Source organism: Neomonachus schauinslandi, chromosome 5 (genome assembly GCF_002201575.2).
Source record: "Neomonachus schauinslandi chromosome 5, ASM220157v2, whole genome shotgun sequence".
In the NCBI taxonomy this organism is placed as follows: Eukaryota; Metazoa; Chordata; class Mammalia; order Carnivora; family Phocidae; genus Neomonachus; species Neomonachus schauinslandi.
The window spans coordinates 48159195-48231283 of NC_058407.1; the positions used below are offsets into that span (position 1 = coordinate 48159195).

Consider the following 72089-nt stretch of genomic DNA (forward strand, 5'->3'; position numbering starts at 1 on the left):
GGATAGGGATTTCTTTTCTCCACACAGAACCCAGTTTTTTCCCACTAGCATTTCCTTGGAGGAGTTTTCAGTTCCTCACTCTTTTATTTTAGAGAGTTGTTTTTCCTCTTTCTAAAGGTTTGACTGGAATGGAATCCATTCCCTGGCGCTTAGCTTCCAGTCTAAGGTTTATCAATCATTTCCAACAAAATCAGTCTTCCCCATAAAAAAGTCATTGTACCAACTAATAAAAAGAATATGGTTTTCCTTTTCAGTTTTACTATCTTTTATTTTTAATGATAATTTTATATGCTAGACGTCTTCAATAATTACTCTGAATGGATAGGTGATTGAAAGAATTGAAGAGAATTGAGGTAATCTTGGCTTATCTGGAATGTAATTGGCATCTGAGAGCTTGTAAGGATGGAAAAATATCTTTTTTCTTTACCCTTCTAAATTGTTGACTCCTTGTTCCTCTTGTAACAGAAGGTAGATTAACAAGAGAAAAGCATATTGTTCTGGTTCTAGATGGTGAGGTAGGAAGAACTTGAACTCATGCGGTCCACAGAATACACCAAATTACACCTATTAACAGGACAATTCTTCCCGAAGAAGAACTAAGTGCTGACTGAACAGCCCACTGAACAACCAAAGATAGAACAGCAAGAGAGCCGGAAACATGGTACTGAAGGGAATGGCCAGCAGTGGGGGGTGTGTGGGGGGATAGTACTGAGGGACTGGGAGCAGATCTCTCAGTCCTTGGGCACAGAAAAAAAAGCTAAGGTTTAAAAGAGCAACTAACTTAGAAAAGAGACAACCTTTGAACTCTGTTAAGTGTTGGAGGAGCTATGGGAAAGCTCTCCTGGTCAGAGGGACTAGAGAATGATACGGTTTCTGTTCTCACTCCACCTTAAAAGCCTAGACCAGAACAGAGTCTGGATAATGTAACAGGTGGGTCCAGTAGTCTCAGTGAGCTTGTGACTTCGGCCATCTGGGGGTCCTCAAGCCCACACCAGCTCTAGTTATGCTGAAGTTCACCAATACAAAACTGACAAATCCTTAACCAGACTCATCAAGAAAAAAAGAGAAAGGACCCAAATAATTAAAATCAGAAATAAGAGAAGAGCAGTAACAACTGACACCACAGAAGTACAAAGGTTTGTAAGAGAATACTATGAAAAATTATGTGCCAACAAACCAGACAACCTAGAAGAAATGAATAAAATCCTAGAAACATAATCTTCCAAAACTGAATCAGGAAGAAATAGAAAATCTGAACAAATTTGTTACAAGTAATGAAATTGAATTGGTAATAAAAAATAAAAAATACCCCACAATAAATGTCCAGGAAAAGATGGATTCTCAGGTGAATTCTACCAGACATAGAAGAGTTAAAGCCATCAACAAAAAAACAACCCACTGAATGGGAGAAGATATTTGCAAATGACATATCTGATAAAGGGTTAGTATCCAAATATATAAAGATCTTATACAACTCAATACCCCAAAACCAAATAATCCAATTAAAAAATGGGCAGAAGACATGAACAGACATTTCTCCAAAGAAGACACAAAGATGGCCAACACATGAAAAGATGCTCAATATCACTTTTCATCAAGAAAATGCAAGTCATTAACTACAATGAGGTATCATCGCACGCTTGAGATAATGGCTAAGATCAAAAACACAAGAAACAACAAGTGTTGGCACAGATATGGGGAAAAAAGAATCCTTGTGCACTCTTGGTGGGAATGTAAGTTGGTACAGCCACTATGGAAAACAGTATGGAGGTCCTCAAAAAATTAAAAATAGAAATATTGTATGATCCAGTAATTCCACTATTAGGTATTTACTCAGGGAAAATTAAAACACTAATTCAAAAAGATAGATGCACCCCTATGTTTACTTTAGCATTATTTACAATAGCCAAGACATGGGAGCAACCTAAGTTATGAGGAATGGATGAATGGATAAGGAAAATGTGGTATATATACACAATGTCAGTTGGTCCAGCCTTTTATGGACAGACCTTTAAAAATCACACTCGCCGGGCACCTGGGTGGCTCAGTCGGTTAAGCGTCTGCCTTCAGCTCAGGTCATGATCCCAGAGTCCCACATCGGGCTCTCTCCTCAGCAGGGAGTCTGCTTCTCCCTCTCACTCTCCCTCTCTAATAAATAAATAAATAAAATCTTTAAAAAAAAAAACTCACTCGCCACACCTGTCCCAGGTTTGAATTACAGTCTAGATGCCCCCCAAACCCCCTCCTCAAACTGCCATGTCACAGCCTCTCACTAACTTCCAGAATGCTCTGCACCCAAATCTCTGAAACCAGGTCAGTTTTATAAGCCTTATACACCCCAGTCCCACTTCCCCCTGATAACCCCGAGAGATGAGGCCTCCCAAAACTTACATATTAGCCTGAGTAATAATACATGATGCCAATGAAAACACAATTAAAACAAAATCAATGGTTTCTGACTGCTTTCCTTGACTAGTTGCTTTCTCTCTCTTTTTTTCTTCTAGAAGTAAAAATTTCTTCAGATCAAGAAAACCAAAGAGAACTTGTCACAGTGGGAGAGCTGATAACAATGATTCACTGAGAGTCAACAAAAGTAGCAAAAATATTTACTATTGACACAGCGTCGTCTTTCTTCTAGGCGGGTTACATGCAGTTTTTAAAATGTAATCCTCACCATGGCTTTATGATCTCCATTTTATAGAAGAAAAAAATGAGTCTTGAATACAGTAAATACATTCTTAAAGTTTTGCACCTGACGAAACCTAGGTCTACTGAATCCTGCACAAGGGCTCTTAACTACAACACATATTCACTAGTTGCTCATTAGTATTATTTTACGCCAGCCTAGTACACATCCCAGGGGGTGGCCATACCCAGGATGCCTATGGTTCTCTGATATGGCTTTACATCTGCCACTCAGATGTCACTTTCACCTTTGAACCCTGATCACTATATGCCCAAAAGAAGCCTTGTCATGGGGCTGCCAGATTCTTACTCTAGGTAAAGAGAGCAGGATAAGAACTCTTGCCATTGTATTTTCTCTTATGAGCAAGACAGGGTTCAGGACACACCACCCCAAAATATGGCACCTTAATGTACTGAATATTTCAAGCTGAAGGAATTTGAGAAATTTGTATAGAATTTGAGAAATCTCTATGCTTTCTGTTTCTTAAATTTTTTAGTTTTTTTATTTGAGTACGGTTGACACACAATGTTACATTAGTCTCAGGTCTACAACTTAGTGATCTGACAAGTTTCTACACTATGCTATGTTCCACCACAAGTATAGCTGCCGTCTGTCCTGTTACATCACTATTACAATATCATTGACTATATTCCTTATGTACTTCTTTTTTTTAAAATATATTTTTTTTAAGATTTTATTTATTTATATGATAGAGAGAGACAGCGAGAACAGGAACACAAGCAGGGGGAGTGGGAGAGCGAGAAGCAGGCCTCCCGCCGAGCAGGGAGCCCGATGTGGGACTCGATCCCAGGACCCCGGGATCATGACCTGAGCCGAAGGCAGCTGCCTAACGACTGAGCCACCCAGGCGCCCTGTACTTCTTTTTATTCACCTTTCTCATTCTATAACTGGAGGCCTGTATCTTCCTCTCCCCTTCAACCATTTTGCCTACCACCCCCACTTCTAGCAACTAACAGTTTGTTCTCTGTATTTGTAGTTCTGATTCTGTTTTTTGTTTCTTTATTCATTTTTTTAGATTTCATTTATGAGTAGAGTCATATGGTATTTGTCTTTCTCAGTCTGACTTATTTCAGCTTAGCATAACACCCTCTAGGTTCATCCATGTTGTCTCAGATGGCAAAAATCTCATCCTTTTTGTGGCTGTGTAATATTCCATTGTGTATATATACCACATTTTCCTTATCCATTCATCCATTCCTCATAACTTAGGTTGCTTTCATGTCTTAGCTATTGTAAATAGCATTTTTCTAAAGGACATTTTCCTTGATTTTCACAAGGGATTCTGGGAAACCCACTCTATTTCAGGCTAGAGAAATCTGTTGATGTCTCACCAAACCCTAGTATATGATTTTGTTTCATATTTAAACAAATATGGTTGACCTTCTTCTTATTCCTTGTCATTGCAGCAGTTAAGGAATAGTACAATGGATGCAAGCATGCAAGAATAGGAATAATATACTTGCCCTTTGACCCTGAGAAAAACAGTGATTAATGGAAACAAATTTCTCTATGTTCATATAATTTACACATACTGCTATGGATGCATCAGGACATTTATTAGTATAGATAGAAAAACAAAGGATAGTAAACAACAGCAAAATTATGGATAGAAATATGATCATTCTTATGCTTGGAGAGGCTTTTGTGGGCTGGGAATATGTTTTTGGTAGAATCCAACAGAAATGTTTATAAGTCTGTCTCTTATCATCCATCCTGCTTGGGGACACCCACTAGCAGATACTTAGACTTACCATTAAGATTTGCACATCATTAGCATTAAGAAGGTGAGCTTGTTGACTCCAGCAAGTGCCAGTTATTAGCATAGTCACTGAAGCCTGGACTGCCTCCCCATGCAACTTATTACTTCTGAGTCTTTACAAATGGGCAAATCCACTGCTGCTCAGGTGTTCTGAGGACTTGGCCTAGATTGCTAGAAATCTTTCTAAAACTTAAGGCATCCATTGGTGAGCTAACAGAGACCTAGGACATAATGATCTATAATTTAGGCCTTCAGGTGCAGTGAAAATGAGCCAATATTTATGTTATGGAAACATTTTTTTTTTTTAAAGATTTTATTTACTTATTTGACAGACAGAGACACAGCGAGATAGGGAACACAAGCAGGGGGAGTGGGAGATGGAGAAGCAGGCTCCCCGCTGAGCAGGGAGCCCGATGCGGGGCTCGATCCCAGGACTCTGGGATCATGACCTGAGCCGAAGGCAGACGCTTACCGACTGAGCCACCCAGGCGCCCCTATGGAAACATTTTTTTAATGCTAAATAAATACAAAGGAGCAGGTAGGGTTACATGATTGTGTGGGTGGTCCTACTTCACCTCAGATTGGTGAGGTAAGAGTTGTCTTTTGCTTTGAAGAGCAGATGACATAAAATAAACAAAGAAGCCTCAGCAGAATAGACTTCAAACATGGGAAAGTGAAGTAAGCTGACTCAAGGGAAAAGCAAACTCGTTTGTCGCTAAGGTGAGAGTGTCCAATAGAGCTCACACCTCATGAGAGGGGTAAGTAGAGGACCAATCAATTCAATGGGAGTCTTTCACTAATTGCTAATATAGCAATTGTCCAGTGCAGTTTAGTTACAATGTTTAGTCATTAAGATTATGTGGGAATGCAGATTCCATTTTTTATTTCTCTTTCTCAAGCTGATGTAGTTTTACATCACTTATACTTGACCATAGGGTTTAATTAAACACCTTGACACTGTGCTGCTTCCAAAAACTCAGGAAAGGAGAAAATTCTTCCATTGGAATCCACTCAAAGACTGTAATGTTTCCTGCTTGAACTAAATAGAACTCCATATTTGTCCTATATATATTATACCCTCTTAGGAAAACAATTTACCTTCAGCTCCATTACTTATTTGAATCTTATTTGCCAAGAACAGAAAGCCTACTAAGACATAGCCTTCTGTTCACATACACCTGCAGTAAAGAAAATAGAAATGCTTAAATTTGGTGGAGGAAATATAAATGAGTCTTTTGTATCTCACGAGATTTTACCTTGTGATTTAAAAAGGCATAGGAAGTGGAAAAAATGTTCCTAGAGCATCATAAGGGTGTACTCAGTGTATCCCAATAGGATAATGGCTCAAAACTATCTTAATACAATTGTGAACTTTACATGAACTTTCAAGGGATTTTCTTATATTTTATGAATGGTTTTCTTTCCATTTGAAAATAGTATGAATAATTAATCTTTGAGCCTTTCTAGGAGCCTTTTGGTGTCCAAAATGATTGCCCACTACCTTACATGGTGAGTTATCTTTGATGTGGTAGTGAAGGTCTCTAGAGAGGGTCTTCATGTGCCCCATGGGGGTGTGAAAAAGCCAAAGAAATTGAAAGAGTACTGTCTGGATATGTTGAAACAGAATAATTAATTCTAGAGATAGAGTTAGAAGCAATTAGGAAGGATGATGCCTCCTCATTAACCTCCAGAATAGTTTGTCAGATGGGGATTAAAGTAGTATCTATAGGGGCACCTGGGTGGCTCAGTCATTAAGCGTCTGCCTTCGGCTCAGGTCATGATCCCAGGGTCCTGGGATCGAGCCCTGCATCGGGCTCCCTGCTCGGCGGGAAGCCTGCTTCTCCCTCTCCCACTCCCCCTGCTTGTGTTCCTCTCTCGTTGTGTCTCTTTCTGTCAAATAAACAAATAAAATCTTTAAAAAAAAGTGGTATCTATAGGATCATTGTGTAAATTAGGGGAGATAATATATATAAGTTGCATGGGAAATGGGGCAATTCTTCATTGCACAGAACTGTTTCATGCATTGCAAGCCTTCTAACATCCTTGGCTTCCTCACCCGTGAAATGCCAGTAGAACCTCTGGAATCATTGCGACAATCAAAATTGTCCATGTACATTTCCAAAATTACTTTGGCAGGGGTAGGTTGGTACCAGTCATTTAGCCCTAACAAACTGAATTTTAAAGAACTTTCTAGGTCTGTACATGTGTGAAACCATAACTTTGCAGCTTTGCCTTTCTCTTGTTTCTAATCAATGGTATATGATTAATCTCCCAATGGGTTTGACAAGATCATTTCAAATATTTTCCATTCAGTTTTTTCATTCACTGACAGTACTCTGCACTGAGCAATACACACTGAAGGCACAAGACACTGAAAACATCAAGGAAATAGAAATCATAATTGCAAGTAATTGTTCTTAGGTGAGTTGAGGGACACCAGAAATCTTGAGTAACAGAGTCTTAGCTATTTTTGTTTTTGTCATTAAGTTGAGGAACTATGACCCAAGTAGAAAATGCTGCATAATTGGAAAATGACATACTGGAAACTCTGGTTCAGGAGTTAGGAAATCCCCACTGTCAGTTTCTTTAGGCTACCATACTGGGGTTGAAGTGGGCATAGCTGAAGGGGCCAGATCCCAGAGCCTTATCAGTCTGCAAGTGTGCCCATGTACGTATGACAACGGGACCATATGACACTCATCAGTTTATGGAATAACATCAGTGAGGACGGCTTGTCACAATGTAGTTAAAAGCAATGATTGTTTCCCTGAGTTTGTTTTCTACTTAATTTTCATTCCTGACTCAAAACTATTGCGGATAAATCAGAAAAGCAGAAAAGACATAGAGAAGGCAGCAACAAAAAGGAATCACACCATGAACAACCGGATCCTCCAAAACATCCGTACAACTTTCAAACAGTGGTCTCAATACCTGGGACTTGGCATTTTTCCAAGGACATCAATTTATTAGATTTTTAACCTATGCACATATCCAAGAGAAATGACCTCTCTCATGTGGTTCTGGTTTGACTTCTGTTTCAATGTCATATTTCAGCTTTTACAGCTGAGTCTGTGGCCACTGCTGTTCCAGCATTGCTGTTTCCTGCCCATTTCCCGAGAGCTCATGATGCAGGGCACAGAGAAAGGCAGACAATTTGTTATTGACCCATCACTACCATTTCCATGATGGGCCAGTGACCCAGAGTCCCTCTGGAAGTGGGAAGAGGAGACAAGAGGCATGAGGAACAGCTTCCAAGGAGGGGGGCTTCATGGGTCTCCATTTCTGAAGTGAGAAGACCCTGAGTTGGGAAACAAGGCTCTACTCTTATGAGATTTTTTTTCCTGCCAAATATCTTAAAGGTCACATAGCTATTAGTATAAGAATGTTTTTAACCACACAAGTTTCAGTAAAATCAAAATCAAGCGCTATGAAGGAAACCAGGGTTTTTTGTTTTTTGTTGTTTTTTTTTTTTTGAAGACCGGGTTAGCAAATAAGGAAAATTGCAGCCTAGAGGGCTGAATGACTTGAGGTTCTGAATGGCATGACAGCACCTGGGAAACCGCAGGCTGGGTTTTCTACCCCAAAATGTGGAAACATACTTATTTTCATCTTTTTCCTATCTCAAAGACTAGACCAGGATATTGGTGTCAAAACCCCATTTCATACTGCTCACCAAACCAGTAACACCCCAAAATGGGCAAAACATGAAGGGACTTGCTCCTGGCAATGTGGGGACTTCAGGTGTGGCTGGAGGAGGAGACGTTTCCGGATTCTGCTGACAAGGAGGGGGCTGCGTGTTTGCTTTCTGTTCCTCATTAGAGACAGTCAGTGGGAAAGAGGTAGTCTTTGAAGAGATGACAGGAAACGGCTTCTCAGAAGTGAAATGAGAGGCCGTATTTAGATTTATTAGATGGGAGTGGGAGGGGAGACAGGAAGGCAGTCTGGTAGAAGATTCGAGACTAAATGAAGGAGGGCTAGCATTGCTTCGCTGGATGGTGGAAGGCAGCAGCAGGACAATGCGACTGGATGGAATAGATTGCTCCCGGGTCTGGAAAGACTGCAATCCAGGGGAGCAAGTGGGACTGTGCAGAGTCTGTAAAAAGGAGATGCTAAGAGTACATCCCACTCCCTCACCTCCTTGTTGGTTTGGAAGAGTGAAGAAGATAACTCGTCACTAAAAATGTTTATTACAGTGCCTGACACAAAATAAGCACTCATAACGGAAAGTCGTGATTTTATCATTACCATTTTTCATTTTACCGGACTGTTTTATTCCCAGCCTATTGGTAGGCACAGAGTAGCTTCTTAATTAACACTTGCTGATTGGATGATTAATTGGAGTAGTCGCAGAGGTAATAACGGTAGCAAAAATTTATTTTGTGCTTACTATGTGTGCATGTACTTACCATGTGCCAGAAATGGTGCTAAACCCTTCACATGTAGCTCTTCACATGCAGCTCTATGAGAGGAGTGTTATTACTATTCCTTTTTTATAGATGAGGAAACTGAGGCACTGGGAGCCTGGATCCAGAAATCACGCTCTCCATTAGGACACACTGCAGGAGAGAAGGGGAAGCTAGTCAGCAGCTGGAAGACTCTGGCACCTGCTGAGGGCTTGTGTCTGGGCAGCAAATCCTGGAAATATACTTAACAAAGATGAAGCGGGTCTCCCTTGCATAGCAGAGAAGCCCTCTGCCCTTAGCCTGGACAGCAGCTGTGAGCAAAGAGGGTCTATAAGGCCAGAGCCAGGGAAGTAGGGCACGTAGCCATTTATTCTGCTGTGACATGACCTCTGCATAACCTGCCCCACCTGCCCCGCACTCCTGGGGCCTGCAGCTCCCTGGCACAGCCTCTGCAGTGACGAGAGGAAGCGGCATGGATGGAGGTTGCAGGAGCTGTGGGAAACACAACGCCTCAACAACCACTGGTGCATGTTCGTTCAGACTCCGAGATCTCTGAGAAAACTCGAGATTGCAGGGTTAAAAATAACCCCAAAGGATCAGAGTGAAATGCCCTTGGGATGTGTGTGGTCTGTTCTAAAGTACACAGCAGAAGATGTTTCGTAGATAGGAAGCCAGCTGTAAACAGCACACTGTGCACTCCCTTCTCTGTTATCTTATCCTGTGTTAAGGTCTGAGTACAATGGTGTTTACAATTAATTGATCACAGCCAGTTACAGATTTCTTCACTCCTTCTCCACTCCCACTGCTTCACTTAACTAACCCTGTGTACGTGGAAGAATGTGCCTTACTAAGCCCCTGCTGTAAATCATTATAGACCTATGTCATTGTAGAAGGTATATTAGACTATGGAAAATAAACCTCGGCACCTCGGGCTGTTAGCTCGGGGTCCCCTGTGCCTCGCTATACTGTCGTCTCTTTTTCTCAGTTCCTTCACCGCCCCAGGTCCCCGACTCTCAGAGGTCGACAGGGAGCCACAGCAGCAGAAGGGTGACTGAGGCAGTCTGTGCAGATGCAATGATCGAAAGGGTCTTAAGCAGGGCTTCATGGGCCTGGACACAGAGCAAAGGTAAAGCTAGGCAGGAAAGAAAATGCCCTGGGGAATTTGCAATGTAGGAAACAGGCATCCTGGCCCACTCACTACCTCTTTGTGAGTCTCCTTCCCGACACCTCGGCCCGTTCTGGACCTCAAAGCCCTTTGTTTATCTAGGATTTCTTAGATCCCTGGTTCACTTGGGCCTGCTCTCCTCCATCTACAAGACCTCATACCTAGCGTGCAACCTTCCTGTTTTTCCTATCACACCTTTTACTTGCTCTGTAATGCTCCCACCTGCTGACCCAGAGGGAAGAAGTTTGAGAGGCATTTTTTTTTTTTTGCCCCCCTAAGGAGCTGGATTAAAGGCAGGCCTTTGAGTGTCTTAGCCTAAGGATGTTAATGTTTTCAAAGAATATTCCTGAGTGTCAATGGCATTCTAAAATAATCAAATTCTAAGGGAGGAGCTTCAGGCCCTGTAGCAGGGGGTGGGGGCATTTTTGCACATTCCATAAATTATAAGGCACCAGTGACCGAATCAGTCTGCTCATATGCAAAGCTGCAAGCTCTCTATGGGAAGCATTTAAAATGAGATGCATGCTCTACAATGTATTGTAGATTGGATTAAAAGCTAAAAATCCATCTACAATGGATTTTTATGCCAGCTGTGCTAGTCTGTATTTTGTCTCTCAAATGAATTATCAGGTTTTGGGGGACAGGAACAATTTCTCATACATTTCTTGTACTATGTAAGGAAGATACTCAACAAACAAATGTCCCTCTGTGTATCAAGTGGGAGTCAGGTAAGCTCTGTTGGAGGATTCATTTTAGGAAAAAACAATCTTAAGAGGGCTATAGCCCAGGGCAGTTCCACCACAAAGATGTAACCCATTGTGAACTCCAACAAACTGAATTCAATCAAATCCAAATACTGCCACCATCACCTACAACTAGATTTAACCCTCTAAAAAAATGAAATAGTTTTTCATCTATTTGACAAAGTTTACTGAGCACCTCCATAACCAAGCACTGTTACATGCATTGGTGTTATTGATACTTGTGAGAGGTGATTCCTGCCCTGAAGGAACTCCCAATTTAATGGAAAGGCAGATAAGCAAATGTATAATGTAAGGTTCCTATAAAGTCACAGATAGTCCAAGTGTTACAGAGTAACACTGTCCTGGGAGAGCTGCATTTTATTTTATTTTATTTTATTTTATTTTATTTTATTTTATTTTATTTTATTTTATTTTATTCTTTTAGAGCTGCATTGTAATAGTAGCCTCTTTAATTCACAAATCATTGAAGCCCATTGTCTCCATGAATCTTTTTTCTGCTAAGGAATCTTTTCCCTCCCCGACACTAGAAGAGGGGGCGGTGCTGATAAGACCCTGTATGACTCAGTTTCTGGAAAAAGATAACAAAGACCTGCCAGAGTGATGCCATACAGTAGTGTGATAAAAATAGTTGTTCAAGTTCTCTTTATGAAAGAAAGGACCCCGTATTTCTTCCCTAACCAACTCTTCCTTGTAAAAGAGCAATTTGTCACCAACCTCATCTTCCTAATATAGTTCTAGGAAAAAAAAGTTTTGATGTTAATCAGAGAATTCTCTTTTTCAGCACATACCTCAGGACCACTTAAAAGAACTTCACTCTCGGGGTGTCTGGGTGGCACAGTTCATTAAGCGTCTGACTCTTGGTTTCGGCTCAGGTCATGATCTCAGGGTCATGAGATAGAGCCCCCAGCATCAGGCTCAGGGCGGAGTCTGCTTGAGATTCTCTCTCTCCTCCTCTTCCTCTGCCCCTCCCCATGCGCTCTCTCTCTCTCAAATAAATAAATAAATAAATAAATCTTTAAAAAGAAAAGTACTTCACTCTTAAATTCAATTTCTGCCACCATAATCCTGCAACTAGATTCCAACTTCTCTGGAAATGAAGTAGGTTTTTTTGTATTAACAAAAATTTCTAGAGCACCTCCATAACCAAGCATTGTAGCATGCACTGGTGATGTGGATACTTCTAAAAGACCATCTGTGCCCTGAAAGAACGCCTAAGTGAATGTCAAGGTAGACAAGCACACAGTATTGCAAAATCACAGGAAGATCTGTTGGATATGCCATTGGAAGTGTTCATGAGGTGAGACAGAAGAGGAAGAAGTTACAGGACAATAGATTTTGTTTTCCTCTCTTCCTAAAATCTGGCACACCCCAAATTCAGGATAATGAAAGAGCATTTTTATGGCATTCAGAGGGGAAGATAGAGACAGAGATTCTTGCAGTATGATAGCTTTCAAGAGAGCACACCAAAGAGGAAGTAGTTATAGGCTGAATATTTGTGTCCCTCCAAAATTCATACGTGGAAATCCTAACCTGCAAATGTGATGGTATTTGGAGATAGGGCCATTGGGTGGTGATTAGGTTATAAGTGTGGAGCCCTCTTGACTGGATTAGAGCCTTTATAAAAAAGACCTGAGAGGTCCCTCACACCTTCTGTCATGTGAGATTATAGCAACAGGACGGCTCTCTCTGAACCAGGAAGCAGGTTCTCACCAGACACTGAATCTGCTAGTGCTTGATCTTGGTCTTCCCAGCCTCCAGAACTGCGAGAAAGAAATTTCTGTCCTTTATATGCCACTCAGTCTATGTAGTTTGCTATAGCAGTCCAAACAGACTAAGACAGACGTCTATTTTGGCAGTATGAAAAGTCTGACTGTACTATTGAAGCTCCTTCAATGACTCTCCCTATTCCTCATTTGGAAAGGAACAAGAGGGAAATGAATAATAGGGAGGGCTCAGAGGGAAGAGAAGAGAACGTTCAAAAAGAAGAACAGGGGCGCCTGGGTGGCTCAGATGGTTAAGCGTTTGCCTTCAGCTCAGGTCATGATCCCAGGGTCCTGGGATCGAGCCTCACATCGGGCTCCTGGCTCAGCCAGGAGTCTGCTTCTCCCTCTCCCTCTGCCTCTCCCACTGCTCATGCTCTCTCTCTCTCTGTATCTCTGTGTCTCAAATGAATAAATAAAATCTTAAAAAAAAAAAAAAAAAAGAAGGACAGGCTGCAGGAGGGGCAGCCACGTAAAGTGGCTTTAAAAGCTGAGATCGAAGAATCCCATCTCGTTAAATTGTGGAGGACTCTAAGTAAATTGGAAGCTAATGACTCAATAGGAAGTTTTGCTTATTTGTTTACAGTTCATATGGTAGGTGTTTAATAAGAAAGTCTTACATCTCCATTTCTGCTGCTGCTGGGGTTATGCAGCCAGATAGAGCAGCATGTACAAAGATAAAAAGGAAAGAGAAAAATGATGTGTTTCTGGTTTCTCCGTACATCCCTTAACCCTCAAGCTCTAATCCCTGAAAGGCTCTGGGAACTGCCCCCTCTGCCTTCTTTCTTACCCTGTGTCCCATCCTTCCCCACCTCCTGAAAGTCTTTCTCAGTGCCCTATGGAACCTGAGGTGAACCCTCAAAAACATCCCCTGTATCTTCTTCTTCTATGAGTGTTTCTTGCTTTCTACCTGAAACTTGCCTTTCTGCTGAATTATCACTCTTCTGTGAAACTGTCTCAAAGGTGGCTATTTTCTCTCTCACAGCCCTCTTACCTCTGAGCCTGGAGGAGGGGTTGGTAGGGATCCTCTTTGTTTCTCTCTGCCTCATTTCCTTAACTTCCTCTCCTCTGATGTTCTTGTCTGTCATGCTACCTCAGTCACTTACTCCCATAGTCATAACTTAGACTTTGTCCTTGCAAGCAGCTGGAACATTTTCCTAATTTCAAGGTCAAACATTCTGTTTTTGAACCATTGTGTCTTCTGTGTTGATGACTCTAGATTTATTTCTCTAGGCTCATGTTTCTTATGAGTAGTGGATTCAATAGTTGATAGCTTACTTAACTTCTCCACTTAGATATCTAAAAGACATTTCAGATTTGCAGGGTCCAAAACAGAATCCTTGAACCATCCCCCCCAACACACACCATCTATTACTCTTTATATCACCCTCATTTTAGCAAGTGGCACCATTCTCTGTTCATCCAGACACAAATCTAGTCATCATTCTCAATGGCTCCTTTTTACTAAATACTATTATCCTGTCCATTAGCAAGTCTGGCTCTTCCTACTCACAAAATGCTTTCTTAAATCTGTCCACTTCTCTCTGTCTTCATGACTACCCTCTAGTCTAAGCCACCATCATCTTTTCCCTGGACTATGGGCCCAATTACCCCTCCCTCCACATCCACTTCCTTCTCACCCAGTCTTCCTATCACAAGTCATTTATAGATAGATAGATAGATAGATAGATGATAGATAGCAGCCTAAGGGACCTTTGTAGATCAGATCAGATCAGATCATGTCACTCCCCCAGTCTAACACTTAGATTTCCATTGCACTTAAAGTCCAAACTCTTTATCGTGGCTTACATGGGTCTTCAAGCCTCTGACTCTCTCTGCCTCTCAGCATCTCTTATTGTCCTCTCTTTTGTTCACTGTGTCCCAGACACCAGCCTCCTTTCATTTACTCCTGTACATCACACCTTTCTATGGCATGAAATCTGTGTTTGATTTTGATATTTCTCTGTCTGGAAATCTTATCCTTCTCTCTGTTCCAAAGATAGCTTCTTGTTATCCTTCAGGTTTTATTTTGTACATCAGCCTTTCTGTTTTGCCCTCCTAGATCACACTCCCTAAAAACAAGCCACCCAAAGTACTCTCTTTTACTTCCATTTGTTTATTTTCTTCATGGCATGTCTCATTTCTTTGGTTCATTATTAAACCACATTGCTATGTTGTGACTTTCTCGTCTACACAAAGTGCAGCCTGAGGATTTTATGGACCCTGTTGTCTGCCTGTTATATTTGCTTATCTAGTAGATTACTTAACAGGACTCTCGGGACAAGCTGCTCCAGATTCTGTTTAAAGATATCGAAGTCTAAATCTCTGCTGAGCTTCTTCATTTCAGTACTGCTAGGATGCTATACAAATCTCTGTTTATCTCTTATATTCTGAATGTTGTTGATGGACTTATTAGCTTTGGCAATCTTCATTTTGAGCTCTTTCTGGTTAAAATTATAGTTCTCTTCTTCCTGCAGCTAAGAAGTAGATTAGGCTACTTGACAATGGAAGGGGTTCTGTTTTATACATGTGTGCTCTTTCTTCTACTGAAAATTTAGAATGTGAGATTGTACTTTTCTGAGTTATCTGGTACCATTATCCTAATTCAGTTTCATTGGTACACTTGGAAGATAGTGGAAAGATATTTGGGTTTTTGGTTCTGACCAACCTCTACATTTACCATCTTGCCTTTTCAGAACAAAAGTGAATATATTCATGACGATACTGATGAAGTGTTGAAAAGACATGATGAAAGACATCAGAAGATGTGAGATTTTGACAAATTTCTGATGGTAAGAAGTAAATAGAATCATAATGAGATAAAACAGAGCTAAGTAGACACAGCCCAGAACACATGAAAGGCCACAGTGTAGGTGGTAGAAGTTCACCCCTGCACATGCAAAGAACAGGAATGGGAAGTAGGTCAGAAACCAAAAAATATAATTGAAGGCTATGAAGGGAATACAGCGCATATCAGCCTTCATCCATCATGGATGCAGTGAGAGGGTTTATCCCTTTGTTGAATCTGGGGAATACTCTTTCAAAAAATCAGTGTGAGAGGGTATGGTATGCTAGCATAAGAGATGACACGTGGGGTGGGTGGAGCATTCAGGCTGGCTCTCAACCTATGCACCTAAATTAAAGGCAGTCGTGGGACACTCCTGCCCCCATACAAAGCACTTGGAATTGGCAAATTCTAGGGAAAAGATGGCTGAGTAGATAATGTGTTGGCATCTATAGAGGAACACATGCCAGCTACTTACAGTAATCAACCTGGTCCCTCAACTGTCAATTTGAAAATACACAAAAAAGTGCCAGTTATTTCAGGAAATCAGGAGTACATATAAAGACCAAGGTGATCAAACAGAAGAACCGACTCCATGGGCCAGAAAAGAACTTTATACATTTTAAATGAGTGTCCTCAGAACAATTTGAGAAGGTATTATGTTTATAAAATTTTCAAAGTTTACAAAATTGTATTTATAAAATTTAATAAATTTAAAAGCTAAAATTAAAAATAAAATCAAAGAAATGCCAGAAGAAAAGTTTGAGGAAATCTCTTATAACAGCAAAAAAAAAAAAAATGATGAAGAAGATGGAAAAGATTAAATAAAGTTAAAAAAAAACTTGAAGGGCAATCTAGGAAGTCCAACATAAATTTAATAGGACTTCCAGAGAAGTGAAAAGAGAAATTAGAGAGAAAGCAATCATCAGAGAGACAATATAAGAAAGTTGCCTATATCTGATCAATAATACGGCTTTGCATTAAAATAACCCACTGAGTTGCCAGCATTTTGAATTTTAGGAATTCTATATCCAGAAGCACATGAAATTCCAGGAAACCTGAGATAAAAGATAGGTTACATCAACTTCCAGCGATTTCAAAAAAAAGTCACTACAGAGGAATGAGAATCAGATTGGCACGAGACTGCTCACCAACTAGCAGACATGAAGTTCTGATAAATAATATTTAGGTATGGAATTATGTGCCCAATCAAACAATGAATGCAATGTGGAGACAGAGTAATTATATTCTGGAATATACTAGATTTCAGAAAATTTACTTCCTACACATCTTTTCTGAAGAACATTATTTGAGATGGACTCTGGCAAAGCGAAACAGAAATCCAGGAAAAAGGCAGGGATGGGATCCAATAAACTGGGGATTTAATCAAGAGTGCCATGAAAAAAATAAAATTCCAGAATCACAGTTGTATAGATAAATTAGTCCATATATGAACAGACAGTCATAGGCTATGAGAGAAAGACTTTGGGAAGAAAGTGAATTTTCTGTTAACAGTAAAATTAAGAAACTAGAGTAAAAAGAAAGATCATTAGAAACCCCAACACAAATCAAAATGTAATATGAAAAAAAAATCACTGCCTAATATGAAGAAAGTCAAACGGAGTAATTATAGAGCTGTAAGAAATGAGAACAAATTTGTGCATGATTCATCAAGCAGCTCATTTTTAGTGACATAGGGTTACATCTCTTTCTTTGGGTTCAATCCCATTATTTGTTGACTATGATAACTATAATATTTTGAACATGAATTGGAATCACTCTATGGACAAACCTCTGAAAAACTCACTTCTTGTATAGAACAGATTGTAAACATTATAAGCCTTGACGATGTGAAAGTAGAGTTATAGGTAACAGGTTGGATAGTGAAGTGAGGCAAGGCAAGTAAGTTATCTTATTTTACAAATGGGAGTCAAAAGTTGGGTCAAGAAATATCGATATTGTTACAAATAGGAGTATGACCATTAAAGAAGTAAAAATAAGTACTGCTAAGAAAAACTGGGAGGAAGAAGCAAAGGTAGGTAAACATCTTTATCTCTCATATAAAGGAGTCCAAACCCCTGTTTAAAGTCGGTAAATCAATGAGATAACTCAAAATAATGAGCATTTATTTAGAATTATAAAAAAACCAAAACAGAACAACTGAAAAACAGAAATAATTAAAATGGTTCTCTTTGGGGAGTGAAACTAGGTAGAAACTAGGGGGACAAGGAAGAGGTGACTTTAGTTTAGCTTCATGTTTTGTGTCTTTTGGTATTGTTGGATCTTTTACTTCCATATGAACATCATACTACTTTAAAGCACATTAAAAATTAGACTAGAAAATCGTTTCCGAGAAACTGAGTGAATTTAACGTTAATACACTACATTAGAAATTTTATAACATTCCTTTAGGTCAACACAGGGTGTTTATTCTAGTACGACAGATGATCTAATGCAGGTGTTGTGTGGAGGAGCCCGGTTAGCGTTTCGTGTAGGACGTACCTGGGGTTGTGGAGCTCTAATCCGGTACGTCTGTGTTATCCCCACGGGAGGAGAGCGGCGGAGTGGGAAGCTTGCGCACCGCCTGGCGCAGCGAGCTTCGCCTGGTCGCTCTCCGGCAGCTCGGCTCGGCGCCATCTTGCGAGCGCCTTTGCGGTCGTCGGATCTCGTGTCCCTCACAGTCTGGCAGCCGCGGCCTCTCCACTGCCACCCACAAATTTCTTCTCATTATTTTTAAAGGTAAGGCCCTATGTTTACCTCGGTATTTCTTTATTACAAATTTCACGTTGGAAAAATGGTATTGCTATTTTTATTAAGATTATTATTTCTCTTGGCGCTTTGGTTTCGAGGTGGCGTGGTCCTAAGTGATCTCTACCTCTGTCTTTCCACCATGAATACTGTTGTTTTTGGGGTGTGATTTGAGGTTTCTATGATATTACTTATATTGAATTATAATAGAAAAATCTGTATTTCTTTGTAAACGCTTTTTTATTATAAAAACTTTAACACACGTACAGAAGTAGGCGCAATAGTATATTGAACGCTTAATGAACTCGTTATCCTATTTCAACAATAATCAGCTCCTAGCCAATCTTGTTTCATTTACACAGTCTTTTATGTTCTCTCTCACAATATTCTGATGTAAATCCCAGAAACTTTTATCATTTTATTTGTAAATATGTATCTCTAAAATGTAAGGAGTCTTTCTGTAACATAACCATAATTCCATTATGATACCTGAAAAGATTAAAAGAATTTCTTCAAACATCCAGTCAATACCTGTACTTGTAATATGTGTATATATTTGACGTAAGTTAAAAGAAAATTATTGCCCTAGTATTAGAAAACAAAGTGTGTTTGAATTGAAACTTTAAGTTGTGACTCCTCTTCCACTTCCAAATTGAACTATTCTTTCTATTAAGTCCAACTCAGAAGGGCATCTTCTTACTCTGAAGATACTGGGCAAGAAACATTCTATCAAGACAGCAACTTATGCCAAGGGTGGCTCAGAGGCCGGTAGAGTCAGTAATAACTGTGGCTCCAGCGGCCAAACTTCCCAGAGACCCTGGGAGAGTGGAGGTGACCTTCCCAATGGCAGTTTGCTTAGCAGTTTTCACCACTCCAGACTTCTGTGATAACTTCCAATCTTCCAAAAAGGATGACCACCTTCAAGAATATTTGGATTTCTCTGCCAGGTAAAAAGCATCCTTGCTGCTCTCACTTTTTGTAAGAAACTTAGTTTTCAATTTTTCTCACATCACGTCACTGGTCTCATCATTTTCTCAATCCAAACAAAAAATAAAGACAAAACACCAGCCGGATGTGATGCCCCAATATTTCCTTGTTCTTCTTAGCACTTCAACACCCAGATGTTTTGTTTGTCGGATTGATTTTATTTTGACTCTAGTTTGAAGTAAGCAAATACATATAGATATATTTTCTCTCTCTCTCATATGCATAATATCTAACATCTATCATCTATCTATCATCTGTTTATCTGTTGGCAGAGTTCTGGTGTTAAATTACAGACGCATCATTTCCTAACCATGTAAGTTTGGGAAAGTTATCTAGTCTCCTCATTTGTCAAATGGGATAGGGTTGCTGGGAAGATTACACGAGTTAACGTGTAAAGTGTTTAGTACAGTGACTAAAAAGTATGTGCTCAAGGAAAGTTCCTAATATTATTAATGGCATTTTACTTGCCCAATAAATAATAGTGTACTGTAATAACTGCTTAAAACTTTTAAAGTTGTCAGTATTGATTTTTCTTCATGTTAAACTACCAATAATGCAGTAGTTTCGTGATTTACTTATTTTAGCTTCTATCAGTGGGTGCTGCCTGTGGTAATTACTACTGTGATGTTCTAATGATGCTTTCTTAATTTCCCTCATTCCTTCTATGTTTATTAATTGTTTATTAATTAAAATTCTTTTCAACAGAAGAGTTGTCCCTTCTCCCCCCATTCATTTACTAATTTAGTTATATATTAATATCAGTATAGATTCATGGACACTTAGTTTATTGTTTGGGTTATAATCCAATAGTATCATTTATTTTGTTATTGTTGTTCTAACTTTGGCCATTAGGAGCTATTTCAAGTTGTCTCCTGCTGTGCCCTTTCAGTATGTTTTGTTGTTGGTTTTTGTTTTGTTTTGCCACTTCCTTACTTTCTGGCAACACAAGATGCTCCAGTATCATTTACATTTCCTCTACCCTGGCACTGGAGTCAGCCAGGGAAATACCATCTTGAAGAATGATATTTAGAAACCAAAGTCTGGGTGCTAGGTATGCTAAGTATCACTGTTTCTAGTTTCTTTCAATGAATGGAAGTAGGAAATATAAGTAGGTACGCTTACTCATGCATGCACATACATATATATTTGTTTCTATCTCTCTGCATACATAAAGATAATACCGTGTTATATTGCAGCCTTGACACTTAGTTCTTTTTTTCTGCAACAGTGAGAAATCTTCCTTCCATTATCTGCAGTATGTTTGTGTTTTTGTTCACCTAATATACAAATAAAGTAGTTTTAGAATTAAAAATCTGTACTCTTGGATGAAACAAGTTTATCAATTAGAGTACAATGTTTAAATTCTTTTTGTTTTGAGTCTTAGGACAGTATCTAGCAGAACACTGTTTTCCAAAGTTACATCAGCAACTTTTTACTCCATCCTCCTTCATTGTGGTTATAGCATTAATTTGTAATATTCATGGTCAGCATTGCATCTTTCCCACATCCTCACTGATTGGTTTTAGTTTATGGAAGGCAAAACTTACTCAGTGATGTACAGTTCAGTGGATTTTTGCCAAATGCGTAGAGTTATATATCCTTCACCACATTTCCATTCTATTCTGTTAGCCCCCCAGTTCCCTGTGCTGTTCCTTTCTAGTCAACACCTCCTCTCGTACCTCAGTGCCTGGTGGCCACTGATTTGTTTCCCATCCCTGTAATTCCAGAGCATTATACAAATGGAATTATATGTAGACTTTTCATCCTGGCTTCTTTCACTTAGCAAAATGCATTTAAGATTTATTCATGTTGTTATGAACAGTTCATTGTTTTTTATTGCTAAATGGCATTTCATTGAATATGAAATGGCATGTACCACACAGTTTATCCATTCACCAGTAAAGAACCTCTGGGTTATTTCCAATTTTGGGTGCTTATGAATAAAGGTGGTATAAATATTTACATGCAGATTTTGTGGGAACATAAGTTTTAATTTTTCCTGAGTAGATACTTAAAAGTGGATTGTTGGATGATACGATTGGTGTATGTTTAAATTTTTTTAAAGATTTTATTTATTTACTTGAGGGAGAGAGTGAGCATGAGCAGGGAGGAAAGGCAGAGGGAGAAGCAGACTCCCTGCTGAGCAGGGATCCCAACTCAGGGCTCATCTGGGGACCCTGAGATCATGACCTGAGCTGAAGGCAGACGCTTAACTGACTGGGCCACCCAGGTGCTCCGGTGTCTGTGTAAATTTATAAGAAACTGGCTGTACTTTGCATTCTCATAAGCAATGTATGAAAGTTCCACAATGTACCATTTTGTCTTTTCTGTGAATACCCATTGGTCTTCATGGAGAAAGAGCCTTCCCGAGGGTGCACAGTTTTTCAACTTCTGGGACTCCCAGGGGTTTCACACTGTTTCACTACCCCTCATTTGACCTTCACCAGTTTGTCAATTATTCTGCTTCAACTCTTCTTCCATTTGAGAAAAAGAATATAAAAAATGAATACAAGAATGAAAAAGCACATGGAATAACAAACATCAAATTAAAAGTAGTGATTATCTCTGCTAGGAAGGAAGAAGTACAAGTGGAGATGGAAATAAAAAGCTTCATTGTATTGATAATGTTCCATTTCTTGAGTTGGGTGATGATATGATTATAATATTATCCTTAATACCCTTGGTAATGTTTAAAATCACATGAAATTAAATAATAAACAAATACAACAAAATAAAACTAAATTGTAAACCCAAAGTAGAAGCTAATTTAAAAAATAGTTTCATCAGATATTTTTCTCCCTTATGTATGTCTGTATTACTTTAATTTAAATATTAACATATTATTTTTGTACTTAGAAAACACAAATATGTTTTTTAAAAAGTATGAACCCTAGGCTTATTTTTGTAACCCTTGGGCTTCCCAGGTTTCACACATTTCAGTGACTTTGTTGATATGAGAGGTGTCATAAAAGCCTCCCTTGTTTATAAAAAGATCAGGGGAAATCAATTTTCACTATGATGAAGGGTTGAAATTGGGGCAGAGTTTGGGGCTAGACTGATATGGAAAATTTCCAGAATGTCACAAACCTTGGGTTTACTTGAATCGTCCCCTATGTGAAAGCAACATGTTTTGGAATCAGAGATACCACAAAGAGAAATCTGGTCTTCCTTTCTCACTGCATGAAGTTAAACTTTTCTTAACTTCCATTTCCTTAGCTTTTAAGTGGTAATAATAAAAACTCCCCTGTACAATTATTTTGAAGTTTATGGATATCTAACATGTGACCCAGTTGTGCCCCTTGCTCAAAGAGTTCCAACCATACCTGCCTTCTCTTTACTTCTCCAACGCCCAGCTATTTCTGCCTTAGGACCTTTACACAAACAGTTTTCTTGGCATGCAGTGTTCTTTCTCCTGATCCTACCATGGCTGCCTCCTTTTTACCATTTAGGTCTCAGTTTCCATGGCATTCCCTTGGAGGGATCTTGCCTGACTGTCCAGTCTAAATTAGCTTCCATGTCACTCTCTCTTAAACTTTGCATAGCACTTACTATTGTGGTATTTTCTCATTTATTCCAGTTCTTCATCATCTGTTGCCCACCCTACCCCATCTCGACCATCTTGCATTCAGAAGAACACCTAGCACAAAATAGTCAGTGAATATTTGTGGAAAGAAAGAATGAGTAAATAGTAGTCATTCTTTTGTTACTGAGAAGTTCTTAATATCGGTTGGTTCCTACAAGATGCCTTAAGATTGAGGAACAGAAGTTACTCCTTATTCTTTCCCTATCTGCATAAGTCCTACATTCTTTAAAAAATTGTTTTGATCGAAGTGTTTTTCTAAAGTAGTGTATAGAACATTGAGCTTTTTCAGGAGAAGAGACTTTGAATGTTGTAGTTTGAGGCAGGCAACCTAAGAGATGATCTTTCTAGACCCCAGGGGATAGGAACCAGAGAAGTCTCCTGCTCTCTTATAAATCAAAAGTGAAGGAGGAGAGGTAGAGGTAAATAGAAAACAAGCTAAGGAGCAGAATTTTTGTCATTGATTCAATATAGTAGGTAAGGGATTGGGAGAATCTGAAGAGGTCTTGAGGTTTCTGATTTAGGCCACTGGGTGGATGGTGGTGCTCTTTGGTAAGATAAGAGTACAGGAATGAGAAGAAAAGGAGAACCAAGGGCTGGAGAAGTAGGAAGAACCAGGTGTGGTTCTCCAGGATGTAGGTGGATATATCAAGTGCTCAGGGTCTGGACTGGACTGATAGATCTGGGATTTCTGGTGTTAGCTGAGCAGGGTGTTAGCTGAAGTGGGAGTAGCTGAGATCACTAGGTAGTGTGTGTAGAGAACAGGGAAAAGGACTGAACCTCCAGTTACAGGTAGCATTGAAGAACAGAAAGATAAGAGGGGATTAAAAAGAGGTGGCCAGGGTGTCAGGAGGAACAACAGAACAGCATCAGAGAAGCCGAAGGAAGAAAGTGAGGCGTGGTCAACAATGTCTGATGCTGAAAGGGGGCGGGTTCTAAGACTGGAAACAAGTCCACTGATTTGCCAATTTGTGGTCACTGGTGACTTCTGGCAGTCACAATTTGAGAGGTGTTGGGGCGGGGGTAGTGCAGAACTTAGATAGCAGTGGGCTGAACAGGGAAGTGAAAAAGAAGAGACAGATCTAGTTTGTCTGGTTCTTTAAGCTGTGGTAATCTGGAGCAGTCCGGTGGTAGTGCTGGGAAAGTGCCACTTTTTGGCAAGCAGATTACTTACATTGATGGCTCATTTTAAGCATGATCAACTTGGATCTTTCTCTCTCTTTTTAATCCTATGTAAGCCAGTGTCTTTCTGTCCTGAATGTGTATAATCGTTTTTTAAGAAACCTAAATGGAGATCTTTAACATCCAAAAGCACCTTGTTAGTTTAAGTCAAATTTTCTTAAACTCATTCTGAAACCTGGTTTCTTCACTATTGGCTTTATAGTCCTGCCTCGACCCTGCTTTTTGAGCTTCCCAGAATTCCCCTAAGGAACTGGAGGTGAAGGTGCTCCTGTTACTATAACTTTTAGGCATGGAAAACAAGAATGAGCTCAGTTTTATTCCAGGAAAACAAAATGAAACAAATTTTAACAAGTGTTACGTTTAGTTACTCAAGGAGAAAAATATACCCAGGAGTAGACAGAAACATTTTTATATATAGCTCAGCCAATTGCGTGAAGTTAGTGGTAGTGAATGTTGGTGGGACCTGGAACGCTGGTTACAGTGAGGCAGAATGTGGGCAGAAGATGCTTCCTCCGGGCTGCCTGGCAAGCTGTTCCTGTACCATTTTTGCCTTTTCGCAGACACAGGCTCAGTGTCTGTACCTGAAGAACCTAAACCCAGAGCTGGGGAGGTGTGGACCCCTGTACCCACGCCCCTTGGCCTCTGTGGCATGCTGCCAGTGCCTGGTAGCAGGAGTTTGGGAACCTGCAGCCTGTGCACAGCAGATGAATGGCCAACATGCTTGGGTGTATGCTGACTCATTTTAGAAGAACTGATTTGGAGAGCTGCTGGGGTGTGGGTGTTAGTGTACTGTGGTTGATTTTCCAGCATGCTACCAAAAAAGCAGTTGATGGAAGTGGCAAGTGATGAAGTCAAAGCACAGTTAGGGTACTGTTCGGAGTCTTACCTAGTAGTGCTTTCCTTTCTAAGACTGCCTTTTGGGATGCCCCAGTAATTAGCACCTGAATTCAGCAACATTTTAGAAATACTGAAATATGAATAGTAAAATTTTTGAGCACTTACCAGATGCCAGGCCTGTTTCTAAATGTTTCATGTGCATTAAATAATTTACTCCTTACAACCACCCTCTGAGGCAGATACAATTGTCAGGTCCATTTTGCAGTCAGAGCAGCTGAAGCTTGGGGATTAGAAGTAACTATCCTCAGGATACTAGGGAATCCATGGTGGAGCATGACATTGAAACCCAGGTCTGATTTAAGTCTACGTTCTTAACTATGAAATGCTAATGAGAGGTTAGTTTCATTTAAACAGAAACCAGGGGGCTGTGCTTAATATTCTGCAACTGCAATTTCTATATCTCTTCCTGATTTTTTGCTCATAACATATACACAAAAGAGAAGATGAGTGTTTGTCTATTTACTTTGAAAATGAACTCTAAATTATGATTAAATTAGGCACATGAAGAAGGGACTATAATCTTTTTACATATGATGAATAGATGAGTCCCTTTATTTTTTCAGGTGTTTAATTCCTGCTCAAGGATGTTCTGTAGGTCACCTCTTGCTCTGGAGGGAGAAGCAGGTGGGCTTCCTTGGGTGGGGCTGGGCCTTGCCTCTGGGGAGGCCCAGGGATTCCTTAAGACAAGAGTCTATCAGAGAATCCTGGTTCCATAGAGAGAGAATAGTTAACAAGAAGAGACAGCTGAGGGTGAGTGAATTACTCCAATGGCAAAATTTAGTATTTCAGATACGACATTTAATCGTCTGTAAAGTCTTTTGTTGATTCTGTCTGAGAGTTATGGGAATATTTTTTCCATGGGCCTACTGTCCTTATGCAATCTGAGGTGGGGGAGCAGTTAGGGGCAGAGGGCTTTTACCCACATGTCTGAGGCATCAGTATGATTCTAAAATAGAGACTTTTTATAAATTAAACAAAATTTTTTAACTGCTTAAATTATTAAAGTGTAATGGCTACCTTCTTTTTGGACCAAATGCTAGAAATTAGCGCCCCCCTGCCTAAATTGTTCTCCCACTACACTGAGAACTCTCTGAGGAGTAGTCTTGCTCCCCACCTACCTCTTCTAGGTCCCTGGTCCTTCCCTCTCCAATCACCAACACGTAGGGCTGGGCTGCTCTGGTCACCCTGTCATCTCTTGGGGGCCATCTTCACACTCTCCCCTTGACCCCTGCTCTCCCAGTTGCCAGCCTGTATGAACTGTGGGGCAGGCCCTTCCATAATTCCCTGTAACACAACTGAGACCAAACACATAAGTAGTACAATTTAAATAACCACTTTTCTAACTGTGGCTTTTCTTAGAGCCCTCAAAATTGCTTAGCTTCCAGTTGGCCACCACCTAGCAGAGACCAGTTCCTCCCCATCACCCCACCTATAGGAAGGTCCCAAGTAATGGAAACCCTACAAAATTCCCCTAGGCCCCAGAGACAAGAAGCAGAGTTTCCCACATTCTGTGTAAAGCCACCATGTTGATTATACTCTCTATACTGGAGTTAACATCTCTCCACAGTGAGTATCCAACTGGGAATATCCATTTCTTTAAAGGAAAAACCTACCCCTATTTGGTGTAGGTTTAACCTTCAGCTCCCCCAAATCATCAGAACACCTGAATCACACATTAGTGCTTCCCAGCTTCTGGGCTTTTCCTTTTTTTTAAGATTTTATTTATTTATTTGACAGAGAGAGAGACAGCGAGAGAGGGAACACAAGCAGGGGGAGGGGAGAGGGAGAAACAGGCTTCACCCGGAGCAGGGAGCCCGACGCGGGGCTCGATCCCAGGACCCTGGGATCACGACTTGAGCCGAAGGCAGATGCTTAACGTCTGAGCCACCCAGGTGTCCCTGGGCTTTTCTTAAATAAAGTTTCAATAGGTCTCTGCCCACTACCCTGGGTCACAGGGTCCCAAACCCCACCAGTGTCCTTTTCATGATCTTTCCTTCAGCAGGACAGAAAGGAGGTTCAAGCACACACTTCCTCATGTAGGTATCTTCCTCTCAATATCCTAGCTCCTACAAAGAACTCAAACATCATCACATCCCATTCTGCAAGGAGGCCCAAATAGGATATAGGTTTAATAGGACAGACAGCATGCTTACTGAGAAGGAAACATTTCTCTCTCTGAAACATAATTTGTAGGAATAAGGATTTGTTAAAAACACTCCCAGGTGACATTATATGGTACAGTGTCTCATTTTGAATGGTGACCAGCACACAGAGGTACTCAGTAAATATGGAGTGAATAAAGGTAGTGTTGACATTAGGGATGTTTCAGTGCTTTTGGGTCTTCCCCAAGCAAGGTGGGTGGATGTGTGCTTCCTATCTGTGTAACAGCAGAGCCTCTCTCAAATATTTTTTTTTCTTTTGCTTTTCTCAGAACATAGAGACTGACACAAAAATGAATTCAAATTTCTAGTCTAGAAGACAGAAGTTTGCTAATTTTAAAATGGTTATTTCCCCCATTTATTTCAGAATCAGCATTTACTAATATTTTTGTTATTTTAATGTAGTTGAAGTGGAAAGAATACCAGATGTAGAATTGTTTGACCTGGATTTGGATCCTGGTTCTGTACTTCATTAGCTTTGTGATGTGGGACAAATTATAACCTCCCTGAAGTTCAGCCTCTTCATCTTAAAATGGAAATTGTTATATCATGAAAACTAAATAATAATATGATATTATTTGGGAAGAATAAAGTGCTATACATATGTAAATTAGAGTATTGTTGTTATTGTTGTAATTACTCAAGCTTTCACTCATTTCAGGGCTTCCAGCTTCATCATATTTTGAGACAAATTGCTCCAAGAAGAATGTAATGGAAGGCTAAACGTTTCTATTTCCTTTTTTTAGCTTCTGTGTCTTGTTATTCGTTTTTTTTCCTCAAAGATTTTATTTATTTATTTGTCAAAGAGAGAGAGAGCGCGAGAGCAAGTGCGCACAAGCAGGGGGAGCGGCAGGCAGTGGGAGAAGCAGGCTCCCCGCTGAGCAGGGAGCCTGATGTGGGACTCAATCCCAGGACCCTGGGACCATGACCTGAGCTGAAGGCAGAGTGTCTTACCATTCTTTATCCCAAAGACATTAGCAAAGCTAGTTGATATTCCTTTTCCTCAATTGAACAACTATTTATTGAGCAGTTACTATAGACTAGATGCTAATCTAGGTGTTGGGGGAAAATATGAAGATAATATATAAATTGTTCCTGACCTTGTGGGGTTGTAATCTATCGGGGAAGGCAGATTTTTGACCATGTAATTCGATAATTAACTAAGTGCAATTGAGCTGGTGTTCTGAAAGAAAAGAATTGAGACCAGTGTCCTCTGGTGGCTAGTCTGACCAGGCATCTCCTGCAATGGCTCCCTCATTTCTGGCCTTGCCAGTGCGTTCTATAGCAGGACTTGGGAGTCTTTGGTCACATCAGCTCCTTGCATCAGAGGATCTCAGGACCTCCTCCCAGGGCCAGTTAGCTCCCATCGAGTTCATCTCCATTTAAAATGGCTTCTGGGTTCTTTGCAACTTGGACAACTACATGTTTCCTATGCTGCTCAAGGTTAACTTGTTTCTGGACCTTCAGCAATAGCTATGTGTCTGCAAAAAGTTTTAAGGGAACTTGCTCAAAGCCCTCCTCAGTTGCACTGGGGATATCTGCCAGTGCAATCCTCTATAGTGTCTTGGGATTAGGGATCAGGTTTTTGACGTCTTTCTCTGCTCAGGGTGGGCCATCAGACTCCCAGAGGTCAGGAGTATAGAGCCTAGGGCTTACCCCTCAGACTGTAATATGATCCAGGCTTATGAAATGTTCTGTTGACTGACATGTAGAAATATATTCATACCAGTTAGGGATGATGTGGGTTTATTGGAGAGAGTGCTGGATTAGTTATCAGCAGACTGACCTTATCACCAATCAGCTCTGTGACCTGGAGTAAGACTTCAGTTCTGTGGTTCTCAAGTGTGACACCTGTAAAATGAATATATTCATCACTTAACTGATCTTTATTAAATTGGACTAGACATTTATATATACACATATTTTTTGTAATCTAAATTATTTGGACCTTGGATATTTTTATCCTTAGAATATATATTATTTAGTGACTGGAAGAACAAAATGACATATGTGCCTCATGGTGCATGTTATAGATTGAATATTTATGTCCCCCCTTCAAATTCATATGTTGAAGCTCTTACCCCCAACGTGATGGTATTTGAAGATGAGATCTTGGGGAGATAATTAGGGTTGGATGAGGTCATGAGGATAGACCCTGGTCTGATGGTTTTAGTGCTCTTATAAGAAGAAATACCAGGGATCTCTCTCTCTCTCTCTGCATGCACAAAGAAGTCATGTGAGCACATGGCAAATGGCTCTCACTTACAAACTAAGAGAAAAGGACTCAGAATGAAGCCAGCCTTGCTAGCACCTTGATCTTGGACTCCCCGGCCTTCAGAAGTGGAGAAATAAATTTCTGTTGTTTAAGCCTTCCAGGACTGTGATAGCAGCCCAAGTAGACTAATACAGTGTATAACAACATCTGCAAACATTTATTATAAAATAACTAACCAGACGATCATAAAATAATTTTTTTCTCATTCAAAGTTATGCAACATCATGATAGAGTCATAAATATCTTTCAAATATTCTAACCCTGCTTTCTCTTTCAAGAATTCACAGTGACATCAACCTCCAGGGTGGAAATGCTGAATTCTGCTTAACAGAATCTAATTAATAAAATGGTAACATAATCATCAATGCATTTTGTAAGTTTTAACACTGGCATATTTTTTTCACTATTCTGCTTTCCACTTTTTAAAATCATGGTGGGGGGGCGCCTGGGTGGCTCAGTCGTTAAGCGTCTGCCTTCGGCTCAGGTCATGATCCCAGGGTCCTGGGATCGAGCCCCGCATCGGGCTCCCTGCTCAGCTGGGAGTCTTCTTCTCCCTCTCCCTCTCCCCCTGCTTGTGTTCCCTCCTTCGCTGTGTCTCTCTCTGTCAAATAAATAAATAAAAAAAATAAAAAAATAAAAAAAAAATCATGGTGGGGATCATGAATGCCATTCACAAGCAAAATTTTATAGTTCCTTTTAAAATGTCAGGGAAGAAAAAAATTTACCCTTTGATCTCCTGTATTCTTTTCTTTCTTTGGCCTAGTAAGTTTCATTTTAGCAAGGGAGAAGCAGTAGAAGAGAAGATGTCTAATAAAACTTTTGGAGCTCCAGAGAAGGATGAAAAAGACTATGAATCCAATTGCATGGGCTTCTCAAATTAGACCAGAGGTAAAATGATGTGCTTTGAGTTTGTTGTTGCATAAAAAAAGAGTTTTCGGATTTACATTGAATATTTGTTGGGAATGTAGCTAAAATAATTCATGTAAACTATCGTTTTTTATTAATGAATGGCTAGGCTATTCAGAGAGAAAGATGAATGAAAACATAAATGCATAGATGCAGTGATAACATAATATATTGTTTTCTTTACTTTCCTACCCCGTGATTTGCATTTTCTTCAGTTATGAGTTTGGCTTTATACATACTTCTTTTTCTTTTCTAAGTCTTGATTTGTGATGTAAATATCAACCTTATATTAACAAAGGAACATTTTTCTCCGTTTTTTTTTTTTAATTTTTCTCAGTTTTATTTTAAGATTTTTATTGCCTGGATTTTTTGTTTATCAAGGAAGAAAATGGGAACTTTAAGGCCTTGCTGCTGATAAGAGTTAATTTTTGGGGCGCCTGGGTGGCTCAGTTGGTTAAGCGACTGCCTTTGGCTCAGGTCATGATCCTGGAGTCCCGGGATCGAGTCCTGCATCGGGCTCCCTGCTCGGCAGGGAGTCTGCTTCTCCCTCTGACCCTCCCCCCTCTCATGTGCTCTCTCTCTCATTCTCTCTGTCTCAAATAAATAAATAAAATCTTAAAAAAAAAAAAAAGTTAATTTTTGGATATGTAAGTTAGTTAAATGGCTAGTGGTGGGAGCCAGCTTATTTCAGATAATCATAGATTCTGAAACTATACATGATATTTTTATAGACATGGCTATTTTCTCCCCAAGAATTGAATTTAAACTGCGAACATAATTCTAATCTCATATCAGGTGATCAAGTACAGGGGAAGAACTGTTCCAGTGTTTGCTTTCTGAGTCAAAAAAATCAAACAGCAGAAAACTTCCCACCTATTCTAATTTATCACAGTTCTTACTGCTTTTTTATAACAAGGCCTTATCACCCATACCTTATTTATGTTTTCATTTTTAAACAAATCTAAAGTTATATATTTGGGGTGGTTTTCAATGTGGAAACATCTTAATCTCTTTTCTTTCTGAGAGCTCTGGGCAGATCAGCCCACTTACAATGTAGCATCAGTTATGTTTAACAAAGGAAATATTTTCTCACTTTTTTTGTGAGACTTTTATAAATGTTTTTGCCCATATCAGCATCTAACTTCTTTTTTATTATGATCTAAATTCTTTCTCTCTCTCTTTTTATTCTTTTTTTTTTTCAGTTTCCTCTAATTACACCTTTAGGTGACATATCTCATCAAATACATGAGCGTTGAGCTGATTTGCCAGAAGAGAGAGGTTGCATTTCATTCAGAGCCACATATATCAAAAGGAAGCTCAAGCTTTGACTATCTGGATGTTATGTAGCTTTTGAAAAGATTTCAAATCCTTACAATTCCAGTATTTTCCCCTTTCACCCCATTCAGTTGACTTGATTTCTCCTTTTCTATTCTCCACCTTCTTTTTCATCAACTTTCTTCTCTCCTTTAGTTGCCTCTTTGCATCGGAAGCAATCTGTTAAGAAATCCCTACTACTTTCCCTGAGGTAGGACCCTGAAGTGAAGGTTGGGTTAGCTTCTGAAGCCAGCTGCAATCTACTCATGCTCATTTTGATCTGAGTGGGAGCTTTGGACTGTCATTGGAGCTGGTATTCAGACATTTAATAAATATTTATATGCCAGTATATAATAAATTCTATATGCCAGGTATACAGTGGGAACCAGACAAATTCTCATATCCTCTTGGGCCTGTGTTCTGATGAGGGAGCCAGATAATAAATAAGTGTGTAAATGGGTACTGTAAAGGGAGGTAGCTGGGAGGAACAATCAAGTAGGATTGGTTATTGGAGAAACAGAGTCTACCTGAGAAGATGACCTTTGAGGCTGAATGACTGGGAAGGAATCATTCATAATGTGTGTGTGTGGTGGGGGAGTGTTCTGAATGAGAACAGCAAATGCAAGGTCTCTGAGAAAGGGTGAGCCACGAGTGTTTGAGAACCAGCTCTGAGGCCAGTGTTACAGGGGAGGGGGAACACTGTAGCTGAGAAAATAAGCAGACTTAGAGAAATAAAAAACAAGAAACATTATGTTGCTTAGAGAAATAAAAACAAGAAACATTATGTTTACAACATAATTCATTTGGGACAAAATAGGCAAGAATGCTACCGGATATTCAAAAAGGGAAGCATCCTGTGGCCCGGGCATCAGTGAGGAAGGCTTCCTGGCAGAGGATGGCCTTGAGCTGTTCTCCTTCATTCATTTACTGATTTTGTGTTTGTTGAGTGCCAAATAGGTTCCAGGCTCTGTGGTAGGTAGTAGAGATACACTGATGTGCAAAACAGACCAAACATTTTGTCCATGAACTTTTACTACCTAGTAGGGGGAGAGAGGTAAAGCAAATAATTACACAAGTAAATATATAATTACACACTGTGAAGAATGCTGCAGAAGTACAATGTAGCACATGTACAGGAAGAGTCTAGACCTAATATAGCCTGGAGCATGGAGGATCATGGGAAGGTAATGCTCAGAGAATGACCACATGACTTTGAGCTGGCCAGGCAGGGGTGTGCAAGAGCTGTCTGGGTATTGGCAACAGACAGTGGGGAGGCCTAGGTGGAATGAGTCAGAAAACTGAAATGCAGTAGTGTGGCTGAGCACAGCAAGGGGAGGTGGGGTTGGACTTCCCCAAATGCGCCTACACCAGATCATGTGGAGTTTTGGATTTTAAATTTTATTCTAAAAACAGTGGGAAGCAATGAAAACAAGGGAGTATCATAATCAGATTGGTGGTTTGAGATGCTCATGTTCCAGGCTCTATAGGAAAAAGTATTGGAAGAGGTCAGAAGAGGAAGTGGGGAACTAATTGAGAGGTCATTGCAAGAGTCCAAGTTTAGGATGAAGCTGGCTTAGTCTAGAGTGGTGACAGTGGAGATCAAGAGGAAGAGGAGGTTTGTTTTTGAAATATTTTCATAAGGCAAATCTCAGGTGACAAGCAGAATTTTCATTTATGTGGTGAAAAAATTAGAAATACAAAGAAAACAAAGCCCCCAATTTATACATTCTAACAGTGAAGTGTACTTCAGCCAGAAATCCAGGCATTGTCACTGCAGATTTTGCATGTCAGCAATAATTGTTTTATTTTTGTGAAGTCTTTGGGAGTTTGATTTGCTGCTTTCATACAAATTGGAAGATAGCAATGCACTTATTTTTTTCAACAAATAGAACTCCTACCATGTGCTAAGAACAGTTACAAGTGCTGGGAACACGGGTGAGTGAATAGGTCAGATCTCTTTTTTTGAAGAGCTTGTATTCTGGTAAAACTTACCTTTCTGTGTATCCTTTTAAGAAATATATATTTTGACCAAAAGAAAATGAGAGTGATATGTTTCTTAAATACCTTAGTTTGATATAGGAAGGTATAAAATAATTTTTGAATTCCTATGAGATGGACTCCAAACTTCTGTTAAAAAATTTTTAAAAAGTTGGGGCACCTGGGTGACTCAGTTGATTAAGTGTCTGCCTTCGGCTCAGGTCATGATCTCGGGGTCTTGGGATTGAGCCCTGTGTCGGGCTCCCTGCTCAGTCGGAAGTCTCCTTCTCCCTCTTCCTCTGCCCCTCCCCACCCCCCCACCCCGCTTGTGCTTGCTCGCTCGCTCTCTGTCTCAAATGGATAAATAAAATCTTAAAAATTTTTTTTTAATTTAAAAAGTAAATAAATTAATATGCAAATAACTTACTGGGAAAGTATTTTCCACAAAACTAATGAAGAAACTATATTACCGTAGAAAGATCTTGCGTAAATCATTAAATAAAGTAGAATCTCCCAACAGAAAAGCTGACTAAAGATAAAAAAATACAGTTAAAATAAGTAATACAAATAGCTTCCAAATAGAAAAAATTGACCTTAGTAGTAATAAAAGAAATGCAAGTTAAATCAACTAGGTGGTATTTTCTCCTTTAATACTAGCAAAGATTTCTCCTTTCTGAATCATGATGCTAAGTGGTAGGTGGGAGTGGCTGAACCAGTGTGATTTGGGGTAACTTTTCTGGAAAGCAGTTTGGCAATATGCATGGTAGGCTTAAAGTGTTAAGTCCTTTTTCTTAATTCTACTTTTAGGTATATAACCTAAAATAGTTAACAATATAGATAAAGCTTTCTATAAATATAAGTGGGTAAAGCATTCAAGGTAGAGCACAGTTATTGAACTTGGGAGGTCAGAAAATTGACTTTGTGATCTGAATTGTAATTAGGCTTTTAAGAACTTCTGGAGATTTCATTTTGATCAACTGTGAATGGATTGAACAGCCTCAGGAAAGAGCTACACCGTCCAAGTTGGAATCTCCATTTCCTGGTTGGGTGAAGTTGTTATACTGATTTAGTCTCAAAATAGGGCTGTAGAACTTAGGGCTTCCTTACTCTCCTGCCTTCAAAGAGCTGCACCAAGCTTCTTTTAGTCAGTGATTGGGTCAGAGCCTAAACATACCTACTAGAAGCTCTCTGCTGCCATCTCCAGTCCTCTCCTCTCTCTCGGTCCTACCTTCCACCTCCATTCCAGATTTTAGAACCCCAACACACACACACACACACACACACACACACACGGGGGGTGGGGGAGTGGTGGTAGAAATAAAACAGTGGATTTCGAATCAATAATAATTGGTAATGCTTGTATAGTGTCTATGTCAGCACTGTGTATACTATGTATATTATACATACATAATATTTACACATTTGCATGTATTAACTAATCCAGTCCTAACAATAGCAAAATAATAGTATCATGAGGTAGAAGCTGTTATGATCCCCATTTCACAGATGAGGAAACTGAGGCCCAGTGACTTAACCAAAGTCATACAGCTAGTGTGTGGCAGAGCTGGGATTTTTAGGTAGCAATCTGGGTCCAGAATCCTGCATTTTTAAATGCCTCTTAAACCAAATGACTAAAGTTCATGTCCTGACTCTCCCACTTAAGCAGCTAGCAATTAGGAAAGGCACCAAACATCTCAGAGCCTGGTTACCTACTGTGAAAAGGGTATCTGTTAACACCAGTTGCTCTGATGTGTTGGGATGAGATGAGGTGTATGAAGTTCCTAACATGTAATAAGTATTCAAGTACTTAGGACATTATCATTCATAAGTACTTTATAAGTTTATGCAATTTCATACATTGAATTTGCCTTAATATTTAACTACCATTTGAAAATGGATTGCAAAGACAAAATTCCACCCTCCTGAAACTTTTTTGGGCCCATTTCCTGTGTTGCAGCATTTGATAGTTATGTAGCTCACCAAAGAGTTCTGATCCCCGCCTCATCATCAAGTTGGCTGGACCATCTGTATGATTTGGATGCCTAGACTCTAGACAAGGTCTCTGCCAGCTGTGGAGTCCACAGCAGTAGTTTGACAAAAACTGTCGGCAGTTCCCTTTCGCTCTAGTGAAGTGTTAGCTAAGGTTGGGTAGAAAAGAACTCACCAGTATGCTCTATACTGTGGGTCTCTAAATGCAGAATTTAGAAATGGGCTTGCCTAACTGTCTGATCCCATGAGCTGGCTTCTAAGGAATGGCTGTGGTACAGAATTTTATGTCAGTCATAAGAATGCAGTTATAAGCACATTTTAATTTACTTTCTCACTTACGTGGTCACTGTTTGCTCATTTTGATCCTGCAGAGTAAGGGTTCTAAGAAAAAGAGAATAGGTTCCTTATATACCCCCAGAGTAGAAGTGGAAATGAAAACGTTTTTCTTGAGTAAGTCTATCTGTACAATGTTTAACAAGTTTCTGTGTATCTTCATGTATCTGCTTGTTTTCTTTAGTTTCTTTCTTCTTTTTTTAAAGGTATGAATTAACTGTATTTAACCCCTTCCCCAGTCTCCCACTTCTTGTGTTTTAGGGCTGTGTCGATCTGAGTACATTTGGAACCAGCTGCACATTTGGCTTTACTGTTGGCTGAGATTTTGAACCAGTTACTTATCTCTTTGAGCCTTATCTATACATTGAAAATAATAATGCCTATCTCATGGGTTTGGCAAAAGGATTAACGGGATATGTATAATGTATTTTGCAAAATGATTAATTTTTAGTAGGTAATTTACAGGGCTGGGAGCATAGCATATAAAAGAGGAAACATATGTAGGGACAAAAAACAGACTAGAACAAAGGAAAGGAGGAGAAAATATAGGAAATAACCAAATAGTAAATAGAGGAGAAACAGATTTTATTATGGAAAGAAGATACAAGGTCAAAATAAGATCTTGTCATTTGCCACACACTGCATAGTCAGAAGTAGAAACTAGATTACTACCACACCTGAGACCAAAATCACAGTCTTTTCTTTTTACATACATCAAATATCTCAGATATTTCCTCCTTCCAGGAATCTTGCCTTGATGTCATCATGGGAGGAAAACCCTTAAGAAAGTTGGATAGAAGAGTAGAGACCTTTGATACTTATCAGGTGAGAAGAAGGTAGACATGTTAGTCAATTTTAGAAGGCCATTTCAGTTTAGTATTTAAAGAGGTTATAGTGTTTGTCCAGTAAGGATCTATCTTTGTTAGGAACTAATCTTCTTTCTTTAATTATTGTCATACAGTGTCTTTTTAAAAAAAACTTTTATTACGTTAATCACCATCATCAGTTTTCGATGTAGTGTTCCATGATTCACTGTCTGCGCACAACACCCAGTGCTCCATGCAGAGCGTGCCCTCCCCAATACCCCCCACCAGGTTAACCCATCCTCCCACCCCCCTCCCCTCTAGAACCCTCAGTTTGTTTTTCAGAGTCCATCGTCTCTCATGGTTCGTCTCCCTCTCCGATTTCCCCCTCTTCATTCTTCCCCTCCTGCTATCTTCTTCTTCTTCTTCTTCTTTTTTTTTTTTTTAACATATATTGTGTTATTTGTTTCAGAGGTACAGATCTGTGATTCAACAGTCTTGCACAATTCACAGCGCTGTGAATTGTCATACAGTGTCTTATTATTATGAAGGGGTGTATTTCTTCATCATAGTGAAATAGATGGGCAGGTACTACTTTACAAAAGTACTGGGGGCGCCTGGGTGGCTCAGTTGGTTAAGCAACTGCCTTCAGCTCAGGTCATGATCCTGGAGTCCCGGGATCGAGTCCCGCATCGGGCTCCCTGCTCGGCAGGGAGTCTGCTCCTCCCTCTCATGCTCTCTGTCTCTCATTCTCTCTGTCTCAAATAAATAAATAAAATCTTTAAAAAAAAAAACAAAAAACAAACAAACAAAAAAAAAAAGTACTGGGAAAAAAAAAAAAGACAATATTCGCTCTCTATCCACCATGTACTCATTGGGTACCTGTTCAGATACTGTGGATACACAGATGAATGAAATACGGCTCTTGACATGGGAAGCTATTTAAGTTAATTTAATAATGGTTCTTATCACCCATTCCCAAATTTGATGGCTTAAAACAATAACAACTATTATCATTTTTTGTAGTTCTATAGGTGACCTGGTAGTTCTTCTCCTGATCTTTGTTGATGTCTCTTATGTGTTTATGGTGGCTGTGACTGGAGTCATCCGGAGGCTTATTTGGGATGCTGGGATGAATGGGCTTTTCTCCTTTTTCATATAATCTCAAGGCTTCTTCCTCTTCACATGGATCTGTTCAGTGTCCATCTATCAGGTAACTGATCTTAATATGTGTTGGCAAAAATCAGTATTCAAGGGGGGGATGTAGAAGCTGCCAGTCCTTTTTGAAGCTAAGTCCAGTATTGATACAAAATCTTTTCCACTGCATTCTTTTGTTACTGTGAATCAGAAGGAGAGGTATATTGGGAAATTGACTCTCCCAAAAAACAAAAAACTTCCATTAATTTGTAACATTTGCTAATTTTCTTAGTGTAAATAATTCCACCTTGGCTGATTTCAAGCCAGGGTAACATCGGTGAACACAGAATTAGGAAGAGACGAGCACAGTTGATTCTTTTTTTTTTCTTTTTTCAATCTTTATTTATTTAAATTTTTTTAAAATTTAAATTCAAATAGCCAAGGTATAGTACATGTTTGGCACGGGGTGTTATATTGAACTAATGAATCACTGAGCACACTTGATTCTTGAGAGTTCACGCAGGCTGGCTACAGCATATCACTGGTATATACCAACCAAGGCTCATTGTGGGAGAGAACTGCACAAAGATAAGAACACCAGAATTTGAGGTTCATTAAGGGCCATGTTGGGATACCTCCATAGAAGCAAATAGTCTAATGGGAAGGACGATTCATAAAAAGATAATTACATTATTAGTGTTCAGAAGGATATAGTAAAAGGGCATATTAAATGTACAATTAGGAACACAGAGAAAATAAATGTCTGTGCCAGGGTATGTCAGTGAAGATCCATTCACAGTAGAGGTGATGATTAAGCTAAGTCTTGAAGAAAAAGTAGGAAGGAGTTCACCAAACAAAAAAGAAGATATCCAGTTAAAAGGGACATCTACAAGTCTAAGAATTGTTACTGTAAAATTACTTAATGAATGGCAAAATGTTTTCTTTTTCATGTTATTATAGTGAGTACGTCTTGGCTATTGAAGTATTCCATCCCATTGTTCATATTCACCAAACCCTAACATTTTGATGTCTAAATTATGTCTCCTCCCAAATTTTCATATGTAAAAGTTGCACAAAATTCTTTGTCAGACCATGTGGCTCAACTTTTGAAAAGAAATTTGGTTCCTATCAGTAGAAGTTCCTTAGAGGGCAGAAACAGAAAGAAAGGCTAAAATGTCTTAGTGGTTAGATTATGAAGGTTCTTGAATACAGTTTAGTAAGTCTGGAATTTATCCTGTAGGAAATGAGAATCCCTCAATTTCCAAAAAAGTGGTTGCTTGAATGTATTCATTTTCTGTGGCTACTGTAAAAAATTTTGATATAAATTTTTTAAAGATTTTATTTTAAAGTAATGTCTACACCCAGTGTGGGGTTTGAACTTACAACCCCAAGATTGAGTTTCATGCTCTATCAACTGAGGCACCCCTAAAAATTTTGATATTCTTGGGGTGCCTGGATGGCTCAGTCGGTTAAGTGTCTAACTGAGATTAAGGTAGTAATCTCATGGGCTGTGAGATCCACCCCTGCATCGGGCTCTGCACTGAGAGTGGAGCCTGCTTGAGATTCTCTCTCTCCCTCTCCTTCTGCCCCTCCCCCAACTGGTGCATGCATATTCTCTCTCAAATAAATATTAAATTTTTTAAAAATATTCTTAATGGCTTAAGACAGAACAAATTTTTTATCTTACAGTTATGGAGGTCAGAAGTCCAAAATCAGTCTCACTAGGCTAAAATCAAGGTGTTAGCAGGGCTGCATTTCCTCTAGAGGTTCTCGGGAAGAATCTGTTTTCTTGTCCTTTTCAGCATCTAGAGTCCGCCTGCAATCCTTGGTTCATTATCACTTATTTATATCACTATAACCTCTTGCTTTTATCACATCTCCCACTATACACTTAGATCCTTTCACCTCCTTCTTACCAGGACCCTTGTAATTACATTGTGTGCTTGCAGATAATACAGGATAATCTCCCCATCTCAACATCTTTAACTCAGTCACATCAGCGAAGTCTCCTTTTCCTTATAAAGTAACATTTGCAGGGGGGCCTAGGTGACTCAGTCAGTTAAGCATCCAACTGTTGATTTTGTCTCAGGTGATGATCTCAGGGTTGTGAGATCTAGCCCCACGGCTGGCTCTGTTCTGAGCATGGAGCCTGCTTAAGATTCTCTCTCCCAGGATGTCTGGATGGCTCAGTCAGTTAAGCGTCTGCTTTTGGCTCAGGTCATAATCTCGGGGTCCTGAAATCAAGCCCTGCATCAGGCGCCTTGCTCAGTGGGGAGTCTGATTCTCCCTCTCTCCCTGCCCCTCCCCCTTGTTTTTGCTCTCTCTCTTTCAAATAAAATTAAAAAAAAAAGATTCTCTCTCTCTCTCTCTCCCCCTCTGCCCCTCCCTCCACTCATGCTTACATGCTCTCTCTCTCTCTCCCCCTAACATTTACAGGCATTAGGGATTAGAATGTGGATAACTTTGGGGACGCCATTATTCAGCCTACTACACACAGTAATATTTATGTTTTAGAAGTATCACTCCTGATCACATGCAGAGTTGATTTAAGAAGTGTGACACAGAAGTTCAGGAAAATAAATTATGGGCTGTTGCAATAGTCCAGATAAAGCCTTGACATAGAAAATAAATTATGGGCTGTTGCAATAGTCCAGATAAATTGACCTACTAAAAATTAATCATTTTGCAATAGTCCAGATAAAGCATTAAAATACAGAAAGCTCATTTAACTCACTTCACAAAAGCATTAACAGATGATGTATCCCTTCTGTAGCTATTTAAAGACAGACTGAGGATGTGTCAATGGGGAGAGAAAGGGACATATAGATTTCAAAGATGTCTATGAATTGGGACTAACAAAGATTTCATGACCAGTAAAGACTAGGGAGTAAAGGAGAGAAAAAAAATCAATGTTGACTCCCAATTTTTGGCTTCAATTAGGTGATTGTGATATAATTAAACTACAGAGAATGTATGAGAAATGGTCTGGGGGACAATTAATTCAGTTTGGGTCATATTGTTTGAGTAGTTCTTGGACCATTGTGGTGGTGAGGCTAGAGACCATTGGAAATTCAGACCTGGAACTGCCATAAGAAAGAAATCATCCGTGGAGAATATGTTGATTAGGAAGAGAAGTTTAAGACTATAACTCTAGATTAATAATAAATAAATAGGGAGATGGAATGTACAGCATGGGGAATACAGTCAGTAATATCATATTAATTTTGTATGGCGGTGGATGGTAACTAGACTTATTTTGGTGATCAGTTCATAATGTATATAAATGTCAAAGCACTGGTGGTGGAGCCAGGCTTTGACCCCCAGTTAGTCTCTGAATCCTGAGCAGTGCTCTTAGCCACTCCACCACAGGGCCCCCATCTAAAAGTTTTGTTAATAATATTAGGCTGAGAACAGATACAGTAACATGCAGCTACATCTCTTACTGAGATTGTACCACAGTGGAGTGACCACAGTTTGATCCCACCATCAATGTGCACTCATAATGAATATGTGGAGCTGTGGAGTAGAACCATTCTTCCCTAGATCCATAGATGTTCAGAACTGTAGGGTTATAATAATAATGATAATCAGTTTTTTTGTGGTATATTACTCTTTTAATATGCTGCTGAGTATTTTCCAACATTCACTATTATATGATTTTTTTTCTGCATAACAACCATAAGTAATATTGCCTCTAGTTTTTTTTTTTCTTGTCTGTAGTATTTTCGTTAGATTTGGTTTTACTTTGCTGATTTTATAGAAATAATTTGAAGCTTTTCTTCCCTCTCTGTGCTCTGGAATAGTTTAAATATCCTAGTTACCTTTTTCTTAAAATTATGATAGAATTTACCTGTAAAACTGTATGTTCCCAGTTTCCAGCCATTATTTCTTTGAATAAACTTTCTGTCCCTTTCTCTCTCTTTTCCTTCTGGAATATGTAATGGGACACGAGCCTGGAGAACTACATAGGAGTCAGACCATTGTGAATCTCTGAGGAACCACTGGAAGATTTTGAGTAAATTCCAGACAAGATCAAGTGAATGAATGAACACTGTCACAGCCAAGCTGATCAAGGGAAGGGTGAGGGGTGTGACTGGAAACAAGTCAACAAATTAGAACTCCATCATAATATCTCAGTCAGAAATAATGAAGGCTTGTATTAAGCCTATGACAGCATAGATGGAGAGATAAAGATATTTAACATGTACAAATGATTGTAGGCTGGTAGGCATAGAATTTGGGTGGAGAAAAGGACTATCTATAGTAACTCCTGGTTCATGACTGGGACACTTACCTGGACTGAGCTGGACACTGGATTGTGTGCTATTGACTGGAATATAGGACCTAAGAGGAGGAGCAAGTTTGAAGGAAAATATGATGAGTTCTATTGGGAACATGATGAATAAAAGGTGCTTCTGAGATGCCCTGTTATGGCTAATGGGCAGGTGAAAATCAGGCTGGAAACTAAAGCTAAGAATCGGGACACCTGGGTGGCTCAGTCGGTTAAGTGTCTGACTCTTGATTTCAGCTCAGGTCATGATCTCAGGGTGGTGAGATTGAGCTTTATATCAGGCTCCGTGCTGGGCGTGGAGCCTGCTTAAGAGTCTCTCTCTCCCTCTCCCCTATCCCTCCCCCCCCCCAAAAAATAAATAAAGCTGGGGCTCTTTTGTGTATGGGTAGTGGCCAAAGTCATGGTGTGGTATGAAGCTACCAAGGAAAAGTATACAGCTGCATTGTCCAATATGGGAGCCACTGGTCACATGTAATTATTTAAATTTAACCTTGAATTAGTTCAAATAAAACAAAAAATTCAGTTTCTCCATTGTACTAGCCATACCTCAAGTGCTCAAAGACTGCATGTGGCTTGTGGCTACTGTATTAGACAAGCATGGATTATAGAACATTTTCATCTTCAGAGAAAGTCCCATTGGACAGCACTGGTATACAGAGTGAAAAGAGCAGAGGTGTGAAATATATCAGGACCCTGATATTACTGATATCTGTGTGGTCACTGAAAGAGCTCGACAAAAACAGGCTGAGGAGGTGTCTCCATCCACTGAGTGCTTTCTAATGAGCTTGGCACTACCTGCTTTCATATGCTATCTCTGATCTCCAAACTGCCCTATAGTAGTGGCAATACTAATTATTTTTATTAAGGTTTGTTAAGGTTAATTTTCCCAAGACCCCAGGAGCTGGATTTGTAACCCAAGTGCCTGTAATATTCCAAATCCAGTGATTTTTCAGTTGTTTCAGGCTGCCTCACGTAGGAAAACACAGACACAATGATGCTGAGAAAAAAGAGAAGAAGGGAATTTTATGAATGTGAATGACACATGGCACCAAGGGTTCAAGTAAAGGTCAGGTCAGAAAATTATGAGTATAGTCAGGTTATTCATCACAAATTTTGTTGAGAACAATTTCAGTGTAGTGTAGGGGCTGAAGCCCTTTCGGAGTGTACTGAGTATAGCTGTACCCATGTAGAGCCTAAGCCACTTGAGCCTGTCCTTTTAAGAAGTTAGATTTGGAGATTCATCTTGATACAAAATATGGTTTACTAAAATGTATTTCAAGTTTTTCTAAATTACATATTAAATTCCTTAAGACTGTATCTCTCATCTTTGGAATAGTCAGAAGACACTGAATCTTATGATATACTCCTTATTGCTTAGTTTCCAGCTTCTAACCTTGGCCTGGTCACTAAACTCTCCAGAGTTTTTTTCCCCGCTATCTGTGAATGAATTTGGAAATATCTACCTTGCTTACCTAATAGGGATGTTTGGGCATCAAATGAAACAATATATTTGATAGTGAACTCTGAAGTGATATGTAATATAATTTGCTATCCCCAATCTATCAGGCAAAAGTAATGTTTAAACACCACAGATTTACCTACAAAGTTTTATGCATCTAGTGCACATTTTCATTTAAAGTTATTAGTGTGTGTGTGCATATACATATATATATAAAACTATATAAAGTTATATCTTTGGAGAAGAATAGAAAAATGTATGAGCAAGTGTTGAATTTCCCCAACACAGCCTTCCAGCTTGACACTTGATTTTTGAAACCAATAATCATGGGTTCCTGTGGTCAGTTCTGATTTAATCTTTATGCCCTGGCTAACTCCATCAAAACTGAGAGAGAAGAGATATTTCCCCTCTCTAAGATGTTTAAGAGAAAAGAAAAATGATTCAAGCTTCCTATCCAAGGAAACTCAGAGTATATAGGATAGCTATTTCTAATTGTTTTGTTATCTAGATGAATACTTACATCTAGAACCTGAGAAATTTGTGGAAAAAGTTAACATTAGTTCCTGAAGAAGCAAATCCCATTGATTACCTTAACTGGAGAGCTCCTCGAATTCTGTTTGCTTTTGAAATATGCTGATGACTGGAGGTTAGAGTGTTCCTAGGAACCACTGTGGTTCAGTTAAAGTGAGTATAAGCACCAGAGGATGTATATTTATCATTAGACCATGGAAAACCTAAAAGGTCTTCTCGTGCTTCTCTGGACCTGGACTCAGCAGCTGAAAATATTTTCTGCCCAACAAAAGTAGTGCTAGGTTCCTTAATTCCCAGGGTTTAAACACTAAAGTCTATCCCATCTATGTCTGAAGTAACTACAAGGAGAATCCTTAATATATTTGGTCAGAATAAATCAGAGGAGTGTAAATTATTTGTCAATAAAGTAGTTCTTAGTATCCTCTGGAACTTTTCTAATTAGCCTCGAGGCATATTGAACTCACAAGAAGTTACTGGAAATGTCAGTTATTAAATAGACATTTTACCGTAATTGAATGTTAGTGTCACACAGTTCAGACCACAGGCCCTGGCAGCCCAGAGAAAGGGTGGCTTGTAGCAAACTGTGCACTGACAGGAAACAAAGTTCTCAGTGGGTCCCACCACAGTGCTTTGGCCTTGCAGGAGGGAAAAATTATCAACCACCACCCCAGCTGTTGCCACTGAGTTGCTGTCATTGAAATAATCTGATGGTCAGGTAAAATATGAAGGAAACCAAAGTCCTGGTGGGATTTTAAAAGCGCATTATTATGTGTGTGTGTGTGTGTGTTTTTCTTGAGGTTTATCATGTTACTGATAAATGGTCAAAGTGAGGTGCAGAGGGAAATCCCTAACCCCAGTGGTGGGGTTAGGCCATTGACTTGGACTCTGTTTACTGATATTTTAGCAAAAAAGATATGAAACTCATCTGTTTTTCAAATGTGTGTGTTTTTTAAAATTGGGATAGAATTGTTACATAACATTATATAATTTCAGGTGTATAACATAATTTGATATCCGTTGTGCACTATAAACTAGTCACTACCAAAAGTCTAGTTAACATCCATTGCCATGTAGTTGAACCTCTTCACTCATTTTGCTCCCCCACCCCCCACAGTCCCCTTCCCCTCTGGTAACCATCAATCTGTTTTCTGTGTCTGTGAGTTTGTTTCTGTATTGTATCATTTGGTTGTTTAGATTCCACATATAAGTGAGAACATACAGTATTTGTCTTTCTCCATCTGACTTATTTCACTTAGCATAATAAACTCAAGGTTCATTCATGTCACAAATGGCAAGATTTCATTCTTTTTAAAGAATGAATAGTATTCCATTGCATATATATATATATATATATATATATATATATATATATATATATATACCACATCGTCTTTATCCATTCATCTATTGAGGGACATTTAGGTTGTTTTCATATCTTGGCTATTGTAAACCATACTGCAATGAATGGAGGGCTGCATATACCTTTTGGAATTAGTGTTTTTGTATTCTTTGGATAAATACCTGGAAGTGAAATAGTTGGATCATATGGTGGATCTGTGTGAGGAAGCTGAATACCGTTTCTGATAGAGGTTGCACCAATTTACATTCCCATCAGTAGTGCGTGAGACTACTATTTTCTCCACAATCTCTCCAACACTTGTTATTTCTTGTCTTTTTCATAATAGCCATTCTGACAGGTGTGAGGTGGTATCTCATTATGGCTTAGATTTGCATTTCCCTGATAATGAGTGAAAATGAACATCTTATTTGCCTGTTGGCCATCTGTATGTCTTCTTTGGGAAAATCTCTGTTCAGATCCTCTGTCCATTTTTTAATTGGGTTGTTTGTTTGTTTTTAAGATTTTATTTATTTGAGAGAGAGCGAGAGAGCGCACGCACACAAGCGGGAGGGAGGGTCAGAGGGAGAGGGAGAAGCAGATTCCCTGCTGAGCAGGGAGGCCAGTGTGGGACTCAATCCCGGGACCCTGAGATTATGACCTGAGCCGAAGGCAGACGCTTAACCACCTGAGCCACTTAGGTGCCCCTGGGATGGTTGTTTTTTTTTTTTTAATTTTTGAGTTGCATAAGTTCTTTATATATTTTGGATATTAACTGCTTATCAGATATATGATGTGCAAATATCTTCTCCCACTTAGTAGGTTGCCTTTTCATTTTGATGATAGTTTCCTTTACTGTGCAGAAACTTTTTAGTTTGATGTAGCTCTATTTGTTTATTTTTGCTTTTGTTTTCTTGCCTTTGGAGTCAGATCCACACCATCACTAGGACCAATGTCAAAGAGGTTACTGCCCATGTTTTCTTGTAGGAAATTTATAGTTTCAGGTCTTATATTCAGATCTTGAGTTCATTTTTGTGTATTGTGTAAGAGAGTGGTCTTGTTTTATTCTTTTGCATGTGGCTGTCCTGTTGCCCCAGCGCCATTCATATGTGGTTTTAAGTTACCGACTAAGGACCAAGAATCCTTAACTGGTTGAATTTAGTCTGCTGACTTCCAGACAAATAGGAGAAATTGTCATCATCTATGCCCAAGATAAAATGCCATCATTGGATAATGCTGCTGCAATTCTTGATCAACTACTATACATCCCTGGTCCTAGTGGTGAGATTGATTTATGAAGTGATGCCTAATTGGCCCTTGTGACATTAGGGTTTCTTCCCTTCTCTTTAGGGCTCATCCTCTTCTCTGTGCCCTTAGCCCCATCTCTGGCTTCCTCAAGATCCTCTACAGATCATTCCTCTGATCCTCTGTATGTGCTCAGTCTCCTCTGTCTTAAATGATACAGAGAAAAAGCAAATGAACAAATGATCCTCCTGCAAATTTTCACTCACCTCTGTTAGTAGTATCTATCTTAAATGTCAAACTCAGTGACATCATTATCTAAGGAGAAGACTGTTTCTACTTTGCTAACCAGACCCTGTATCTACTGTACTAGGGTATCCCTCTATCCGAGATGAGCCCTACATTCTTTCATAGTCTTTGAGTAATACGTTTACTTGACCTCATGTTAAGTGAGCCGAGAGGGCACACTTAAGCTTCTTCCTTGATCCTAGTCTGCCTTGTTTCCCTGCCAGGTAACTCAGGGTCCCTTCTGTGACTGGTAATCTACCATAAAGCCCATAGGGACCAGAACTCCAGAGCCTGGATTAGCTCTTACAAGTCCTCTTTCCCTAGGATTCGGGTTTTGCATTTGGTGGGAATTCCTGTTACAAATGGACAGATTTCCCGGGGCATACCAGTGTCAGACTGACTATCACATGTTACACATTGTGTAATGTCATATATCCTATCATCAAAATAGAGAGTTAATTACTATGTGCCTAAAGTTATTATTAAAAAGAAAATAGTGTTGTGGCTTTACTAATCAATTTTTTTTTCGTAGTCAAATGGTAAGCGAGGGAATAACAAGCTTTAGCACTCATAGAAGCCGCAGTCTTTTATCTACCCTTGCTGGGATTATTAGATCTGAATGGCTGAGCTCTTACCACTTTAAAGAAAAAATGGTACTCCAGTTTCGTTTTTGGGAGCCCTACTCTGTACCCAATCCTTCTTGGAAGGAAGCTTGGCAACCTGTCTGGCCATTACCAGTCCTCAACACTGGATAAAGCACTCTTTTAAGTCAAGCAACCTAGAATAGCAATGTCACCACTTACCTGGCTCTTAGCATTATGATTGCCAGGTGACTCCTGAGTTCTGGTGACCAGTGGGTTACTCTTGGCTTCCTTTTCATGTTGAAGTCAGCTTGGACTGCATCTGTATTTGTCATGCATGGGTCTTTGTAATTATGATTTTGGGATGCTGGCTGGCTGTATATCAGGGGTTATTCATAAGCTAGCTTAGTCTCCAAAACTTAGGCCTATGTCTTTCTAGTTTCCTCTCTTCACCACTAGCCCAGTATGGGGGACACACCATCTAGAGTATGACCATTTCCTCTTCCAGATTCTGTTCCAAATTTAAAAATATGTGGAAAGAAAAAAAATGCAGAAAGACACTTTAATAAGCAAAAAAGAGTTCTCAATATAGGCATGATGATGGTTTATTCACTTAGAGAAGACATGCTATTATCTGTTAATTTTTAATTAGTCAATAATAACATTAATACAATAATAGCAATTAATGCTAGTAAGTTACAAGTGCTACATAACTCATGTGCACTGTCTCATTTATTGTTTACAACATCCTATGCCATGAGTATCCATATTTTCCTTGTTTTATAGAAGAGGAGCCCAAAGAACTAAGTCACTCTGTCTAAGCCATAAGTCAGTAAGTAATAGAGTCAAGATTTGATTCTGATTTTCTTTAGATTATATTATGTAAATGAGCTCTTCACTTCTACACTGTAATTCCACCATAAGTAAACAAGTGAAGTAGAGTCCTAGCAAGTTGTGATGATGGCTGGGTAAGCAGAGCCAGTTAAATCCCAGCCTGTGAAGTTTGCATTTGATCCCACAGGCAATAGGTAGCTAACACAGATTTTTGAGCCTGGGTTTAATGTGGTAAAATTCACTTTATAGTAGCTGGATATTGATGGCCAGGAAAGATACACAGATGAGTAAGAGGTATAAAGACCATCTGAAAGTCTATTATGAAAAGATAACATAAAGCCTGAGCCTGTATGAGAAAATTATAAACCTTCATATTGAAAAATATTAAAAAAAAAACAAAATAAATGGAGATATATACTGTGTTTTTAAATGTTTATAGACAAGAAGACTCACCACTTTAAAGATATCAGTCTTTTCCAAATTAATCTATGGAATCAGTAAAATTTTAATTGATATCTCACAGATTTTTTCTAATGGATCTTGATAAATGGATTCTAAAATGAATATGGCAAATTAGGGTCAAGAAAACCACAACACTGCTGAAGAACAACAACTAGGTGGGTTATAATAGATCATGACTTATAATAATTAAGACAGTGTAGTATTTGTGCATGGTAAAACAAAATGACCAATGGCAGTGAAGAGAGGCCAGCCACAAAACAAATGATATATGGAAACCTGGTATTACAGAATTGGTGTTTCAGATCATTGGGGAATAGTGCTCAAGAAATGGTGCTGGGACAATTGCTTATAAAAGAAATTGGATTCCTAGCTCACACTATACATAAATTTTTTTCTTGTATGAATTTAGAGCTTAAATATGAAAAACAATGATTTAAAATGTTAGGAGAAAATACAGGAGAAACTTTCCTCACTGTGTGGTATGGGAGAATTTCTTAAATTAAATTTTAAATTTCTAAAATAATGGGGCGCCTGGGTGGCTCAGTCATTAAGCGTCTGCCTTTGGCTCAGGTCATGGTTCCAGGGTCCTGGGATCGAGCCCCACATCAGGCTCCCTACTCGGCGGGAAGCCTGCTTCTCCCTCTCCCACTCCCCTGCTTGTGTTCTCTCCCTCACTGTATCTCTCTCTGTCAAATAAATAAAATCTTAAAAAAAAATTCTGCAATAAAAGCATGAAATATTAAAGAAGAGAATGATATATGTAATTACATTAAAATTAAGAACTTCATCAGAGAGCCCATAAGAAGGTAAAAGGATAGACTGTAACTGGGGAGAAGCTATTAGCTACAGTATTACCAACAATGCAGTAGTGTCTCAAATATATAAAGCACTAAAACTGGTAAGGAAATAACTACTCACTTAGTAAATGAGCACAATAAGAAAGTAGGTATTTGACAGAAGTGGTGAATAAACCTATAAAAAAACGAGGGTGCTTAACCTCATCAGTAATCTGAAAAGGCAAGTTAGAAATATAATGAGATATTTCACATCTAATTTGACAAAAATTAAGAGGTCTAATGGTACTGTTAGAATGTTCATTAACACTTTATTAGAGGAAGCAGCATAATCACTTTGAAGAGCAATTCAGCATTGTTTTGTAAAGGTATGTATATTCTGTGACCCAGGAATTATAGGCATACATCTTACAGAAGTGCTTCATAGGTTTTAATGTTCATACATATATCATCTGGTGATCTTGATAAGATAAATATTTGCATTCAGAATTCAAAAAAGATTAAGTTTTAAAAATTCATAGACATTTTAGAGAATCATTCATTGAACAAATAGTTACTGAGTTGAACACTTACCATGTGCCAGACAGTTTTACAGCATAAGGATAAAACAATCAAAAGATAGAAGGAAAAGCAAAACCTTCCTTCATGGATCTTATACTGTGGTGTTTGTGTGGTGGGGGAGAGGGCATTAGACACAAAATAAATAAATGATTAAAATATATAGTATGTCTGATGGTGACAAATACTATGTAAAACTTAGTAAAGATGGGAGGTAGGGAATGTTGGAGGGGTAGTCATTGTAATTTTAAATTTAGTTATCAGGTAAAGTGTCCCTGAGAGCCTGAAAATTAAGCAAAGGCCTAGAAGAGGTGAGAGAGTGAGTCATGTGATTATCAGAGAGACAAATGCATGTGCAAAGGCTCCAAGGCATAAATATGCTTTGTGTGCTGGATGAATAGCAAGAAAGTTATTGTGGCTAGATCCAAATGATTAAGAGGAAGAGAAATAAGAGATAAAATCAGAGAGGTAGAAGGGGACAGATCATGTAAGAGTTGTGTAGACCATTGAAATGACTTTGGCTTTTACTCAGAGACAGACAAAAGGCCACTGGAGGCTTTTAAATACATAAGTGATATTATCTGATTCAGAGATAACAGGATAACAGCATCCTTCTTGTTACTATGTTGAGAATAGATGAACTGGAGAAAGGTCAAGTTTAAGCAGGGAGAACAACTAGTTAGCTATTGTGATAAGCCAAGCAAAACATGATAGTAGTTTGGAGCATTGTGAGTGGCAAGAAGTGATTGAATTTTGTATAAATTTTGAATGTAGAGCTGATGGAATTTCTGAAGAATTGAATGTGGGGTCTAAGGAAAATGATTATTTTCTGTCTTAAGATAGTGGAAAAGTAGTGTTGCCATTTAGTGAGATGGGGAAGACTGCTGAAGAACATGGTTGAGGAAAGGGTTGAAAACCGTGTGCTCGGATTTAGGCATTTTTGTGTTTGAGATGTTTTCAGAGGAGGTGTTCAGTAGACGGTTGGGTATGCCAGTGTAGAGCTAGAGAGAAGTCTGAATTGGAGATATAATTTTGGGGTCATCATCATGTAAGTACTATTTATAGATATGAAACTGGCTGAGAGATCCATGAGAGGGGGTGACAGGAGAAGGGGCCTGAGCCCTGAGCATTCTAATGTTTAAAGTAAATATCTTAAAGGCAAATCGAAAAGACAAGTCACCTACAAATGATCAACAATTGGACTTACAGATGACTTTTCAAGAGCAACAATGGAAGCCGGGAGAAATGGAGTAATATCTTTAAAGTGATGCAAGAAAGAAAGCAAAATTTTATTTTTAGAATAAAGATGAAATAAAGACATTTTCAAGAAAAGCTGAGGGAGTTTACCCACCAAGAGACCACTCTTTTTTTTTTTTTTAAGATTTTATTTATTTGTCAGAGAGAGAGAGAGCGTGAGCGAGAACAAGCAGGGGAAGAAGCAGGCAGTGAGAGAAGCAGGCAGTGAGAGAAGCAGGCTCCCCACTGAGCAGGGAGCCTGATGTGGGACTCAATCCCAGGGTCCTGGGATCATGAACTGAGCTGAAGGCAGACACTCAACTGACTGAGCCACTCAGGTGTCCCGATAGACTACTCTTAAGTAAATATCTAAAGGATACATTTCAGGGTGTAAGGAGGTGTTTCTCAGAAAGAACATCTGAAATGAAAGAACAATAGAATGGCCAGGGAATAAAGACCCCAGTGTGGTTGGCAGATGTCTCAACAATAATACTTCAGACACCAACCCATTTAGATGAAATTGGAAACTTGTTTGTTTGTTTTTGTTTTTTAAAGATTTTATTTATTTATTCGTCAGAGAGAGAGAGTGGGCACACAAGCAGGGGGAACAGCCGGCAGAGGGAGAAGCAGGTTCCCCCCCTGAGCAGAGAGCCTGATGCGGGACTGGACCTTGGACTCTGGGGTCATGACTTGAGTCAAAGGCAGATGCTTAACTGACTGAGCCACAAAGGCGTCCCAGAAATTGAAAATTGTTTACCAGGTATATCAGAATTGCTCATTTCTAGAGGCTAAGCTGCTGAGAATGTAGATTTCTAATTGATCTTGAAATTAATCCTCTCTTACTGTCTATCTTCAGCATGATTAGCAAATTGTTTATGCTGCTTCTAGGTGTTATTACTCATTAGCATTACTTAAATAAGAAAATATAATTTACAGTTTTTTTTCTTAATAGATTGATGGGAAATTTAAAACTAAAATTTTTATGTTAAAATGTTAACTAATAATTTAAGCTCTCTTCAGATCACTTGCCTGCAAGGAAAGCATTTCATATAATAAACTGTGTGCCTATGCCAAGGGGGAATTTAGAAAATTCCTATAGGGCAATAAATAAGAAAAGGCAAGTAATGACTCGTACATAAATATCTACATGGATTAGATAATTACATTTCAGGAATGCAGTGTTTTGGGTAACCACTTAAATAGACCATACATGCCATGTTAACTATCTTGAAAAAAATTGCTGATAAATTAATAAATTATATTAATGTTTTTGTCAAAAGAAAAAAATTAGTGAAATTCCTTACATTAACTAGATGAGAGGAAGAAAGCCATTTAATCAATATTGAACAAGTGTTTGTTAAACTTCAACATTGATCCAATTTTTCTAAATAAAAACTTCTTAGAAAACTAGAAATAGAAGAAAATTCTTAGAGAGTACAGTAAAACCCTACAAGTAGCATAAGCTTAAAGACACCACATTCAGCTCATTTGTATTAAAGTGAGAAAGAAAGTCAAGATACCTGGTGTTATAGTTATTGGTTAATACTGTACTAGAGGACCTATGCAATGTAATACAAAGGTAAAAATAGGCAAGAGACATCATTGTTACCAAGAAAGATACAAGACCTTATTATTTAGATAATATGTTTGATAGTCTATATAGAGAGAAACTCCTAGGGAACCAGTGAAAACATTATTAGAACAAACTGGAGAGATTAAAAAGGAGTATGCATCAACATAAAAAATCAGCAGTTTTTAAAAATTCCAGCAGTGACCAATTAAAAATGTATTAGAAAAAAACATTTACAATTACAGAAAAAATATAAAATATCTAGGAATAAACCCAATAAAGAATATGCAAGATATTTATGGAAAAACTAATAAAATTTATTGAAGAAGACCTGATACATTAAAAAACATACACAATGTCTGGGGCGCCTGGGTGGCTCAGTCAGTTAAGCGACTGCCTTTGGCTCAGGTCATGATCCCGGAGTCCCAGGATCGAGTCCCGCATCGGGCTCCCTGCTCGGCGGGGAGTCTGCTTCTCCCTCTGACCCTCCCCCCTCTCATGCTCTCTCTGTGTCTCATTCTCTCTCTCTCAAATAAATAAATAAAATCTTTAAAAAAAATAAATAAATAAAAAAATAAAAAAATAAAAAACATACACAACGTCTGAGCGTGGGAAAAGATATCACTTCTACCCCAATGACATTGTGAATTCAAGAAAATCCCAATCAAAATCCTAAAAGAAATGTTATAAGCTAATTCTAAAATTAATATGGAAACATAAATGCCCAAGAATAGCCAAGGAAATTTAGAAACAAGCAAGATGAACAAAAAAAGGAGATCATACCCCACCAGGAATCAAAATATAAGCAGATCTGTGGTAGTAAAAATAGTATGGTATTCAAGTAGGAAAAAACCCCAAAAGATCAGTAGAACAGGATTCAGAGTCCAGTAATGAGCCTGTGTGTGTGTGTGTGTGTGTGTGTATATATATATATATATGACAATTAACTATTGATTTTAGAAAATACAGTAAAATTATATTAACACCTAATACCATTCATTAAAAAAAATCCAGGTGAATTAAATAATGCTGAAAATTATAAAACATTAGAAGAAAATATAGGAAGATATGACTATGACTTTGTGGTAGAGTGATCCTCTTAAATATGTAAATGCATTAAGAATAAAATATAATTTTTTTAGTACATTACCAAACTTCTGAATAATACAAAAGACCACACCAAAAACCCCATAAAAAACAATGATAAGTAGGAAAAAGTATTTTCAACACACCATAAACAAATGAACAATATTCAGAATTTATAAAGAGCCAGTGATAATACATAAGGAAAAGACAATGCTACTGAAAGAATATGAAAATAACTCACTGAGGAGGAGGTACAAATGGGACCATAAACATATAAGATGACTCTACTTCTGGTAATCAAGGAAATGTAACCAAGAATGGTGATATTCATTTACCACATTGGAACATTTTTTAAGTTTTTGATAAGGTATCTCTTTTTTCCACAATGTAATATAATGCAGTTAGAAAACAATGGAATAAATCTGTGCATATCGATACCACAGCTTTTCAAGAAAATGGTTGCTTAAGTAATGATAAGCACATTATGTTAATGTTATGTAAAACTTGCTCTCATACGCATGTGTGGATATATAGAGATACACTATCTTAGTTATAGAAGCAGAGCCTGAGATGGTGATTTCTTCTTCAAGTAATTCATGGAGAAAGTGCTCCCAGGAGAAGTGAAATGAGAGAAGCAGGGTAGGACACAGGGAGAAGGTGACTGTGGTCCTGAGGGGAGACCAGCTGTCTGATTTTGCAGGGGTGCTCTGGAGCACAGATTGCACCAAAGTGGATCCTACCTTGAGGCCATTTACATCCCTGGGTCTGTCCATTATTGACCAAATCTGGCCTGCCTCCTTCCCAAGGAATATGGGGAGTAGTCACAGCATCTGTTTGGCCAAGGGCAATTCTCCAGAGAAAAGGGAAGCTGGGTTACTATCAGTGAGCTCCAGCAGCAGCAGAAAAGGGGATCTGGGCAGGGCAGCAACTGCATCTACCACACACATGCTCACATATATACATACACATGTGTGCAAACACACACACATGCAAACAAGAGACTCAAGGAATTCACACAAAAGTGGTCAAATGGTGACTTCTAGTGACAGGCCTGAGGTTGAGGGGTGTTGTCAAGATGGGCTTTAGTTTTATATTTGTTTTTTTAATAATCACAATATGTTATATTGTGCAATTAGATAATAAGCTTTTAAAAAAGAAGCAGTTTACTTTCTCACATAGGAAAGGACTCCATTATCCCACCCTTTCAAGACTTCCTTGACATTTTTATACTTGCTACAAATAGAATTTATTCAAGGGAACCACACTAAGATTCCAGTGAACTTTTTTAATATTGTATTTCATAAGACAATTACAGAATTAGTTTTTCTTAGGCAGATGTCATTTCAGTTTTCTTTTTAATAATAATGTGATCATTCACAGACCAGTTTGTGAATTATGAGAAATATATGCATATATTTAATGAAACAGAAATCCAGTGAATATACAATTTCATTCTTCTAATACTCAGTGACTTTGATCAGAGTTTCTTATGTTGAATGTCTTGATGAAGATAGCAAACAACTACTTACTAATCAGTGTCCTTTTCTGTTAAAATGAGGAGGGAATCTGATATTCATACTCCACCTTTTAATATAGATGTTATGAAAACCCATTGCTTTGCCCTCTTACTTGTTTAACCTGCTCATTGGTATAAACAAGAAGGGCCCTCAGCCATTAAAGAGGTCCCTCTTACTTCTCTACTTAACCATTAGGTGTGATCTCATCCAGCCCCATGGTTTTAGATGCCATGATTGGGCTAAGTCCCAGACATAGAACTTCACTTTGACCTTTTTCAAGAATTCTGTATTCAACTGCTTGGTTGAATTTGCACCCTGGACATCTTTAGTTAGCATCTCAAACTAAAGAAAAGTCTAGATTCCCCTTCCACCCTCACTTCCTACACACCTGTTCCTTATCCATCAGTAAAAGATACCGTCATTTATTCATTTGCTTAAGCCACAAATCTGAGTAATCCTTGATTTCAGTCTTTCATCATTCCCTCATGCCTGATTCATCAGAAAATCATCTTGATGATACCCCTAAAACTTCTCGTCAATCTATATTTCTCCATCTCTGTTAATGCTGCCTTTATCGAAGTAACATAATCTTTCTTAGGGAATATTACATGTATACCCATGTATACCCGTGTCCTATTCCAGTATTACAATAATCTAACTACTCTCTGTGTTTCATTTTTTGCCTTCCCTTATACACAGTAGCTAGAGCAATCTTTTAAAAATGTCAGTCGGCTCTCTTCTTCAGCCACTGAAGATGCCAAAGGAAAGAAGCCGAAGGGAAAGAAGGTAGCCCTGGCCCCTGTTTTTGGGAAGAAGGAGGCCAAGAAGGTGGTCATTCCCCTGTTTGAGAAAAGGCCCAAGAATTTTGGCATTGGACAGGACATCCAGCCCAAAAGGGATCTCACCCACTTTATCACACGGCCCCTGCTACCTCCTGTTGCAGTGACAGAGGGCTTATTCTCTATAGATGTCTAAATGGGTAATGGGTATTAAGGAGGCCACTTGGCGTGATGAACACTGGGTGTTATATTTAAGTGATGAATCACTTAAATTCTATACCTGAAACCACTTTTACCATATATGTTAACTAACTAGAATTTAAGTCAAAAATTGAAATAAAATAAAAGTGCCTCGTGCGATTAACCAGTTCACCCAGGCCTGGGATGCCAAACAGCTACTCAGCTGCTTAAGCTGGCCCACAGATACAGACGAGGGACAAAGCAAGAGAAGTAGCAGAGATTGTTGGCCCGGGCTGAGAAGAAAGCTGCTGGCAAAGGTAGAGGCCGCCTGTCCTTCGGGCTGGGGTTAATACTGTCATCACCTTGGTGGAAACCAAGAAGGCTCAGCTGGTAGTGATTGCACAAGCTGTGGATCCCATTGAGCTGATGGTCTACCTGCTTGCCCTGTGTCGTAGGATGGGGATTCCCTACTGCATTATCAAGGGAAAGACCAGGCTGGGGTGTCTGGCCCACAGGAAGACCTGCACCACTGTTGCCTTTGCACAGGTTACCTCGGAAGAAAAGGGAGCTCTGGCTAAGCAGGTGGAAGCTATCAGGACCAATTACGATGACAGATGTGATGAGATCTGCAGGCACTGGGGAGGCAATGTCCTGGGTCCGATACAAATCCGTGGCTTGTATTGCCAAGTTGGAAAAGACCGAGGCTAAAGAACTGGCTACCTAACTGGCTAAGTGTATGCTGTTGTGTATTTGCTGTACAGAGAAACAATAAGTTCTCTTAAAAAAAAAAGTAAATCAGATCATGTAATTTTCCTGGGTAAAACCCTGTGCTGCATTTAGAATAAAATCCACATGCCAAACTGTGTGTCCCCCAACCCTGAGAATTCTTCCCTGCTGTTCTCCTACCTCATCTCATAACACACTTCTCTCTCAGTGTGCCTTGGCCGCCCAGGGCCTCTGCTGGTTCCTTTGTACGTACCAACCCAGCTCATAGGTCCCCGTCTAGATACCATCTTCTCAGAGAGGTCTCTGACACCCAATTCAATGTAGTCACTCAGTTCCTCTTTCATATTACCCTCTTTTAATTCTATCATATTTGTCACCTCTGCTATTTTTCTTGTGTATTTACTCTCTCATCTTACTCAAATTTAAGCCCTGTAAGAGTAGAGACTTTGTACAATCCATATGCTCAGCCTGTGTGTGGAATGGATTCTGACACATAGTAGGCTCCCAATACACATTAGTTGGATAAATGGATGAATAAATGCTTCCAAGCATGGCCACTTCTGTAAAGGAATTGTGGGAGATACATGATAGCTATAACAAAGGTCCCCATCATGTATGGAGCTTCCAATCTGCTTGGGGGCCCGAACAGTAGAGGCCTGTGTGAGTAAGCAGTAAGCTGTGTGGTATTGACAATAAGTGAGACGGGTTCAGAGAAGACTGTGGGAAATGCAAGAGACCTAAGCTTGGGGCCTCTGTTCCAGTATTTGCTTACTGCTCCAGTATGCAAATCATTTAACTGAATGTATAGAATTTCCATTCCCATCAGTGTGGTTGCAGCAGGAGTTGAATGGTGCTAAAACTGTCCAGTGATAGTTTGATAGGTGAACGAACAGCCTGTCCGGACAACTTTTTCCAATGCCTTCTCATTCGAGTATACTTTCTACAGAAATATTTTGAGTGGGTTTTAAGCCTTATCCTAACTGGGTAAATAATTGAGCAAATTCTGCTCTTGCTAAACAAGATGCAGGTTTGGGATGACCTTAAAGGTTTTTCATAATTCTTAGGCAGTAAGGTAAGAGGCACAGTAAAAACCTGATGGCGCCAGCATATCAAAGAACACTTGGCTATTCCTCTTTTTTTTCCCATTTAAAATTAGCTTTTTGGGGCCCTTAATTGATTATACTACTTTGGCTTTTTGAAGGAGAGCCTAATTCTTTTTAAAATCTCTTATTACTCATTTGTTTAACAGGCTATTAGAACTAAAGCCTTAGTGGTATCGTTAGCCAATTAATACTCTTGCCGTTGGTCCATGTGGAACTTGCCCTCATGTCCCAGGGAGTTCTTCCTGTTTTATACAGTAGGGATAACAGTGAACACAATTAAATGCATACTCCTAAAGGCTAAAAATAATTGTCTTAATTTTATAGGCTCCTGTTGCAAAATAAGGAAGTAAGGTTTAAAGAATCTGCCTGAGAGAAACAAATGAGCAAGGAAGATACTGGAAGGGGAAGCTCAGTGTTTCTTTATCTTCTCTTTTCTCCTGGAGTAATCCTAACATAGTGAAGGCTTCAAGAATTTACTGTCTTTGCTTTTCAAATAAATGACTTGGGTGTGAAAAGCAGCACATCCGCCCTGTGGTTGCGCTTTTTTTTTTCTGTGAGTGGCTTAGCTCTGAAATTCTCTGTAGTGGTGGGCTGGTGGCACTCCCCTGGCCTCTTTTGGAGATTCCTCTCTTCGTTCAGTTACTTTCAGTTTACTGACAGACCCCAAGATGGCACGAGGAAGATCAGCTGGTCTCATTTTCTGACTTCAGACTGCAGCGATCACGTCTTCGAAAGTAGAATTCTATATTTAGGAAAGCATACCCATGCCCTATTCTATCAGGAAAGCAAGATCCCAGTTCATTGCATTTATAACTTGTTACAATGAAACCTCCAATAATAGAACCCACCAAACCCAAATCTTTAATTAACCAGTGTACCGCCCCCCCCCCAAATTCAACTTTTAGGGGAAAAAAGCAGAATAGCAACTGTTTCAGGAATATATTTATTTACTTTTGAAGTGTTCTATTATGATACATAACCATACAATATAATAGTTAATTTTAAAAATATGACTCCAAACTTAGTTCCATTTATTTGTAATAAAGTGGTATTATTAACCATTTCCTTCCATCCTTTAGGGTTCTAAATAGGGGAACATACACTCAAGGATCATACTTGGATGAAAGTCAAAGTATTACTTTATTAATATTAGCAAAAACCCTGTAATGCTTAAAGTGGAATAGCTTCTCATAAACAAGCGAGGTCCTCAAAAACTGGTGTTTAATATACACTTTCTTTCCTACAAATTGATGAAAATATGCCTCTAGTGCAAACTCCCTGACTCACCCATCTGGGTAAAAGAAATGAAAAGGTGGCGGCCTCTTCCCATTTCTACTCCTAATCAGGAAACTTGAGGAGGACTTATGGCCCCTGGGCAGAAAGAGGGCCTCCATGAAATGGACAGTGACCTTACTTCTCCAGTAAAATATGCAGCAATGAATATTAGGCTTCAGCTGATTAGAGCAGGGAAGGCAGGATTCCTGGTGGGGGTGGCAGTGGGAGGTATCACACACAAAACTTCATCAGGTGCAGAAGGAGTCAGGTCACCATATGTGAAGGCACAAGTCATGCACTCCATCACTGTAAGGTGTGAAGGGTTCCATTTACAGAGAATATGATGCCACTGTATCCCAGAGGGTTGTAGAGCAACAGACCTATACAAGAAACTGGTTGTTTTACCTTGGCCAGGTCATTTAATCCCAATTAGCCTCAATTTCCTTGGTTAGAGATTATTCTTTTCCTACCTAGCTGTCATTCTCCCCTACTTCCTTAGCGATAGACCCCTATGCTGATGGGGATAGATTTGTGTCCAGATTAAGAAGAAAAATTCAAAGTACATTTCCTAGCTTTCCTTGCAGATAGGAGTGGCCAGTGGCAAATCTCTAAGTGAAAGTAGCTCTGCTAGGAGATACACCCTTTCTTCTTCCTCCTACCCAGAGGAAGATCGTGATAACTGGAACTCCTGAGATGTAAGGTTGCCGTGAGGTCACCTTCAGGCTGGAAACCACCCACTGTAAATGATGAAGCAGAAAGAGAGAAGGAGTCTGGGTTCCTGATATCTATGGAGCCACCAGTTGAGCCGTGCCTTTGCAGGCTTCCTATTTACATGAGATAAAAATACAGTCTTATTTTGATTAAGCTAGTGATGGTTAAGTTTTCTCTCACATGTGCCTGACCTAATCATAATTGATAAGTACTTTATCTGTAATAATACTTGTTTGGGTGCAGAGGAATAAGAAAGAAAATACCTGGAAACATTTTGTGAACAATAAAATGCCACATTAATGTAATAGCTTTGTGAGAACGTAGGCTCAAGCACTGTTGCTTTGGGGCACCCGTGACAAAGATTAACACAGAACTGTGCTGTGGGTCATTCTCTTCCTGCCCCCGTTTGGCCCCAGAACATGGTGTAGCTTCCTGAGGGCTTGGGATGGTCATTCCCTGAAGATAGCTCTGCCAAACCTGAGGCAGAGTCTGCCGTGATACCCTTGGCAGGAGCTGAGAGAGAGCAAAGTATAGGAGTAGGCAGGTCCTGAGAGCTGAGAATTCCTTCCCCGAGGGTTCCCTAGAGTAAGAGTCAGAGCTAGGGTAGCTGACAGGAAGGATCCTGAAGTTGTGCTGATGAGACTAGAGCCATAAAGACTTCTGTACATGACCTAGAGGATCCTTAGACATTTGGATACAGTAACTCAGTCATCTGAGAAATGATGTGCAAAAATAATCCCAAATGAGCAAAGGAGGAAGACTTATCTCTTCCTGGAGATGCCAGGGAAGCCTCACTCATCCTTGTTCCTAGATGCAGGCCTAGATCTGCCCTTGTACAAAAGAAAAAGGGTATATTTGTGTGGTAGACTGTTGGTCCCCCACTGCTCAGGACAGGAGATCAGGGTGCCCTGGAGATAGTTACAGGAATCTCTTCTGCAATATCCTCAACAAGCTGACATCTAACCTGTCTACATACCAACAGAGGCTAAGAGATTAAGGTAGTAGTAGAATTTACTAGCCCTTTAAAGAGACCACTCTGCTTTTGAATTTCTTTCCTTTTGGTAAAATGTTTCCCCTTATAGTAAGTCCCAGAGAGCTTCTCTGCAGCTTCTACTCTTGGGATTCGGATCTGTTTTTTGAAGACAAGGAAAGTCTATCCTACCCATCTGTGAGCTTACCCTTAAAATATCTGCAAACAGCTCTCATGTCTTCCTGCAAGTCTTCTCTTAAGGAAATGTCAAGTAAAGAAAAATACAAAAAATGCAAAACCTGGGTTCTAAAATCAGTTTGGGGATAAAATACGAGCTTTATCTTCCTGATGGCTGTGTGACTTAGTTTATCTAACTTTTCTGAGCCTATTCTGCCTTCTAAAAATGGAAGTAATGATTTCCAACTCCTGGAATTACAAGAATGATGATATTGAAAATAGTAGCTAACCCTTAATGGCTGTAGACTGTAGGTGAGGCATATATATTGTTTCACTTACTCCTACCATGAGCCCCATGAAGTGGGGACCATTGTTAACCCCATTTTTCAGATGAAGAAATTGAGGCAGAGATGTTTAGCAAGTTACTGATGGTCACACAGCTGCACTTAACCGCTAACCCATACAGCCTTCTTGTAAGATTGAGTCCCCATCAAAAGTCAGTCAGGACTGATCCTTCTAAGCTTCAGAGATCAGATAAAATGAGGCGTTCTAGGGAGGTAAGGTCATAGAAAATAAATGAGCTAATGACTATTGGTGCCTACTACAGAGCTGGGCATATTAATACATGTGACTTCATCTTGCCTTCTTTTCCTCTAGCTTAAGAAGCCACAATTCCTCTGGGTCAACTTAAAGGGTGAATACATATTAATTTCAGTTACATTGGCGGAGTGGGGGGGTGGGGAGAATCAGGAAGATATTTCTTCCCTCAAGCCCTCATAATTACTCCTAATTAGCTCCAGCTAACTTTATGGAGACCCAGTTGTGTGCCAAGCTCTGTTCTACATGTTGTTCACGTATGTTAACTAGTTTGTTCGTCACCCCAACCCCAGGAGGCGGGTAATATCATTATCCTTGCTTGGCCACAGGTCCAAGAGGCACATCAACTTTTCCGTCTTCGTGAGACAACTATTCACTTGGCCTCCAGAGGTTCTTCACCTGCCCCTTAGCCTCTCCTCACCATGCTGTGAAGGGGGATATAGTTGCTCCAATGAAAATCTCTCTTCATTTTAAGGGTTTGCTCTAATCATAATAGGAAGAAGTTGGAGGATAACAAATACAGTATGGGTCAATTAAAAAGCTTATGAAGGTCTGGCAGACTTCTCCAGGTATGTATGTTCCCCGGGAAAATAGAGTCCGAGAGTATAACAGAAGCCTTACTGGACTGTGCTCCTTGATATGATTCTGGAGGGTGAAGGTCTCGAAAATGTGTCTGGTTAAGGCAGTGTTTATGGAGTTTTCAGGGGCAACAGTAGCTGAACCCCAGGTGTCCCCTGTCTCAAGATGTGACTTTAATTTCTGGAAACCTCCAAATAATACCCACTTCACTGAGTGCACTTTTCACAGAGTAATGGTCTTCTTTGGGTATTTCCTTACATTAAGCAAGTTTTTGTTTTATTTATTTATTTATTTTTTTGTGGGCTACCCAGGAACCCAATTAATTAAGATTTATATAATGCTGTTTCTTCAGAACAAAAATTTTGGTGTCTAAAAAATCAACTTGCAAATGAGTGGAACTCAAATTTTGAAGTCAGGGCATTTATGTATTGACTCACTGTGGACGTTAAATTTCTAGGTAGAATGATACCTATTTTCAGTTCATGTATTATGTGAATACCATTATTTTGTTGTCTTTACTTTGTAAAATTACCCAGTGCATCTTAAGATGTCATCCTAATAAAGATGACAATTTTCCATCAAGTTAGTTCATAGCTTTAACATCAAACAAAATTTTTAACATTCTTTTCAGAACTAGACCAACTGGTTTTTAGATTGCTTTGGAAATTAAACAAAAAAAAAAAATCAAGGCATATTTCAAAGAAAATGAAAAATAATGGGAGAAGACAGATCCTGACAGTAGATTATGTTATAGTAATAATAAACAGTATAATATCAGTGCTAAAATTATCTGTTTAGTGAAATGTAGTAGAAATTCTAATCAATTTAGTTTACAATAGTAGATGTATGATCAAGTTTGGACTATAGAAACTTCATTAAATGTTATAAAAAGTAGATAGGAATACGGAGAAAAATTAAGTTGGAGGTATGTGCCAGAATACAACATAGCAGACTAAAACATTAAATTTTTTTTTAAAGTAGAAAGAGTAAATTCCCAGGTATGTCAGAGAGATAGATGCTTTTGAGAAAATTAAAGCAATAGAAGAGATCATGGGGAAAAAGATGGATAATTTGATTAAGTAAAATTTTTTATAAAATTAAAACTAACAAAAGAGGATTTGATAAAATGAAAAAATGGTGGCCTGTAATGGGACAGATGAAGGTCCAGGAGGGGTGGGTAAAGCAGGGTCTTTGAAGTCAGACCAGTGAGTCCAAATCCTGCCAATTAGTCCAAATCCTGCCTTTTCCCATGTGTAAACATGCTCAAGTTATTTAATTCATCAGTGTCTCAGTTTCTCCTTCTTGAGGCTAATAGTATCCAACTTGTAGCAGTGGTGGAGGTGTGAGGTGCATAAGTATAGAAAAAACACTTAGAATGGTGTTAGACTTGTAGTGACTGGTTAGTAATTGACAGCTATACCTGTCATGATCTATGACAGTGTTCCTTTACCTGGGGCGGTTTTGCCTCCCAGGGACATTTGGCAATTTCTGGAGACATATTTGACTGTCACAACTTGGTTGGGGGGTTGGGTGTGGTGCTACTATATCTAGCTGATAGACCCTACTCAGCATCCTATAATCACAGGACAGATCCACAAAAAAAAAATTGGCCCAAAATACCAATAGTGCCATGGGTGAGAAACTGCTCTGTGGTATGTGCAAAGCTCACACAACTAAAGAATGGCAGTGATATTCCAATAGATACATGGAAAAAAGGGCATGGACAATTCACTTAAAAAGAAGTTTGGAAAATAAATATTTGGGAAGGCATTCAAATTTACCAGTAAGTAAAATTGATTAACTCAGACAGTGAAGAATTATTTGAAAATTTCAAGAGTTCATATTAAAATCCAAAGTCAGGGATTTACCAGGGAAATGGGTATATTCATACTTTGTTGGTGGTTCTGCAAATGACTATTAGTCCTTAGGAAATAATTTGGTAGAGAGCCATGAAAATGTGCATGACTTTTAATCCTTTGGTATCCTTTCTAAAGATTCATTCTAAATTAATTATTCAAAAAATAACTTATATGGGCCAATATCTTAATGCGTACTGTAATATTTCTAGCAGCAAAAACCTAAGAGCAATTTAAATGAACATAAAAGGGAAACCGTTAAGCAAATTATATTTTATAATGAAATGGACTATTAAATCACCACTGAATTTATGATCAAATAAAAAATATAACTGTGCAGAAAATGTAATGCTCAAAGTAATGTTAAGTGATAATGAGTAAAACATTTTATTTATTCTATAATTATAATTATATAAAACAAATACACATAAAAATGTGTTCGGTGACATTGGTTGAATGAATTAAAAAATAAAAATGTGATGTTCTAAGGGTGGTATATATGCATTTTTTCCATTTAATTTAATATTTTTTTAATGTTGTCTGGAAGTTCTCTAAACAAGTAGAAAAAGCAAGCAAAAATTCACCAGGCATGCCTACATTTTGTGAGTTAAAGTTAAGTCAGAGGCACAAATGGATGGTGGCCTTCACATAGCCACAACTCATAGGGCCAGTGACCTTCAGCAGTCTTTGGTATTTCTGAGTACACAAGCATCTGAGTTTCTGCTCAGTTGGTGGCCCCCGCAAACTTTGCATTTAGCTTGGGGCAGGATCATTTTCATGATGCTTTTTTTTTCCATTTCAGTTGAAATCTTGGGGGCATCCTTAAGTAAAAGATGTAAATAAATCACCAGACTTATTAGACACATTTTTAAGGATTAACAATAAAACAATAGTGTGTTTGTGATTGTATGAAGTTGGTCATGGGGAAAATTCTTTTTTCTTAGAGAGTTTTGAATAATGGTCCTTGGAAAAAAGTAATTCATAGGTTAAGTTTTTTAATTGCTTACTTTTAATATATATAAGTCAAAGTTTTGACAGCAGTTTTCTTCTTTAATTTTATATTTAAGAAGGCATTGTGCTTTATATATTTACAGATTTCCCAAGCTTTTGCCATTGGACGAAACAGCGTATAGATAAGAAAAAGGCACAGTCACTTTGGAATTGGTTCTGAGAATCTGTAGTAAGGAGAAAGTGCCACTGATACTGTGTTTTGCTCAAGATGGGTGGTGATCAATGCTAAATATCACACCATGTCATCATCTTCCAATCATTTTTTCCTGTAGATTTTTTTTTGGGGCACAACAACCCACTGGTTACCAGAAAAAAAATACAGAAACACTCTCCACCCCCTTACATCCTCCCCTGCCCCCCACAGGGGGAGAGAACAAGAGAGAACTTTGACCATTTGACTAAAAATTTAGCCCTGGCTTCACCAATGGTTCTTAGTAACCTTAAATCATTTAACCCTTTTGGCCCTTGGATTTCCTTATTATAAAATAGGAATAAAATGTCTCTGTATGCTTCCCACCCCACTGAGATTTCAAATCACAGAGGAAAAAGTGCTTTTTTCTAGAAATGAGCTTCTGGCAATTGGAGAACCATTTGTGGGGGAGAAACTGAATCCATGTCTCACTCTATCCATATACCAAATAAAACACAGATGGATTGACATTGAAATGTATGAAATGAAACTATAATTTGCCAGAAGATAGAATGTTTTTATAATTTTGGAGTGGCTGTTGGGTTTTTAATATTCCTCTTTATTAATTTAAACCTGAATGTACATGGAACGTCTTCTGGGTAAAAGATAGGTTTCTTACAATTACCTTGCAGTAGTAACAAGTGAGAAGGCTTACCTGTCCCAGCCCTTACCCCGGAGTAATGTGATGAAAACCAGGTAAACCAGGTCAAACTTTATGACACAGTGAGTTGGCTATGGATTTTCCTTATTTGTTTATAGGAGGAGAGACAGCTATTCTCCCCTCCTGAAAGGAGAGAGAGAACAAAACCCTTTACTCCTTCCAGAAGGTATGGAAAGGGTCCTTGGTTCTCACTCTAATCTTCTGGAATGTAAATATGTCTTCTAAAGGAGCACAGAAATGTTGGGTGTCTGCATCTTTTATGACCTAGATATGTGTTTAAAGTTGTCTTCTTCCTTTTTAAAATGTAATTACTTAAGGAGAAAGAGCTCGCATTTTCCTGACCCCTTGTGGCCTTGTCTGGGTACCTAGCCCAGGCTGTAACCATTTGGCCCTCTTGGATTAGAGCAATTCACTAGAAAAGTGGCTACAGATCTAATTCTCATGGTATGTGTGGAGCAAAATCCTTCTAGGGGAAGTGAAAATAAACATTCCCCATCTTCTATATTTCCATGTCTTAGGAGGCTTAGGACTTTTTACAAAAGCACTGAGAAATTCAGGGAAATTTTATTTTCCTATTGTAGAGAATATTTTTCTGAACAGAACACAAAGGCCAGCACCCCCACCCACCCAAAAAATTTTGATCGATTTTACTAGGTAATAAAAAAAAAGTTGAGAAACTAATGATGACCTGTAAAAAAAACCCCCATATTTACAGCATATATGCTAGGCAAAGATTTAATATCTCTTGACTTTTAGAAAAGCAAACAAAAAAGACCTTTAAAAATTGTGCAAAGGGCACAGATTTTCTTCACAGAAGAATACAAGTTCATCTATATGCTTAGACTCATTAGTAATGAAGTAGATGCAAGTAAAACCATATGTGATATCATTGCCCACTGACAAATTGGCAAAGTGAAAACAAACAAACAAAAAAACAATGCCTAGAGCTTGCAGGGTAGTGATGAAAAGTCCTTTTCATACTAGATTGGAGTGTGATGCTTCTACAGGACACTTTGGCATTATGCATTCTGGGAGGCAGAATGATAAACCCACAGATGTCCACATCCTAATGCCCAGCATCTGTGAATATGCTGTTATAGGGCAAAAGGGAATTTGTGGTTGCAGATGGAATTGAGGTTGCTAATCAGCTGACCTTGAAGGGATGATTCTGGAGTACCCAGGTAGGCCCAATATCATCACAGGGTCCTTAAAAGTAGAAGAGGGAGTCAGGAGAAGAGGTCAGTGATACAACGTAGGAAGGATTTACCTGTGTTGCTAGTACTGAAGATGCCAGAATGAGGTCTCCAGAAACTGGAAAAGGTAACAGATTCTTGCTCCGAGCCTCCATAAAGGGACATGATGTTGCTGACACAGTGATGTTATCCCAGTGAGACCTGTGCCAGCCTTCCAGCTTATAGAACAGTAAGATCATACATTTGTGTTGTTTTAAGCCACTAAATTCATGGTAATTTGTTATAGCAGCGATAGGAAACTCATACAGCTAGACTTTAAGAAGCCATTAAAAAGTGTGTGCCTGAGAGAGAAGGCCATGAGCCACCTAATTAAAGTCTCTTTTTAGCATCCCCACTAGACTCTCCTGTTTCTTGCTTGCCTTGTCCTATTCATCTGGAAAAACCAGAGTCCCGCTAAAGTCCTGTTCTCCTGTGCTTCACTCCTTCGCTCCCATAGCTGGACATTGCTGGAGAAAAACCCACAACCGCACTGGCTGGGCTCACTTTACAACCATGATCATGAAATCTCAAAAGGCATCTGAGGGCTGCCCCGCAGCCATACTACATTTGTCTAGTCCATTATTCTCCCAGTCTCTCAAGCAGCCAGTTTGCTTTTTGTCCTCTCCAGTTACCTCCAACACCTCCTCCTTGGGCCCCACTCTCAACCATGAACTTGCTTGCTTTTCACTGGAAAAGCTGAAGCATTGGAAGTGGACTTCCCCTCCCACACTGCATTTTCCCACCATCTGCCTCTGTGCTTCTGTACCCACCCTGTGCTCTGAATCCTTTTTCCCTCTTGCTGACTCAGTGATCTGCTCCAGTCCTTGTTCCATCCTGCTCCTTCATCCACAGCCTTTCCCTTAATAATGAATTATTCTTGCTAGCATACAGATATATTTTCACCATCTTAAGAAAGTCTTAACCCCACTTCTTTGTTCAGCTGTATCCCCAGTTTTTGTTCACCTCGAGAGTGAAACCTAGCAAAGGAGTTGGCTATACTCACTGTCCCAATTCTTCCCATTCTCTCTTGAACCTGTTCTAATCAGGTGTTTCTCCTCACTGCACCACTCCACAGGAGTCACCGATAGATAGGTGCCAGGTTCTCCAAATTTAGTGGTCCTCGCTCCACCCTCATCCTATTTATCTGTCAACAGCATTTAACATAATCCATCACTCCTTGCTTCTTAAATTTTCTTCACTGCCTTACAAGGCATTATTCCCTCTTTTTCCTCCTACCTCAATGACCACCTTTGACTCCTTTGCTTGGTCCTCTTTATTTCCCCAATCTCTGAATCTCCATGTATTTGAATCCTTTCCTGAATTAAAACTTTGCATGGGAGTCTAAATTGAATCTCAAATGAACATGCTCAAAACAGATCTATTCTAACTTGCTCCTCTTCTGTTCTTCCCCATTTGCTCAGGGAAAGATTTGACTCTTACACGCCATGTCCAGTTCCCTAACAAATCCTGAAAGCTCTAATTTCAAAATATACACAGTAGCTGCCAAAACTCCTACTCTCAAAAGCTTTTTAACTGTTTACTGCTGTTTTCCTAGTGCCAAGAATAGAGCCTGGCACACAGTAGATGCTAAAAAGATTTACTGAATGAATAAATAAGTTGAATGAGCCCGATGTTAGGAATATAAGGATATTATAAGGTATGTGCTAAAAATGTGTGAGAATTTTCATAGTAGTGAACTTAATTTAAAATTTAAAATATTTACTGAGCCTTATATATAGTAATTAAAAATTGTAAGCCTCTTATATGTCCATTAATAGGATTTGATTCAGTGAATGATGATGAACATCTGTAATTTCATCTGCTCAGTAGCTCTGTTCTCATAGGACCTGCCTTTGCTCATTCAAATGGCTGCTATGGGAGTTGCCATATTCTAGTAGCTAGTTGACACAGGGGTGGAAATTAAGTAATGAGCATCTTCCCTGAGATTTTGAACTTTGTACCCTGAAAATTGCATAGTCAGTACAGTTAGAGCAATGTTTCTTGCTGTATGGAAAAATCCATGCTAGAGTGAAAGAACATGAAGTAGACCCAAGAAAGAAAATGGATCAGGAGGACAGAAGTCTCAATGCTGTTGGGGTCCCTGGTTCTAATTTTTCCTGAGGTTCCATTGCATCCTTGCTCTTTCCTCAATTATTCAACCTTTCCCTGGTTCTGACAATCTGATTAGCTTCCTCTTTTTAACAATTCTTTTTAAATTAACATTTAATGCATTCTTTGTTTCAGGGGTACAGGTCTGTGATTCATCAGTCTTACACAATTCACAGCGCTCACCATAGTACATACCCTCCCCAGTGTCCATCACCCAGCCACCCCATCCCTCCCACCCCCCTCCACTCCAGCAACCCTCAGTTTGTTTCCTGAGATTAAGAGTCTCTTATGGTTTGTCTCCCCCTCTGGTTTCGTCTTGTTTCATTTTTCCCTCCTTTCCCCTATGATCCTCTGTCTTGGTTCTCAAATTCCTCATATCAGTGAGATCATATGATACTTGTCTTTCTCTGATTGACTTATTTCACTCAGCATAACACCCTCCAGTGCCATCCACGTTGTTGCAAATGACAAGATCTCATTCCTTTTGATGGCTGCATAATATTCCATTGTGTATATATACCACATCTTCTTTATCCATTCATCTGTTGATGGACATCTAGGCTCTTTCCATAGTTTGGCTATTGTGGACATTGCTGTGGTTAGCTTCCTCTTTTGTTCGAGTCCATTTATATTTGGGTTTTGTCACTTGAAGTCAAAAGCACAAACAACATAGTACAATGTAGGTATTAGGATGATGCATAGCAATATTCACAGATGTAGGAAAGACCCCATGATAGAATAGAAAAGCAAGTTGTGAATAAAGATGACCCTATTAGTAGAAGAGTATATATTTCAAATACATATATGCATTTAGAAAGGAAGGGAAGGATATATGTATGCTAAAATGTAGTTATCATTGGGTGGTGAGATTTCTGAGGACTCCTTTTTTTATGTCTCCTGTATTTTTTTGAATTTTCTACAGTGAACATCGTAACTGTCATAAATCTTTTACATACAAAAAAATAAGCAAAAGTTCCTCTTACCTAATTTATTATCCTGGTATTTTCACTCAAAATACATACTATGTAGGAGAGAAAATGGGGAAATTTAGCAAAAATTTTTCTAGGACTTGACCCATTTACCCTATTAAATGCTTTAGTAAGTTGATACGCATCACACCCCTCCCCCAGCATCATCACCAATTTACTAGTGAAAAACTCAGTTGAAAGGGATCGTGAGGCAATTCTTGGGGCCGGCGGGGGGGGAACAACCATCATTGAATGGTGGCTGTCTTGGGTGTGAGAAGCAAGAGTAGCATGAAGTGTGATATGTTGGACCCTACTGAAGACAATGGGAAGCCGAGTCTTGGCTTTCTATTCTCATTTTGCCCAATTCCTTAATGTTGATCCATGCTCACAGAGTGAACTTTTAATCCCCATGCAGGTTTGCCCATGCAGATATAAATGTGAAGTTAGATTTTATATTAAGTTTCTAAGATATATTCATATTCTTTGTAGCTGCAGTGTATTTTCACAGTTGCATGGTAAGTTAGTAAACCATCCCCTCCCACCAAAAATTCTTGTGGAAGGTCAGAAGGTCAATAATGAGCCTTCTGATTATAATTTGACTTTCTATGTAGTTTGACTACAGATATAGGGTATGCTAATCATGCCAGATGAGTATGTTCAGTTATGTGAGGTTTTTTTTTCTTTCATTGTAAACATGTACATTGGCATTCTGATGTCTTCCTCTGGCTCATGCATGTTTTAGTGAGCATGAGTAAATCTGTGACTCATCAAGTCAGGTCTCCAATGCCTGGAAGTGAAAGGCCAGATCTAGGCAGCCTTCGCTTGGAGGACGTAGAATCTTTGCAATTTCCAGAAGGTTGTTCCCTACTGATTTTAATTAACTGCTGTGGCTCTCTATATATTGGTCATCCTTTATATATTTTTATTATGCAATATTTCACATACGCAAAAGAATGCAATAACGTAATAAAAAAAATCCATGACCCACCTTTCCAACTAAAAAAAAAATAATGTATTAATGCATTACTTGTATCATGTGCTTTTCTTCTCCTGCCTCTCCCTAAGAAGCAACCATTTTTCTGTAAGTTGTGTTTATCATTCTGTTGATAATTCCGGCACATACATATATAACAATGTAGTTTTCTTGTTTTGAGCCATATTAAAATGGTGTCATACTGTTTGTCACCTTTAGAACTTGCTTTTCCCATATACTACCTTTTTCAGATATAGTCATGTTGTCCATGTAGCTCCAGTGTATTTTCACCACTGTATGATACAACCTTTGTGACTATACCACTTTCTTACCTTTCTATTTTTTATTCTATTGAGGTTTGTTTGTTTTTTTAAATTGCAAAAATGCTCCTATTTTTCTGCTGTGTCTTCTCTCCTGTGCCCTGTGTAAGAGTTTTTCTAGGTTATACATCTGGGAGCGGAAATTCTGGGTCATAGGATATGTGGATATTCACCTTTTATGACATAATGCAAAATTGTTCTCCAAAGTGGTTGTCACCATTTTACAGTCTCACCACTGTTTATAAAACTTTGTCTTC

The 72089-nt window shown here is 39.0% G+C and overlaps 1 pseudogene; it reads left to right on the forward strand.

Annotated features, from left to right (window-relative positions):
* The first annotated feature begins 17318 nt into the window (after window positions 1-17318).
* On the forward strand, window positions 17319-57098 carry LOC123324839 (annotated as a pseudogene).
* Window positions 57099-72089: the final 14991 nt, after the last annotated feature.